Source organism: Xyrauchen texanus, chromosome 39, assembly GCF_025860055.1.
Source record: "Xyrauchen texanus isolate HMW12.3.18 chromosome 39, RBS_HiC_50CHRs, whole genome shotgun sequence".
NCBI lineage: Eukaryota > Metazoa > Chordata > Actinopteri > Cypriniformes > Catostomidae > Xyrauchen > Xyrauchen texanus.
In genome coordinates, this window is record NC_068314.1 from 24,658,317 (window position 1) to 24,720,020 (window position 61,704).

The 61,704-nt window shown below is 38.7% G+C and overlaps 1 protein-coding gene across 3 annotated transcripts; it reads left to right on the plus strand.

The window, feature by feature from the left end:
* Positions 1–10,401: 10,401 nt before the first annotated feature.
* LOC127632871 (calcium-activated potassium channel subunit beta-2-like) lies at positions 10,402–50,548 on the plus strand. Of its 3 annotated transcripts, none has more exons than XM_052111687.1 (6): positions 10,402–10,446; positions 37,316–37,429; positions 39,516–39,686; positions 44,945–45,140; positions 46,780–47,060; positions 47,166–50,548. In XM_052111687.1, exons 1-6 carry the CDS (start codon positions 10,421–10,423, stop codon positions 47,248–47,250), a joined length of 873 nt encoding a protein of 290 aa, XP_051967647.1. In that variant the 5' UTR covers positions 10,402–10,420; the 3' UTR covers positions 47,251–50,548. The 3 variants fall into 3 exon arrangements, with proteins under 3 accessions (XP_051967647.1, XP_051967648.1, XP_051967650.1); XM_052111690.1 differs by lacking the exon at positions 10,402–10,446 and adding an exon at positions 12,979–13,132; XM_052111688.1 differs by lacking the exon at positions 47,166–50,548 and having other exon boundaries at positions 46,780–47,064.
* Positions 50,549–61,704: the final 11,156 nt, after the last annotated feature.

The following is a 61,704-nucleotide window of genomic DNA, read 5'->3' on the forward strand; positions in this document are numbered from 1 at the left end:
GCCCGCCATGTTCAATAGACCACGCAATATGTTTGGTAGCTCTCAGCGCCAATACTGAGGATCGCCGTGATTCCATGACAGCCTCTGCATTCTGTCCAGCTCCCTCATCCAAATCTCTCATATTTAGCGAATTCGACGCTGACATTGACATGGCTTCCTCATCCTCAGCACCGAAGGGAACCACTGTGCGGGCATCCTGTCTGGGACACAAATACCCACGTGCAAACTCCACATGTGAACGGCGAGCCAAATCCTGTGAGAGCGACAGAGAGAACCGATGGTAGGCCTGCTTTTCACCTCTCATCTCTTCTGCTTCCACGCTGGTGTTCCGCATGTCGAATAGATATATGGATCAAACATTTCTCTCAACTCCCCAACATTTACAGTGACCAAATCATATATATTTTTTTAATTATAAGTAGTAGCAGGGACGGATTATGACTTGCAAAGGCTCTGGGGCCAATTATCTCCAAGGTCCCCCCTCTACCCAAAAGTTGTTGGGGGGGGGGGGGTTGTTTCACGCAGCCTTGAAGCCCAGGGCGGTCAAGGGCCCCCTGGAAGTCACGGGCCCCTGGGCACTGGCCCCATTGTCACGGTCAGTAATCCGTTCCTGAGAAGTAGTAATAAAGGAAATATTAAGAGTGGAGACAGGAAACAGGATGGGAAAGAGTATGACAAAAAGCGGATATCAAACCCGGGTCGTCCACACAAAGAAAAGCACATTCACACTGCCATAACACCCTACACTACTGCAGCGACAGCATGGGTGTAGCTTGTCTTCAATTTCTCTGTTTCCAGCAGACAGTTGGAGTGCAAATAGTCACATTGTGTGGCAGGTGCTATTTCCACCTTGCTAAAAGCAGAGCTCAAGCTAAGATTACACAAGCTAAGAGCAAAGCAACCACAAGTTAAAACATACCATAACACTACTGTGAGACGGTGTGATTGAATTCAGAGGTAATCCACCACAACAGATGTTCACCCAACAGAAAGTGTTGTATGTGAACAGAAATGTGATGTGTTGTTAAAGGTACATATTCTAGGGTCTTGCAGTTAGATGTTTGTAGCACCATGGGACAGAGGCCTAGCTGCAACTCATTTAGGCTTCCTCGTAGGTGAGAAATTAATAATTCATTTGATGTTTGCACACCTGCAATCTGGAGTGGAACAAAGAGCATTGCAGTGTGAAAATTACAAATGAATAAATCTCTAATCTTACTGAATGAAATCAAAACACAAATTGGAAAACAGGATAACTCTGATTAATCTTTGATAAAAAAAAAAAAAATGTATTCATTATTTTCTGTATGCTAACACTGATTATTTACAACTGTGCCACCATAAAATGTAACGTAAGCTTGTGTAAAACAAAATAATTTAGCATGTGGGTGTCCTTATATGGAATGTATAAGAGACTATAATTTTGTTTAGAACTTCAAAGTACAAAGTATTTATTATACAGGTTATCATGACTTAAATCTTTCCACTTATACAAAAAATGGGGCTTTATATTTTGTATATACTGTATGTAGGCATCTCTTTCTAAGCTAATATAAAGCCAATGAAACTGTCCCATGTATTTTAATACAACTCTATCTACAATAGACAATTAAATCCATTTCAGTGAAGGAAAAAAAATAAATCTTAGTCTTTTTGTTGTGTTTATAAATGTCTATATTCTATATATATTCAACATGGAAATCTAACCAAATTCTATGGGATTTATAGAAATTAAACTTGTTTTCCATTTAAATAAAGCCTAATTTTCTTGTTTGATAGGGGGAGTGATCTATTTCTCACCCACAATTATCATATTGCTTCTAAAGATATGGATTCAACCACTGGAGTCATATGGATTGTGATGCCTTTATATGGTTTTAGGGCTTTAACATTTTGTATCCATTCACTTACATTGTGAGGATCTACAGAGATTAAATATTCTAAAATCTTTACAAGAAAGAAAGTGATACACATCTGGGATGGAGGGTGAATAAATAATGAGAGAATTTTCTTTTTTGCGTGAATCATCTCTTTAAATTTTAATATAAAAAAAATAATATGTCGAAATTAACTTTAACCAAGATTAATAAATGCTGAAAAGATATTTTGGTAATGGATAGTTCATGTTCAATAATGTGGTCAGCTATAATGTTAACAGAAATAACCTTACAGTAAAGGTTTACCAAATGGATCTTGAGTGATTTTTTATTTTGCATTGCAACTATGGCCATTCATTCATGTAAAGCGACATCTGCACAAAATATATAGTCTTTCACCTTAAACAATGCTTTAAATAAAAAAATGTAAATCAAAACTCAGTACTTCATACATCCCTGCATATAGAAACAATCACCTCAGCACAGCCACATAGCTCCCAAAAAATTTGATCCTCAATTATTTAAATCCGATTGTTTGAGCATGTAATGTCAAATAAATGACAAAAATAAATTCATATGCAAGTTTCTGGTTGTTGTAATGTGGACCTTTGTGTGTATGGTACATCAGGAGAAGTAGGTCACACCACAGCCGGAAAATTATGCAATGCAGTAAGAATGTGCCTTTAGCTGCATTAATAACAGGGATGGATGATAACGGATCCAGCAAGTTAAGAGATGACAAAGAAAGGCTATGGTGCTCCATATATCAACCTATTGACCAATTCTGTCTGTGCTGTTAAAATGACTTTCAGAGCAAATGTGCGATTCTTTTGGTAATGAACAAGTTTGTGAAGACCAAGGCTATGTTCGAAACAACAGACTAACTTACTACTTTTACAATTGCTGCATTATATACAGGGTTGGGAGGGTTACTTTTAAAATGTATTCCACCACAGATTACAGAAAACATGCTGTAAAATGTGATTTATAATGTATTGTGTTAGATTACTCGAGGTCAGTAATATAATCTAAATAGGCTATATGTAATCTAAATAGGCTATATGTAATCTAAATAGGCTATAGTGAAATAGCCTTCACTAGTTTTAAATATTAAAAATCTGTCAGTACATTAAGACAAAATACACATGTTAAATATACATGATATGAAAAAGCCCAAATATCTAATTGTTTCTGTCTGCTTGTATGAATGTAACACATCATAAAGTGTTTCACCGCTGTTCAAATGCTCTTTATATTGCATAATTTATGGATAAATGTTTTCCAACTAAATAGACTAAATATTAAATTGAACAAATGACAATAAAATGCAAAGTAATCTCTTAATCAAAATACTTTTTGAATGTAACTGTATTCTGATTACCAACTATTTAAATTGTAACTGTAGTGAAATACAGTTACTAATATTTTGTATTTTAAATACGTAATCGCGTTACATGTATTCAGTTCTCCCCTACCCTGATTATATAGTATGTATACTGTGCAAAGTATGCACATTTATCCCAAGTTTTCTGTTGTATATTTTCCAAAATGATTTACTGCATAGAATAATGTATACCACAGTACAATGCAAGTCTATAAGTCATTTGTATTTTGATTTCCTTCCTTGACCCTATGGAGCTTTTTTAGCTTCCCAACCACCCGACAGCAGCTTTAACTCAACCCATGAAGTGAGTTTGGGGCGGGAGTCGGGACTATTTGTTTGTTTGATCAATGTAGCATCAACAAGAAGACATGGTAGTATGCTATTCTGAATATTGAATGATGCCTACTGTTTCATGTATGTTATATTTATAAAATATAAGGTGAGTATATTGTGTATATAGTTTTTGTTTAGAACATAGTTTATGACATTAAATAAAAGGCTCTATTTTATAGGTTACTGTCATTCTACAGTCAAGATTCAGGGAAAGCACAACGACAGCTGAAGTGGTTCTTTGCACCATTCCCATGGCAACTGATCACATGGCTTCTGGTAACAGCCAGCGTGGTTCGTGTGTTATTTCATTATGAGATGAGACTCTCTCATTCCCTCCCCTCTCATACATGCTGCTCAATGTACATGTACGAGAGACCCCCACCCATCCCTACCTGCAGTAATTGACAATGACATAGTCTTTTACTGGAATAGGACACTAAAGATGTAGCATTTCTGATTAAAGTTATTTACATTACATGAAAGCTGCATGTATAAATGAATAAGTGGATAATTAGAACAGTGGTGACTGTTTTTTATACTAAGAACAATAGATTAGAGTTTAATTGAGACAGGTACACTAAGAGTAGCAAATAAACAGTTGTGTTTACCAACACCAATTTAAATCTTGTGACTCTCTATCCTTGCTTTTGTGATGACAAATAGACAACAGGTAATTAATTGTGTCACAGTAAACATGTTTTGTGCAGACCACATTGTGTTTTGATCAAACAAATGACTTGCTATCAGGATAAGAATTGCTAAATGATTTTTTAAATGTAATATTATATTAATATTTCTTGTATTGTTAATGCATTTTAATGCTTAATTTAAGGGCTTTATTGTTTCCTTGCGTGGAACTCTGTTGGCTCACTACTATGGGTCATTAAGCAAAAACAGTTGACACCCACTGATTTAGATGTTTCATGTTATATAATGATTTTGTTGTTATTTTCTTACTGCGTATACCTCAGATATATCTCTGTGACACGAATTGCATTATTGTAATTTAGAAATCAAAACGATTAATCATGTGTCTAAATTTTGTGTATATTAACTGTAATTCTGGTGAACTGCAAAACAAATGGCATAGATTATAAGATAGAAAACATCTATCTTTAGGTGATCTGGTTTATTATACATGCTATTCATGCTATACATCATCTTTTCATTTTGTTTCACAGAAGACCCTTTGACACTTTCGTCTTAAATGCCGACTCACGTATATGGTCTGCACTTATATAGCACCTTTTTTAACCTTAGAGGTTACCAAAGCGCTTTACACTGTGTCCCAATCACCCATTCACACACACACATTCACACTTACACTAATACACCAATGGTGACAGAGCTGCCATGCAAGGCGCTAGCCTGCTGTTGGGAGCAACTTGCTGTTCAGTGTCTTGCCCAAGGACACTTCAGTATGTGGAGTTACAGCCGCCCCAAGTGTTCTTCTGGACTCATGCCATGCGGTCCTTTGTATAGTTTGTGCAACTCTCTATCATTTGAACTATACCGCACAATTTAATAGCCCTCTAACAAGTTTGTAAATGTACTTGGTTATGCAAAGTGTTGCTGCCTATAATATATCGCCTTTAAACTCATGTGCTATTGTAAAAGTGTTTAGATGTCATAAGATAGAATTGTGAGAGAAACATGTTGAAAATTAAGTGTTTATGAACTGATAATATGCCGTTTTACTCGGCATATAATTTTTTTATGCCATCATTTGTGTGAACATTAATGAAAGTCATTGTTATTCTAGCGCCACTAGTGTTCACTTTACCAGGAAACTGACGCCTTACGTAAAACAAGCAGGTATAGTAATGTGAGTCTATGCAACCAAGTTGGTTATATAGCCTGATATGTAATACAGCAGATCCATATACACATAACAGCATCTCAATGCCACAATGCTCCTATTTGTGCACAGTATTCATTACTGCAGGATACTACACACACACACACACACAAACACACACAGACACACTTTTTGTATATAATTGTGGGGACTCTCCATAGACTTCCAGGAATCACCTAACCCAATCCCTAAAACTAACCCTCACAGAAACCTTTTTGCATTTTTACATTTTCAAAAAACATCGTTTAGTATGTTTAATAAGCCATTTCCCTTGTTGGGACCGCTGGCTGAGCCCCCACAAGGTAGGTTATCTCAGGTTTTACTATCCTTATGGGGACATTTTGTCCCCATATTGTAGAATAAACACACACACACACACACACACACACATGTTGGTCTACTTATCATTATGGGGACTTTCCATAGACAAAATGATTTTTATAATGTACAAGCTATAGATTATATCCCCTAAACCTAACACAACCCCTAAACCTAACCCTCACAGAAAACGTTCTGCATTTTTACATTTTCAATAAAATATTGTTTAATATGTTTTTTAAGCTATTTAAATGATGGGGACTCTAGAAATTTCCTCATAAACCACATTTATAGCATAATACCCTTGTAATTACCAGTTTGTAACCTAAAAAAAATTGTCCTCGTAAACCACATAAACATGCCCACACACACGCACGCACACACACATACACACACACACACACACATGAATGCACGCACGCACACACACACACACACACACACACACACACACACACACACACACACACACACATATGCTTTCCAACTCTGCTTCAATAGGTTTGCTTTGATGACAGCAAGGGCTTGACTTAGTTGCCATGCCAACAGGACAGAACAAAGAAAGTAGCCGTAATGACAGCAGCAATAGGAAATCACTGCTAGTGTACGTTAATTTACTGGCATGACACAAATTAAATTCAAAGACTTTACTCTCTGAAGTTGCTTTTTCATCCTTAATGATCAAATCATTATGTTCTCTGTTAATAAATAAATAACAGGAATATTAAATTACAGATTGCACTTGTTATCAACAACTCAAGATGCTATGTGTTCCATTAGCAACCAGTTTTTATTCTGAATACGATGTGATTGTCTGTCATGTTGTTTTTAATGTTTCTCTTTTTTTTCTTCAGTAATTAGGTCACCCGTTTTTATCCCACACTGATGTTTTTGTTTTAAGTGGTGCTTACAGGCAAGCATAGACTGATCTTACTGTGAATTCTGCGACAGTAGGTCTAAAGGTTTGCTGCTACAATTGATTTGTGCTTTTCGAACCACTGCCCCCAGTGGCTAAAGCTGGAAGTAATGTTGAACATAAGGTAATGTGAACTTCAGTTTCAAGGTGAAATGTCCACAGAGTGGTGTGCTGTATGATTAGTTGTACATTTTGTTATATAGTTAAACATACACCCTAACCCAAACCTAGACTTCACCATTAGTGGAGTAAAAATTACATTTTACTGTAGAAATGCAACCTACAAATCACATTCATAATTTTTGTGAACTCGATTAATTCCCACGACACAAGAACCTGTGTCTCTTAGACTACAAATGCAGCACACTATCAGTAGTGCCACAGAAATAAGTTAACACGTTTGAATTGATGCAAAAAAAAATTCTGATGGGGGATGGTGCTCATCATTAATTTGGCAGAATGTGGTTAATTTCAAGTTACTGGAATATTTGGTAGCAAAATTTTGATTCCCGATATGATCATGTTGGAAATTACAATGGCAATTGATATTGTCTCATCTTAAAGCTTCAAAAAAGAATGAAAAGTATCATAAAAGAACGAGAACATGCACTGTTTTGAGTGCTGAAAACGCAAGTCCTTGTCTGAACACACAAGCCACTGTGAACAAGCTTCTCTAACAGCGCTTCTGCCAGACGTTGTAATTTTGAAAACTTTATCCCACGCCCTGGCCTCTGATGTTAGCGGGAAGCAGTTTCTGGTTCGAGTCCAGCAGGTGATAGCTTTTCTGTTCACCAATTTTCTTGGATGGGAACACTCAGAATGGTTTCAGATGTGGCACCGATACCCTGTCAGTCTTCACATTGCCAGTTTAGTCCAAAACAGAGCATGGTTAGCATGAAAAATTGGCAATATGAAAGCTGTTTTGTGGACCGGGGAGCGGACCGTTGTACCAAACCCGATCATGGTCTGAGCTCGGTTGCAATGGAACTGTGGCATGGTTCACATGAGTGAGAAAGCAACCTGTTGGTACGCACTTGGTTTTAACTTGCGCATGCATTTTTTTCCAGATTTAGGCAGTTGCACAAACACAAACATGCATGTCACTCCACTCACACTTGTGCTGAACTATATCATCAACTTCCTAAAATAATGTAATTTTTTGACCAAAAATATTTTTTTGCCTAAATCATCTCCTCATGATGCTGGCTGCAGTTTTTTGTGTTTTCTGAAAAACCTGAAAAAATTACTTATTACATTATTTTAGGATATGGCATGTGACACACAGAGGCGCGAATGTCATTAACTCTGTTGTGCATAATGACACCAAATGAAAAATAATAGCAAAAAAAATGTAAATATAGCGAGCTGCATTTTGTTCTCAGTCATGTGCACGTTTGTGATGATGAAAACACTAGGGTTCAACAGAATCTGAAAGAGTCTAAAACCAGACCAATGTTGTAGGGGGCGCCGAGAAATTCGGACCGCAGCAGACATATCTAAAGTATAAAAGCCACTGTAGACCAGAGGAGGGCGAGGCCGGGCCCCAATCAGCCTGATGGGGTGCGTGAGGGATAAAGGCGGCTGGTGACGACAGTTCGAGAGAGAGAGAGAATTACGGGCAGCAGCCCTGTATGTTTTTTGTGTGTGTCTTTTTATAAATAAAAATGTGTCGTTCCAGCCCGGCCCCGCCCTCCTCCGCTCTACAGCCACCTAAAATGGGCATGTGGTGTCAGACCAGCTTTATTATTTCACTCAGGTGAAACAGATAACTGTGATCATATCCATATCTGCTCATATGGACTGAGCTTAGATTGTGCCGTTATACCTTTGCATGTGCAATAGTAAGTGTCAAATCGTCTGGCTATTTTAAGTCTCTCTGTGTGGTTGCAAGTGATTTGGGATTTGTAGATTGCTACATTATGCTCTGAGCTGGAAGACTGCAGGCAGTTTGAGTAAAGACAGGACTAAATGGATTGATCCTATCTACGACACACACACACACACACAGTTTCAGTCTAGAGCGATTGATTAATTTTGTCGATTAAAGACCTCCATGGAGCACCATTATCAGTAGTGGGTACAATTTCGGCACTTTGCAAGAATTTCATAGATTACACGAAATAAACAACACCCCCTTGAGATTTAGCGTTAACCCTCTTGGGTACACCACACAGCTGCTACGGTGTAATTTATTCTAGGTGAATGTGTAATATAAGCAGCAAGTTAGCAGGGCTTCCCCATCCTGATGTATCAGTGCAGACCACTGAGTCTTATTGAGTCAGCCTAATAGAATGAGACATACTCTCTCTGAGAAACATATTGGCTGTCCCACATATAGAACATGTTACCAGCTCCACTGTAATGCTTGAAGGCTTTTCTCAAAACCCAACACTGGCTAAAAAATAGAAGGTTACAGATGATTTAAGGGGAAAATTAAATATGATTAAATTAGCATTCAAAATGTTTCTACTTGAATGTTGATTATTTTGCTATTATCTTTCATGAAGGTAAAACTACTGTGTGTTTCTGTCCATTTTTCAAGAGATTTGCTCCCTTGAAATGCAAGAACACACACACTTTTTTAAAGGCCAATGCCAAGGGAATATGGCTCAAAAGAGAGAAAGGCAGAGAGAGGATGTAAACATGAACTTCATCAAGTTTCTGTGGGAACAGAGCCACCTAGTGCATGTGTGTGTACATCCTGTGGCAGGGAAAGGAAAATGCAAGTTAATAGTAGTTCTTTATGTTTCTGAGAGACTGTGAAAAGAACAGGTTATAGATTAGTACATATTCTATTTGCACTGAGCTATTTTGAACATCTAAAATCGTTAAACTTTAAAGGTGAGGTGGGTCATCAAATTCAATTGTAAAACTAATGAAAGAAATTATGTTTTTATTCTATAAACTGATGATTTAAAACATTTACTGCATTTCCTTTAATTTTCATGTCACTCTTATTTAGAATAATAAATTCATTTTTTGTCACTAAGCCACATTGTTCTGCTATTTTCTGTATACTATCTGTATACTTTCTGTTTATATATATATAATGGAGTCAATTAAAAGGTGATACTGCTTTGCAGTAATAAGTATTATTATTTTACTCACTTTCAAGTCTGATAAAATCACCATAAAAGTTGTCCATATCACCCGTGAACTGAATTTTGTCTTCAAGTGCTGTGTGAGGAACAGACAGAAATCTTAGTGTTAATTCACTGAAAATATACCCCTTCATCCATTGAAATCTGGCGTAAATGAGCAGCGAGCACCCCCTGACTTCATAAGTAGAGGGCTTGGACGAAGAAGAAATTGCACACTAGCTTTCATTGGTTCATTCGTGTGTCACCGTGGGAATCTGAATGAGTGATAGTGAATGAGGTTTGAGAACTATAGCAGTCTTCCTTGCCAACTGGATTACATAAATGAATTTCATCAATAAAAGTGCTGATGGGAAATTCTTTCTTTCTTTCTTACTTACTTTCTTTCTTTAATACATGTGACAGTATTTGGAAATGGAATAACAAACACACCTCTCCAAACTTCAAGGCCAAAATTTAAGGATTTTCTGAAGTCTCTGCAGACATGCATTTTTGTTGTAGTGTAGACTTGAAGTCTGGCTCCGTCTTACTGTGTCAGAACTGACGGAAGTGCTACATACTTCCTTCAATTCATTCCTCCTGGGACCAACACAAAGTGCTCTGTCAGAGAACAACACAGTACTGCAAGTGAGATGGATGAAAGGACCTGTTAGAGAACTGGAGTAAGATGTTTTTTCCTCTATTTGTCTTTTTTTCCTCTTCTCACTTTCTCTCCCTGTCTTTCCAAACTTTGAATCATTAACCTGGACTGATTGGTAATCATTTATTTATTTATATACAGTATGTATTAATTTATTCACTTTCCATCTGGCGATGCAGTAAAGAGTTTATTTCTCAGTCCACAAAGTATTTTGTTGATCACTGTTTACATTAACTTGTGTGATTGAGTTATAAAGCTTAGAATCTTGTAACATTGAATCTTTTTTAGAACTCAAAAACGTGTTGTAGAATGTTTTAGGATTCATAAACATTTTAAAGGAATTGTTCATCCAAATATGAAAATTCTTACATCATCAACTCACCCTGCTGTTGTTTCAAACCAGTATGCCTTTATGTCTTCCGTGGAACCTAAAAGGTGATACAATAGTCAGTATGTTAGTCTCAGTCACCAATTGCATATTTGTTTTCCATACAGTGAAAGGTAACTATTCTACCGAACAGGTTTTCATTCTTCTTTTGTGTTTCAAGGAAGAGAGAATGGCATATGGTTTGGAACAACATCAGGGTGAGTGACTGATGACAATTTCCATTTTTGGGGGAACTGTTCCTTTAAAGTGGCTTCTGACCTCACTGAGGTACTTGTTATGCAACTTGCAGCCTTCAGCACTAGATGGCAGAGTTATACAAATGCAGAGGCTTTGCCTCTCTGCAGGTTGGCATTGGCAAGTTCTCCTTAGAAAATTCATAATTCTGTCTAAAAGAGAACTAGCGCATTATAACAATCAAGACATAATGTCTTAACAAAAAATATATTGCAGAAAACATCAGCATTAACTCTACAATCTTAAAATGAATGGTTCCAATACGAATATATAAAGGTTTAAACCTGCACAGGCGAACATTTGTATTTTTAAGAATGAACAGTAGATCATTGAATAGTATTACTAAAATATATAAAATAAAAATAAATCTGTTCTATCTTTCTATTGGTGGCTTCTGTTGTGTCTGACGTCACATACCCCTTTAAAAGCTCTTGTGTCTTACCCTCCATTTTAACTATTTAAAGTTATTTCTCCTTCAAAGGTATTAAACATTTTAAAACAATAAAACACACAGCTGTTTTTTTCTTTCTTTGTACAAGAAAATAAAAACAAAACAAGATATTGTTATTTTTTCAAACAAAGATAAAAGCTTTCATTATATGTTTAATAATCGTAAACACTAAATTGGGAAGAAGATTTGAAAAACAGACATACCAACTAACAAGGTAGCAAAAATACCATGGTACTAATATTAATTTAATGTTTTGGGGCAAGACTGATCTAACTTTGAACTCGGCAACAGTAGGTTGAAAGTTCTACATCTAAAATCGGTCCCCAGTGGCCGAAGCTGGAAGTGTTTGTATGGGCACGTGTGAGTAAAATGTGCTCAGAATGGTGCCAAAAGCTGGTTCTAAAGCTATAAATTAAATTAAGCTATAAGGCTATATTTTTCTACAGTATATGTTTATTTATATTTAATTCCAAATTGTATAAGCCATATGCCAAACTCAAACCCCAATCCTAAACTTAACCATCAGTGGTGTAAAATGTAATCTTTGAGGACAAATGCAAACTCTGAATCAGCCTTACTATTGATTATGTGATAGCGATACTTCCTGCTTTTCATGTTGGTACCATGGCAATTCCATGGTACTCTTTGAAGTGTAAATAACATGGTATATGCAATGTGGCATTTATGCTGTTACAGTACCCTGGTATATACTGTATAGGCAAATTCTAAGTAAAGATTTGGATACCCCTACTATTTCTTTATGATTATTATTACTATTATTATTTCACATTTTTTGTGTTTTATACTTTATAAAGTCATCAAATCCTTAATAACACAAATGGACCAAATAATGTGTAAATAAATGTTAATGTTAATATTAATTCAAAACTAACTTATTTGTAGTTTCTTCAGAGTAGCCACCCTTTGACTGTAGTTATGCCCATTCTGAAAATTCTCACAACTTCATGAAGTGCCCCCTGAGATGCTTTTTAAACATTACTGGAGGAGTGCTCTTGCATGCTTGGCACTTGACTGCTTTTCCCTCATTATCCTGTCCTAAAGTTTTGTAATCTTAGTTTTGTAAAGAAATAAGCACAATTTATATTTACTCTTCAAAACGAATTGTTAACATTTCATCAGAAGTCTTCAAAAGGTTTATAAGATCATGAGAAACATGAAATAAGTGTCCACATTTTTGACCGGTTGTGAACCATATTATTTCCATCTGATTCCACCACTGTACCATGGTATCACCACAGAACCTTTTTCGATTTGTTTTCATCTACTTTATAGAACTGCTCACTAGAACTATCTGTTGCTTGGTCATCACTACCAGGAGTGTGTGTGTGCATGTGTATGAGTGTGTACACTAATCGACTAATTTAAAGCATGAGAGAGCAAGTGAATCTACTGTGCCTGTAACTCTAGTTGCACCAGCAGATATCTGAAACATTTTGAGCACACAGGCTTACACTCAAGAGTTAGCACGTCTCTCTGACTAATAGTGCTCCTCACAAACAGGCTTATCAAATAGAACACCTGCAGAAGAGTTAAAACTGCCACTGACAGTCACAATCTCCCTCTGGGAATGGGGTTATCGGCCATGCAATCGAAAAGGAACAAAGACACCTAAAGGTAGGCACGATTTATGCAAACAAATCTGCAATTTTTAGCTAGACAACTAGAGTTTGATTAGATTCACACATGGATAGCCAGTGTGTTATCTGGGATTTATTCAGAGACTTTTTCATATGCGTTTATGTATGTGCGTGTGATTTCATCACGTGCAAATGCCCGGATGTCTAATCCGGAAGCAAGCGTGAGTTTCGAGCACGAGGCGTTAAGGAAATGCTTATTAATATTATGCCCTTACCTAAACCCCTTATCTAAACCTAACCGATCAGTAGAGTGTGTAAACATAATAGGAAGCTGTTGTGTGTGACAGATGCAAGTAATTGTCACGTATTACAGTAGATGGAAAGTCGTACGAATTCATACAGTGCAGTTGTACGATATCATATGAATAAGCCAAATTTAGAAAAGTCATATGAAATCCTTACGATTTCGCTGTGAGAGTGTGTAGTTCGTTTAATTTTTAAGTCTCGTCTTGTTTGTTTATTACATTTTTGAGTCTTTGAAATCAGTTGCGATTGCACCGCTATTACAACATACCATTCGAGCAATCTGGGTTGTGTGACTTGTGGCTTGTCTTTTATCTTGATTTTATAAAAATTAGCATCAAAACGAATCAAAGTTTATCATATAAAACAGATTATGCTTTGATGTTGTGTTAGTGTATTTGCGTCTATGGGGGGGGTTTTGAATTCCTGTCTTGGCCTTTTCACCTATATTTGGTGAAAGTCCATTGGCTGACCTTCGGTGTTTGGAATAGAAGCCTGCAGTGACTCCGGTGCCTTTGTTTTCAGTTACCCGACCTGATCCCGAGCCATTAGGCAGTAAAGCCACCTCCCATTAGCACATTGCATCCACGGGATACGCTTGCGGAGGGGCTTTCTGGAAGTGCTCATCATGGTTTCTAACTGGCTGTGGATGAATTTAAAGGAGTAGTTCACCTAAACAGAAAATTATGTCTTAATTTAGTCATCCTCTAATGTCGTTCCAAACCCTTCTGACTTTCTTTCAGAAAGTAGGATTTTTTTAATGAATATCTGGTCTGTATTTTCAATACAGTGGCGGTTGATAGTGACTCTCTTTAAAGTTTAAAAATGGTTTATTGGCGAACTTTACATTTATCTTACACAGGTAAAATAGTAATTGTTCACTGATACTTAGTCATATGCAGGAGGTGGACAAAACAACAAAAAGTTTTTTTTATAGTTTAGAGATTAGAGTTTATGAAAGCCTCAATATGTTGACTTTTACATTTAAAATAATTTAATGCTATGAAATTGCATTTAAAAATACATCTAACACTATTACTGTACTAAAACCTGGATGTTTTAATAAAATCACTGGACTCATTTTTATTCAGCATTTTTTTTTTTTTTTTATATATATGAATATATATCTTAAATGTAACATAAATATCTTATATGTACCTTAGGTCCTGTGACTGGTAACCATTTCAATAACCTTTTTAATTTTATCACCTTTTAGACTTCAGTTCATCTTAAATGGTCCTGCGTGTGACAAATGATTTATTTTATAAGTACAAATAGTCCATCTAGTCCCTTAATGTCTGTCAGCTCAAATAGCTGCATGCATTATTATAAAAGTATTAGAAAAGGGCTGTTTAAATGTTGTAGATGGAGTATAGCATATCACACCGCAACAAATGTCAAGTATTTCATGTCAAATTCCCACTTAAATAAACTCTACACAAAATCAACTGATCAGCTTTCATTGGCAACTGCACTACATGTGAAAACGTAATGCATCTGTATAGTATCTTTATTATTAAAATGTCCCTACCAATGTTAAAACCAAACCCACGCTCTTGAAGGATGCATATCTCTTTAGAACAGGATCTTGTATTTTATGACCACAGCACAGTGTGCTGCATCTTCAAATGGTGCAAACCCACAATATTGTGACCTTATAGTCCTCATGATAAAAGTCATATTGTGTTTGACTGAGCAGACCAGTTGCTTTGTATAGGGATAGCCAAGGGTGTCACTAGACTTAAAATGTAAAAGAATGTGGTACAGAAAATGGTTAAGAAAGTACAATAAATTAACTTTAACTCTATTATTTGTGGGTTTTCCTTAATAGACAAACTACAAAAGAATTTGGCAATAATCTATTACAACCTTAAATTAAGAAATGTTAATGTTGTACATTAAAGTTAATCAATTCTCAGAATAAAATGCATTAGGGGTCTTAATATTATAGCCTATCCACTAACACACAGTGGCACATTTACTTGGTCTATTAAAAAACAAATGGATTATGTGTCTCAGAGAATTGAACTCGAGATTTCTGTCACCACTTAGCGAAAATATTATCATTGTACCTAAATACCATATTATGTCATTCTTTTTAATTTAATTCAAATGCATCTTTTCTCTCTATTTTTGCTTCTTACTGTACTTTATTTACATTTAGCTGATAATGTATTAATCGCTTGATGACAGAATTAATAGCTAAATTAAAAAAAATATGCATACAGGTAGGTCTATACAATATGGAACTAATATGCTGATTAATGAATTAAAAGGACTAATATGCCATTTAAAGGAAAATTCCTGATTAATATGTTAAGCTCTATCAACAAAAATTACCACAAAAATCAACTTAGACGTGTCCCTCCTTTTCTTAGAAAAAAGCTAAAATCTTACAATGGATGTGAATGGGCCCAATATGTAAATGTTAAAATAATCACTGTTTCTGCAGTATAGCCACAAGACAAAAACAATTGGCATGCTAAAAGCATTTAACTGTGATGAAATATATTAAACAAAATTATATTATATCCAATTTTACAACTTCATTGTCATGGCAAACTAATGCTGTGAACACTAAAAAGCTAAAACGGCCATGAAAAATACAATGTAAACAAATTCAGAGCTCAAATAATACAGAAGTTTTAGCAGAAGAATTAATGTAAGTCTTTTATTGAATAATGTTTTTATTAAATTGACCCCATTCACTTCCATTGTAAATGCCTCACTATAACCTTTTTTCCTTTTTTTTTTTTTTAAATAGAAAAGAAAAAGAAAAGAAAAGAAAAGAAAAGGAGGGACAAGTGTTACTTTTTGGTAATCAACATTATGCCACAATTGCTATTTTTCTAACTTAACTTGTATTGAACTCGTAGTGGGCTAAAGCACAGAGCTGGTAAGCAGCAGGTTGCCGGTTCAATCCCCAAAGCCACCACCATTGTGTCCTTGAGCAAGACAATTAACTCCATGTTACTCCGGGGGGGTTGTCCCTGTAATAAAGGCACTGTAAGTCACTTTGGATAAAAGCGTCTGCCAAATGCATAAATATAAATATATAAATTTAAACTGATTTGTGTTAGAGCTGGAACTGTTCTTGAGTTTAGAGACCTGTAATTTCCTGTACCCCAGTGCATTTGTGAGCTTGTTCAAACAGAGACCCATTGATCAAAAGAACGCTATAATTATTTTGTCCTTGGGTCAAAATAACTCTTAGATTTCTTAGAAGTCATGTAGATGCATAGAAGCATAAAAAGCTAAGTGTGCACTCAGTCAGAAATGTCCACCTGATCTGCCCAGTATTTGTCAGTGAAGGTCCACAAGTGCCGGCATTGATGCATCAATGTTTGGAGATATATTGGGAAAAGCATGTATAAAGTGAGAGTAATGGAAGTTTCCAGATTCTGACAGCACCAGAAAGCTCTATGTGACACCTGGCGTAACATGACTTCTAAGAAATCTATGAGTTCTTTTGAGGCAGCAAGTGCAGAGACTTATTTATTCATCTTAGGTTACATGATCTATGGGAATATAGGAGTGTGGCGTTCGGGTGTTCAGGCTCAAAGAGAAACTGCGGAAATCACATGAGCATTCACGCCAAGCTGTCTGGCACTTCTTGCCTGCCGTTATTTATCCAACAACAAGAAGAACATCCATATGGCTATGGGGTTACCATCACCCCTTAGGATGAAGGAACATTGTTTGCTTAGGTGACCTTAACTTGGGTTAGAATGGCTGTGAATGAAGGGTGACAGCAAAAATAAACAGGATCATTACATAACATGATACAGTCTGGTTGGCTTCAGTGGATGTTATGATGCGTATTTTATAAGTGTGTTCACATGTTGTTGCTGCCTAGCTGTGACCATGATTTAGATCTGATAAATGACCTCTTGTGTGTTTGACTTTGAAGTCATGGCAATGTTTACAGAAGTGTTTATATATATATATATATATATATATATATATATATATATATATATATATATATATATATAAGGGATGCCTGGTCTGCCAAGATCAGAAATTAACAGGGGCTTGGTGGCAGAAATGCCACAGAAATTGACAAAAAAGCTAATAAAATTCAAAGTGTGAAATTTTTTTAATAAAGATATTAATGCCCTTATAATGAATTCTTCTGTTTTGTTTGTATCATCTAATATATTTTATACTAGGCTTAGTTAAATATATCATCATACAAACCCCATTCACTTCCATTGTAAGTGATTCATTGTAACCCAGATTTTAGCAGAAAAGGAAGGACAAATTGAAATAAATTATTGTGGTGATCAACATTATGCTTCAAATGCTGTCGATTGAGCTTATTTTGTATAAAACATGGAATATTCCTTTAATTTACACAATGTAGAGAATAATCTATATACAAACTTGCAGAGTATTCACATAATACAAAATATACACATAATACAAAGATAACAAAAAGTATGCGGGGCAGTTAAAGGGGTCATGACATGCCTTTTAGTATTTTATATGTTCGTTGAGCTTCACTTAGTACATTTTTTTGCAAAAAAAAAAAAAATCATTACATAAAATAAAACAAAAAATATTAATATATTTGTAAAACAGTCATTTTCCACTCTCATGCTGACCCTCTGTCAGAAACACTTGGTGTTGGTGCTGCTTCTCCGGTAGCGCTTTGTTTTACAATACTGTTCTACATTTACTTACTAAACTCAGCAAAAAAGAAACGTCCCCTTACTTTCACCAGCTTTTCTTTTCAGCAAACTTAACATGTGCAAAATTTGTATGAACAAAAAGATTCAACAACTAAGACATAAACTGAACAAGTTTCACAGAAACGTGACTAACAGAAATGGAATAATTTGTGGGGAAGGGGGGTCAAAAAAGTAACAGCCGGTATCTGCTGTGGCCACCAGCTGCTTTAAGTACTGCAGTACATTTACTCATCATCGACTGCACCAGATTTGCCAGCTGTGAGATGTTACCCCACTCTTCCACCAAGTCACTTGCAAGTTCCCGGACATTTCTGGGGGGAATGGCCCTAGCCCTCACCCTTCGATCCAACAGGTCCTAGATGTGCTCAATGGGATTGAGATCCAGGCTCTTCGCTCGCCATGGCGGAACACTGATAATCATGCACAGTATGACTAGTATGGCTAGTGGCATTGTCATGCTGGATGGTCATGTCAGGATGAGCCTGCAGTAAGGGTACCACATGAGGGAGAAGGATGTCTTCTCTGTAACGCACAGCGTTGAGATTGCCTGCAATGACAACAAGCTCAGACCGAATCGGCCCCTATCGATCCTAATCCAGAGTACAGGCCTTGGTGTAATGCTCATTCCTTGAGTCCAACTATCACCCCTAGTGAGACAAAATTGAGACTTGTCAGTGAAGAGCACTTTTAGCCAGTCCTGTCTGGTCCCCAGCGAAGGTGAGTTTGTGCCTATAGGCGACGTTGTTGCTGGTGATGTCTGGTAAGGACCTGCCTTACAACAGGCCTACAAACCCTCAGTCCAACCTCTTTCAGCCTATTGCGGACAGTCTGAGCACTGATGGAGGGATTGTGCATTCCTGGTGTAACTCAGTTGTTTTTGCCATCCTGTACCTGTCCCGCAGGTGTGATATTCGGATGTACCGATCCTATGCAGGTGTTATTACATGTGGTTTAGTGCTCTACGTTTAGGAGCGGGTTTGGTTATTAGCAATAACTAATACTTTATTAATAATAAATTATATAAGATAATTATCAATTATTAAAATCAATAGAACATTGATTAGAATCAATGTTAGCTTTTTAATCCTTTAAATCAACAATCACCAAAGATAACCATCAATTATTAAAATCAATGTAAAATTGATTAGAATTAACACTAGCTTATTGATCCAATTGAATTCAACAATCATCAGAGATAATTATCAATCATCAAAATCAATAGAATATTAATAAGGATTAATATCGCTGGGGCAACACCCTGGAATCAGGGACTAATAACCAGACAGTAACTCAATATTAGATTGTTCTCTTGGGAAAATAGACATCAGGGCAACATCGACATTCAAAAGGAAACAATGAAGGCTTGAATCCGAGCACTGTCATCCCCTGCCAGCCTTTGACACAGGTGTATGCAAACAAACCAAAACACTTCTTTTTGAAATATAACAAAGTTTATTGATGCAGTAATATCAATTAATAATCAATACAATGCAGTCAATAAACTTCCGACTTACATCTACAAACTAAACAGTGACATGATTAGATATGGTAACCAAAATAAGCCTATAAGATATGAGAGGAAGGTGTATGTGTGTGTGTGTGTGTGTGTGTGTGTGTGTGTGTGTGTGTGTGTGTGTGCGTGCACGCGTGTGTGTGTGTGCGCGCACGCGTGTGTGTGTGTGTGGAAGGAGTGACGCACACAAAATGGTAGACGTGACTCGTGGAGAGTACCTCATGTGAGATTTTTAGACGGTTAATGGCATCTGCCTGTTTACCATGTGTCTCTGCTTGTACGATAACTTGGGGACAAAGCTGAGCTTTATCACCAAGTTATCTACTAGCCAAATGTTTGTGAGGGGTCGCATATGTGTGCAGTTAGTACGACAGAGAGAGAGAATAATGTGGTGGCACCAAAGACAGTTTCGCAATCGTGGGAGAGAAGGCAGCACTTTTATCACTCAGACACACGGTGAATGGCTCGTAAACTGTCCCTTGGTCTTTGTTTTTTTTATTGGATAAACTCAATGTGCCGGTCTCATCCGCGATTGCGTAACTACACAACAGTCCAGCGTGGTTGATTTCAATACAGCAAACTCTAATTCGTGATAACAGTACGTTACATTAATGCCTTGAGTATTATTATGCCTTCATGCAGCATGCCTAAGGCATGTTCACGCAGATGAGCAGGGACCCTGGGCATCTTTCTTTTGGTGTTTATACCAAAGTGTTTGGTGTCAGTAGAAAGATCTCTTTAGTGTCCTAAGTTTTTATAACTGTGACCTTTTTTTGCCTACCATCTGTAAGCTATTATTGTTTTAATGACCATCCCACAGGTCCATGTTCATTAATTGTTTATGGTTCATTGAACAAGCATGGAAAACATTGTTTAAACCCTTTATAAAGAACTGTAAAGTTTCAGTGTCCTGAAAAAGGGGAGTTTATATAATTGTAACACTATGTTACTATGTAACCCTAACCCTATGTAACCCTAACTATGTAACCCTAACCCTAAACCTAACCTAACCCCAACCCTAACGTAACCCATATTTAAGTACATGTATTTACCTAATATTACTCAGTTCTTTCTTGGGTAAGTACATTGTCAGTATACTGAAAGTACACATACTTTAAAATAAAGTGCAACTTAGGTACTTAGGAGGAAGAGCCGGAGGAGGAGCAGGTTGAGCCACAGGAAGAGCAGGGACTTGAGTTTCAGGAGGAGGAACAGGAAGCGGAGACACTGGAGGATCAGGGATTTGAGACTCAGGAGGTGGAGCCGGAGGCAGAGTGGGTGGAGCCACATTAAGATTAGGGAATTGAGTCTCTGGAGGCAGAGCCACAGGGGCTGGAGCAGCAGGCAGCTCAGCAGATGCTCGTTGAATTGTGGAAGACTCAGAGGGCGGAGTCGCCATGGTTAGGAGCACTGGCAGTGAATGGGAAACAGCCTCTGTGGCCGTGGGCATTGGTAGTGACATGGAAATGACCTCTGTGGTCATGAACACAGGCAGTGATGGGGGAATGGCCTCTTTGGCCATGGGCAGTGACGGTGGAATGGCCTCCTTGGCCGTGGGCACGGGCAGTGATGGGGGAATGGACTCCTTGGCCCTGGGCATGGGCAGTGATGAGGGAACGGCCTCCGTGGCCATGAGTGCTGGCAGCGACTAGGGAATAGGAGCCCTTCTTCTACTCCGCCTCCACCTCCTTCTATTTCTCTTTCGGACGGCCATAAGCACTGCTGTGGGAGGCTCGGAAGGCAGAACCATGGTAGGCTCAGAAGGCAGAGCCGTGGGAGGCTCGATGAAGGAGATCTCCAGGAACATTGAGGTTGGGGAGAACATGTTGAAGGGTCGCCATTGAAGGGTGCTCGGAGACCACTGGAACCAAAATACCCCCCCGAAAATTCCTATAGGGCTGGAGCTGGCATGAAAGCTGGCTCTGGGATGGATGAGGCTTCAACTAGCTTGTTGACCGTGGCAGGCATGGACGTTAGCTCATTGACCGTGGAAGGCACGGGCGTTCGCTCATTGACCATGGCAGGCGTAATGGCATACTCTACTGCAAGAGTGTAGTCCTCTTCCATCGCTCCCACAGTGAAGGCTGATCCACTAAATAACAATGTCAGGTCCATAAATTGGGCCAGTGTCCAGGGCATTTTGCCATAAGGCATAAGGGACTTCACTGGCCTGTTCAAACCAAACCGGAACATGTCCTTCAGGGCCACATCATTGAAGTTCACCTCATTGGCCAATTCACAAAATCCTGTAACTTACTCTACCAGCGAGCAGTCCTTTTAACACAGCTGGAAGAGTCTTATTGCTGGGTTCATCCTTTGTTGTGGTCTAATCTTCTGTCAGCAAAGAGAGAGATGTTAGAGAACCCATTTGCAGTTTTTAATGATGAAGAAGACAATCTACAAACAGAAATACCACAAGGCTTAATAAATAAAAGAACAACTTAGCTCAATGTTACTATGGAAGAGACCAGACAATGAATGAAGAAACACGAGGGAATATATACAGATATGGGAATAACAACACAAGGAACAGCTGGAAACACTGATGGGAAACAGGTGAATGTAATGATGATGGTGCCTGCTGGGAAATGCAGTGTGGGGGAAAACTACCACATAAAAGTCCATGAAAGTGTCAAACTAAGAGTCCGTGAACATGAAGGGATGGTGCCAAGAAGGGATGTGACAATGCACACTGATTGGCTCTCTGCTCTTGACTGACCTTCTCTCTCCTTGCCAGTTATCTGCTTGCCACTACTGGGTGGACTACGGAAGAAATAAGGTAAAGTAGGTGTTGATGTGTTGTTATGGAGGCGATCAGATGCAAATGTCTTATCACAGTGTGACGTCACTAAGTGGAGGAAGTAGGCAATGTGACGTTTTGGCAGCTTGGTTTCAACAAACGCTCTATTTGCAATGTGGAAGAAGTTTTGAGTTCTGATACTTACAATATGTTTTTATAGTACAATGGCCGCCATAACATTGGACTTTGAAAATCAGTGTGATGATTCTATTTTAGAATTCAACTTGATTGTTCAGACAAAGAGCAACTAATGGAGGGAATATATGTATTGACTGTGGGTGAACTTTGATTGCATTATTGTAATCAGCATATGTCCTGACATGTAGTCAGCTTTAGTGCAGTGAAATATGCAGTGGAGAGAGCCTTTTAGTTTACAGTGTGATTAGATAGATAGATAGATAGATAGATAGATAGATAGATAGATAGATAGATAGATAGATAGATAGATAGATAGATAGATAGATAGATAGAACTTAAATTATCGCCTTAATTTGTATACATTATGTAAAAATATATCATACAGTACATCACAATAGATTATCATAATGCTGTAGAGTTCACAGAATAGTTTATATTCTGGTTATGTTTAAATTTAGCAGCATAACTTCTTTCCTGTGCTTGTCTCATATTGTGGGCCCTGCTCTGTGATTTATCCCTGTTGTTTATGTGTCATTACCCTGCGGATGCAGCTGTGTCAATGAGCCTGAGTGAGTGTGATTAACAGTCTGTTGACTGGATCTCTGACCAGTGGTAGTGGTGGAGGAAAACAGCAAGCTTTACATTCACCAGTTGATGACTGCTGTCGAGAGCACTCTGATTTCTCACTCGAAATGGTATTGACAGATGGACGGGCTGCACTAGCTCTCCCTGAGAGTGGCATGTCAATCTCTCATGGCCAGTCTGGTTTGTTAAACATTTTGCTGGCACACACCTGACCATGTTAGAACCCTCATGTTATGGCTGATGCTGAAGCTGACTTCGACGCTTGTTGTACCTTCCAGGGAGACCTTTGTGATTTGAGGTATTTCAAAATGCAGCGCCACAGACAAACAGCATGGGATAAAGGCTAAGAACTGTTTATAGTCTGGATGTGGTAAGAGGTAATAGCTGTTCTAGCCCTAGTGTGCCAGCCATTCTCTCAGTGCTGAGCAAATATTTGCAACCTGACCTAAATCTTGGCTACCCAAGCTGCTGTCTTTGGTGGTAGGAAGAGCGTGATATTATACACTTTTGGTAATGTTGTTGGTGAACTTTATTTGATTAGCAAGATAAAGATATCTCCATCATGATGTAGCACAGTGTAACATAAGGAGGTACGTGCCAGGAGAACATTTTAGTGACATTTATTGAGATGATGTGAGAATGGGGTTTATTTTACAACTTATAAAAATTATGGTATTTCTCGACTGGACAGTATAATCTCAAAGGTACGAGCTTTTGTGCTTCCAACAAATGACAAAGATATAAATCTGTGGAGATGTTGAGTTTACCAGTCATCTGACTCTGTGATCATTTTTGCTGTAAGAAGGAACCTGCACCATGTTTGAGACTAGAAATTCTGCATGTTTAAAAAAAAAATGTATTGCTTTGAAACATCCATTGGAGGAGGAAAGAGAGGGAATATCACCTCTAACCAAATTTGTATTATTTATTAGGCATCTTTAAGTTTTAAACATTACATTACTCATGTCTTCATAAATAATCTGTTTAATAAGAACATAATGCCTTTCTACTGCAATTAAATTTATGCTCATCTAAGAAGTCTAATTTAAGTTATACTGTATTACGTGTCTAGTAATTTAAACCTATCATGCGCCGACTGTGGAGACTCCCTACTGATTTCAATGCTTTTTTTTTTTAAACACTTTTTAATCCTCTGAAATAGTTTACAATGGATTGCCAATTATCAAAATATAATAGTATATTTTATTAAATGTCCCATTGTCTTTAATAAACTGTGAAATATGCCAGAAAGATACATTTAATTAGCAAATTTGAAAGCTGTCGTTATTTTACGAATGTTTTTACAAATTACTTAGATAACGGCACTTTCTAAAGTACTTTCTAGAGACTAAGTACTACTTAAGTGCAACTAACGTTCCCAGCCTATGACAGTAAAAAGTGCTACAAAAATAGCACTCTCTCATGACGAAATATCACTGTTGGAACTTTTTGCCTGCACCGCCCTTAGTCTGTTCCATGCTCATTTAAACACACAAAATCAAAAGCCTCAAGAAGCATTGACAGCTTTGACATCAGTGATGTCAAGTGCCAATGGCTCTCACGTGTCTTGTTATCGGCATTGCAACATCAAAATAAAATTTACTGAATGGTTCTTGAACCGACAGGTCTTGGTCTTGGTTATAAGTCTTGGTCTGGATCTGGGTTTCAAAGTATCTAGTCTTGGTCTGGATCTGGGTCTTGAGGGGTCTAGTCTTGGTCTGTGTCTTGAAATGCTCTACGATAGCTTGATCTGTTTCTTTACTCACAATGGTGCGTTTGTGTGCTTTTCCTGGATGTCTCAACCGAGTGGAAAATGTGAGATAATGTTGGTATCATGGCAATGCAAAAACATCACACGAGAGACTGCTTGGACTCCACCTTCTCGTGAAGCTAACCCTCACGTTGTTAAAAGTACTTAAATATTTATCTTTTATTCACACCAAAAGTGATCGTATTGCTTTAGAAGACATTAATTTAACCACTGGAGTCATATAGATGACGTTTATGCTGACTGTCTGTCATTTTTGGAGCTTCAAATAGAAGTGTCCATTCACTTGCATTTTAAGGACCTACTTAGCTAAGATATTTTCTATGTTTCTTCAAATGTATTCTGGTGAAGAAAGAAAGTCATACACACCTGGGATATCATGAGGGTGAGTAAATCATGAGATAATTCAAATTTTTAGGTGAACTATCCCTTTAATAGGTAGATATGGTCTAATAATGCTAAAGCAATTCATATATGTTCTAATGATTTTACACTGGGTTTATTTACATGTTGTTCAAACTTTAGATGGGAGTCCAAAATAACACCTACAAATTTTAAATCGTAAACTTTCTCTATTTTCTTTTGATCAGTGATAATTATAAAATTTCTTCTGCCTTTCTTCTAAAGCCCCGCTGTCTACTTGCCTGCACTAAATATTGGATAACTGAATGCACAAGCTGTGTGCACATTTATGTTACATTAATAACAACAATAACACATAAAAAAAATAACAATTATCCTTTTTTTTTTTTGCATTTATTAATTAATAAGATAAAAAAGAGATCCACATCAGATTTTTCAGGCTCTTCTCTGACCTCCCGCTCCCGTCCATATCATATTGAAGGACTGTCTGCTCCCGCCTTTAACTCTGAAATAATCCCACGCTGCAAGAAATCCAATCAGGTCCCGCGGGTCTTGCAGGGAGTTCCGCAGGACTGCAAACCTCTACATCGGGATTGAAAAAGTTCTTCGTTATGCACACATATTATTTTGGGGATTCTGGCTGCACATTAAACTGCATTTAGAATTTATCTCAATTTGGACTCTTGTAACCTCTGTGTCTGGACTGCCCTGTTACAGTAAGGAAAGGCTAAGAACATTATATATATATATATATATATATATATATTGATTTTAAAAACTTTAAAAAGACATCAGGTTTCTTTCTTGTCTTCAGCTTTATATATTGCTTTGAACAACCATCTAAATCAAGCAGTTATGAAATTTGCCAACGAAAAACAACCAGTTGGCTTGTAAATGTTTCATTTTAGGAGCCAGTGGCCCCATAGTAATTCTTTTAGTCTGGAGCCCTGTTTTATGACAAAAATATCAAGTATTTTTTTCAGTATATGACCGCTTTAAGATGTAGGCTATTAGCTCAGAAAAAGATCAATAATTTGGAATTCAGTTGTTCACTAATAAACACATGACTCTGTGGTTGTTCATTCTGATTTGTCTTCAGAGAACTTTTTGCATTGTGAACTGTTTATGTCTGAATTCATGATGGTAAAATTACTTGAATATCTGTTGAGGACTTCCTTTAAAAAGGGGTACATTTAAATAATAACACTTATTAGTGTGTTCATCTGATTTCAGCTCTTCTTGAATCAGGATCTGAAAATAGCATCCAGCTGGTGTCACACTTGAAATACCACGTTCCAAATGTGAGTAAGGCAGTTATATGGATGTGATTACTGGGGTAATAAATGTTATCATCTTGACACCATCTTTTCAACGCGCAGCTCTGCAAATGAGCCGTTTGCCCTGCCGTGACTCACAACATCAATGAACCGAAGTAAAAACAATTTCTGGTTTGTTCTTTCAACCTCAGATACGCTTCCAATATTTACAACCATCTGATAGATCAGCAGCACTTGCTTGTCAAATACCCCCATCAGCGCAAGATTCCTGCCCCCCTTCCTTATTCCCACTAATACTTTTGATGCTAATTGTGGCAGGCACTGGTTGTAAATTTCACATTGTAAAATGTAAAGCATGTATTGCTGTTGTGATGTCAGACTCCAGTTGTTGTGGAGCCTTGAAAGGGACACTGACCTTCCAACACCAAAGCCTTCATGACACACACCCCAGTAATGCACAAGTGCACTTAGACATGCACCATCTGCTTCAAGGGAGATACTTCTTAGAATCAGAAAATACCCAGGGGGAATTCACATAGAATGAACTGTCAACTCACAACATGACATGAGCATTGTTTTAGTGCTGGATTCACTAAAGTAATTATGCAATTCAGGTTACAGAGTAAACATGGCCAGTATTTTTGTGCTGAATACAATTTGCACCTTGGAATCCCTGATATTGTCAGTGGTGGTCCTGACATCTTAAAAAGTTAATTAAGACTGCTTTATTATCTTTCCGATCACTATTCTAACACTTGTCAATTTAACAAACAAATCACACTATGCTATCTACATACTGACCAATACAAGCATTTATTAATGAGTAACCACAAGCAGGCTTGAAGACGCACTAAACTGATACTGAAAGTTAATTGACAGTTACTGTAGATTGCCCTTAACGAAAAATGGAAAATATATTTACAAAGCATTTTGTCATTGTAGTTGCTAGAGTCCTTACATTACATTTACATGACTGTGACCAGAAAATGTCTTCAGCGTACTGTGTTTCGAGCGTTTTGAAACATTGACTCGTTTTGCAAAGCTGTTGGTTCAATTGATTCAATGCTTTGTTTCTCCCATCAATACTTTTTTCTTATTTTTATGCATTTTGGCAGACGCTTTTATCCAAAGCGACTTGCAGTGCACTTATTACAGGGAAAATCCCTGTAAAAAAAGTTAAGTGCCTCGCTCAAGGACACAATGGTGGTGGCTGTGGGGATTGATCCAGCGACCTTCTGATTAACAGTAATGTGCCTTAGCCCTCTACGCAACCACCACTCCAATACTAATTGGCTTGAAAGGTTATCTTTGATAATGATTGGTTGATTGTGCAGAAGGATGATTTTTCAATTATATTATGAAAGCATATTATGTTGTGTAATTTCCATATCTATTCTGATTGGTCAGTGTACTAATGAGATGAGCCTTTATGCTGTCAGCCTCTTCCTTTTCATTTTTTTTTTACTCTGCAAAGGTCTGTCCATGAACTATCACCCTGTGGCCTTAAGCAAGGCACTAAATCCCAATATGATCTAGCAGGTCTGCCCCTGTATTATGTATATGTAAGTCACTTTGGATAAAAGCATAAGCTAAACGATTAATTGGTAATCAGCTTATCGTATTGGGATTTGAAAACTAATATGTAATGTTGTGCATCAGGGTCAGAAGTTAATGAGGGTTTGGGGAAAAATTTCACAGATAATGAAAATATGGGTGCAAAGCACTCCCATAGTGCACTCTTCTGATTTTGTATGTGTTGTATGTGTTTATTTCAATTGTATTAACTTATAAGCCTCTTTAGTTATTAGTTTAAGACAGGTTTAGTGCCTCTGATGACGCCATAGTGACATGGAGCAGTCAAATATCATTTACTTGTTAACAGATCAGTCTGTTAGATTGAAAATATTTTTTTTCATAAGTGATTTCATTTGACAAAAGAAGGAATTTAAAAAAAATGGACAGCATGATGTGTCATTTTATATACTTATTATGTTATCACTACAGGTAGAACATGCCCCTTGGGCAAAATACAACCCCTTAATCTAAAAAAGAAATAAAAAATTCTCAAAAGTTATTAAGCCACAATGAGTCCAGAACATACATTTCAAACTTACACAACTCTGTAAAATACAGTATTTCCTCAGTATTGTATTTCCTGTTCTGCCAGGACATCCAGTACTAAATTCAGAGAAAGCCTGCCTACTAACAAACCTAATTTACCCCTGAAGAATTTGATTGAGCCTTTATATCACTGGCAGGATTTTAATTAAATGGTGAAGAATATACTTGAACCCATTTATGTGTATAGAAAATATAATATAATACATAAATAGACTTGCATGCTCACAAAATGAGACTTTTAGTTTAAGTTTAAATTAAACACAATGACTGACGTTATTCAAGGAGTCATGACATCCTTTTTTTTATTATTTTAATCTGTTTGTTGAGGTTCACTTATAATATTAGTAAAGTCTGCACATAAAACTTGCATATATATTTGTAATACATGATAATTGTCCACCCTCATTCTGACCTTCTGTCAGAAACTTCTCCTTTAAAAATTGACAGTAAACGCCCACTGTCATGTTTGGCTCTCTGCTCTTGACTGACCTGCTCATGCCTTGTCGTCTCACATATCACCACTACTGGGCGGGGCTATGGAAGTAAAAAGATAAAGTAGGCATTGATGTGTGGTTGTGGAGGGGGTCAAATTCAAATGTCTACCACATAGTATGACATCCCTTTGTGGGAGGAAATAGAGAATGAGTCATTTTGGCTGCTTGGTTTCAACAAATGCTCTTTTTGCAGTGAGGTGGAAGTTGAGTTCTGATATTTACAGTATGTTTTTAATAGTATAATTAACACTTACATGTGAAAATGTAATTCGTCATGTCACAAACCCTTTCAGTCTCAGGTTTTTCATTAAAACATATTCTGATTCTGATCACATATTTGTGTCATAAACGTAAAGAGTTTTAGGAACAGAGTAATATATTCATTGTTTCATCAATCACATTTGTCACTATGTAGGACTTACTCTGTGGTTCATCTGCATACATCTGTGCAAAGAAAAAAGTATTTTGTATTCCGAACACTGTCATGTACATGTGTTTAGATAATGTTAGCATCCCATGCCAGCAGCGTTGAAAGATTCCAAAATAAAAATCTCATTAGTTTAATAGACCTGAAAATGCTCCATTAAAAGGTAATTATGTTTGCTTGGTGAGAGCAGTAAATTAGCACAAAAAGCAACGGTTGTCAAGATCTGAAACAATAATTGAACAGAGAGTTTACTAGAAAAGACTGTCTGTTCTGATCCATTATAAATGATTAACCAGACAGTACATCTTTTTTACCTAATTAAGTTTTTAATCATCAATACAGATGTGATCTTGATTAATTTGCCAACTTTTCATTGCTTCAGATCCGTTCCAGAATACAATATTCAAAAGTCTGATTCAGACTAGATGAACCTGTCACACCTTGTTTGTCTGTGTGTACAAATACACACGTTATATTGATGTTTCTTTATGTCTCATCACACAGGCAATAATACCATGTATTTAAGTTATCATTCCTGTCTTGCTGATCTAAAGATTTAAAGACTCTTTTAAGAAGTGTCTTTAAAAAATGTAAAGCATAGCCTTCCAAAAACTAATCCAAATCATTTAATATATACTGTATGTTACTTGCAAGAAAAATTATTTAATCAGAATACACAGCTACGTTTGAATGGCCATTCAGTGGAGAAAGATTGATGAAGTTACATCATCTACCTGTAGGGGTTAACTTGGTGGCCCTTGCCAGTTATTTTTAGTTATTTATAATTCAGGAGAAGACCACATCCTTATTTTGAAATGCATTTTATTGGATGAAAATTTGGAAACACACATCTGAGCAAGGTGAGTCATCAATATTTTTCCTAGATAAGAAAGCCTATATGAGCAAAGCAGAAAAATAAGTATACCTGCTAAAAGTTTATTTTGTCAGCGTTTAGAAGTGCACTAGCATACAGATGGACTCAAGGCCAACAGATACTAGCTAAAAGACTAAAATGTCCAATTTTGATTTAATGGGGATTTTAGTACATTTACATTTACATTTATGCATTTGGCATACGCTTTTATCCAAAGCGACTTACAGAGGACAATCCCCCCGGAGCAACCTGGAGTTAAGTGTCTTGCTCAAGGACACAATGGTGGTGGCTGTGGGGCTCGAACCAGCAACCTTCTGATTAACAGATTACCAGTTATGTGCTTAGACCACTACACCACCACACATGTGAACATTTCATTTTGCCTATCTTTAACCTTATCAGTGATGTTGCCCTTTGGTGTTTACCTCTGTTTTTGTCATTAGAACCATAATTTCATAAAACATTAGGTATGTAATTGTGTGTTAAATAACGAGGGTGAGCAAGGATCACATTGCTGATTAATGCAACAATGTTAATGAGACTCAGTGGACACAAAAGCATAGTTACATGCAGTTAACTCAGACAATAACATTGATTGTTATCATGCTAATGAAAGAAATATGAAAATAGAAGTGTCCTACCCCGGTATCTCCAAAAAGACTTTCACAACATGTGTATGTCTTGTTGCTTTGCTCTACTATCTTGCTGACAGGTAAACCAGTCTAAGCTGGGTCTTAGCTGGTCTCCCAGCCTGGTCAGCCTGGTCTGTTCGCTGGTTTCAAAGGGGTTTGGGGTATTTGTCAGCAGGGACAAAAACGGTTCAAGGAATGAAAACGAAAACCTAAAACAAACAAAAACAAATTTCAAAATGCAACCGAAAACGGGAAAAACGTTATTTTCAATTGTTCCGGAGTGAAAACTTTTGAAAAACTTGAAAATGCTGTTAACCGGTTATAACCTCCTTTGGAGTCAATAGCGACTGAAGTCGTTGCAGGCCAGTCACATCCTGGGTGAATTCAACCGCGCAGTGGATACGTTGTTGTGGCAAGTGACGTTCAGGGGAGAGTGGAGACTCCACCCTCAGGTGGTTCAGCTGATTTGGAGTCAATTTGGCAAAGCACAGTTAGACCTGCTTGCTTCCCGGATATCCTCCCATTGCCCGCTGTGGTACTCCCTGGCCGAGGGCCCCATTTGGCACAGAGGCGCTGGCACACAGCTGGTCCCAGAGTCTGCACAAGTATTTGTTTCCCCCAGTTAGCCTGCTTGCACAGACTTTGAGGAAGGTCAGGGAGGACGAAGAGCAGTTCATTCTGGTAGCGCTGTACTGGCTCAGCCAGACTTGGTCCTCGGAGCTCACGCTCCTCATGACAGCCTCTCCCTGGTGAATTCCCTTAAGGAAGGACCTCCTTTCTCAGGAATGGGGCACGATTTGGCACCTGCGCCCAGACCTCTGGAACCTCCATGTCTGGCCCCCTGGACGAGATGCAGAATAGTTGATAGTGGTAGACACTATCACTCAGGCCAGGGCTCCCTCCATGAGCAGCTGTATGCCTTGAAGTGGTGTCTGTTCGCGAATTGGTGTACTTCCTGAGGGGAAGACCACCAGAGGTGTGCAGGCTTTCCTACCTGCAGGAGAGGTTGGAGGGGTGGCTGTCCCCTCCACCTTGAAGGTGTATGTGGCTGCTATAGCGGCACACCACGATGCGGTGGAAGCAAGACCTGATCATCAGGTTCCTTAGAGGTGCCAGGAGGTTGAATCCTCCTAGGCCACACCTTGCTCCCTCGTGGGATCTTTCTTGTGGTCCTGCTGGGTCTACAGAGAGCCCTGTTTGAGCCCCTGAGTCAGTTGAGCTAAAGGCTCTCTCGTTGAAGATGGCCCTCCTGAATGCAATCACTTCCATCAAAAGGGTTGGGGACCTGCAGGCATTCTCTGTCAGCGATACATGCTTAGAGTTTGGTCCGGCATACTCTCATGTGATCCTGAGACCATGGCCAGGCTAGAGGGACCTCTGGAGGAGTCAGACCCAGCCTTGTCGTTGCTGTGTCCAGTATGTACTATGCATGTTTACTTGGACTGAACAGAGAACTTTAGATGCTCTGAACAGCTCTTTGTCTGTTTTGGGGGATATCAGAGGAAGGGGAAGGCTGTCTCCAAACAGAGGATTGCCCATTGGATCATAGATGCAATCACATTGGCATACCAGGCCCAGGATGCGCCCTCCCCCCTGGGAGTACGAGCATACTCCACTAGGAGTGTGGCATCCTCCTGAGCCTTGGCGAACGGTGCCTCTCAAAAAGACCTCTTTAGAGCAGCGGGCTGGGTGACACCCAATACCTTTGCAAGATTTTATAATCATCAGGTTGAGCCAGTTTCTTCCTGTGTGTTAGCAGTTACGAACAGTTAAGTATGCAGGAAGCTGGCCAGGTATACCGCTTGCACACAGTGGCTTTCCCCTCCCTGAGAGCCATTTTATAGCCTTAAAGCTAATATACTGTGTGTATATATACACTCACCTAAAGGATTATTAGGAACACCTGTTCAATTTCTCATTATTGCAATTATCTAATCAACCAATCACATGGCAGTTGCTTCAATGCATTTAGGGGTGTGGTCCTGGTCAAGACAATCTCCTGAACTCCAAACTGAATGTCAGAATGGGAAAGAAAGGTGATTTAAGCAATTTTGAGCGTGGCATGGTTGTTGGTGCCAGACGGGCCGGTCTGAGTATTTCACAATCTGCTCAGTTACTGGGATTTTCACGCACAACCATTTCTAGGGTTTACAAAGAATGGTGTGAAAAGGGAAACACATCCAGTATGCGGCAGTCCTGTGGGCTGAAAATGCCTTGTTGATGCTAGAGGTCAGAGGAGAATGGGCCGACTGATTCAAGCTGATAGAAGAGCAACTTTGCCTGAAATAACCACTCGCTACAACCGAGGTATGCAGCAAAGCATTTGTGAAGCCACAACACGCACAACCTTGAGGCGGATGGGCTACAACAGCAGAAGACCCCACCGGGTACCACTCATCTCCACTACAAATAGGAAAAAGAGGCTACAATTTGCAAGAGCTCACCAAAATTGGACAGTTGAAGACTGGAAAAATGTTGCCTGGTCTGATGAGTCTCGATTTCTGTTGAGGCATTCAGATGGCAGAGTCAGAATTTGGCGTAAACAGAATGAGAACATGGATCCATCATGCCTTGTTACCACTGTGCAGGCTGGTGGTGGTGGTGTAATGGTGTGGGGGATGTTTTCTTGGCACACTTTAGGCCCCTTAGTGCCAATTGGGCATCGTTTAAATGCCACGGCCTACCTGAGCATTGTTTCTGACCATGTCCATCCCTTTATGGCCACCATGTACCCATCCTCTGATGGCTACTTCCAGCAGGATAATGCACCATGTCACAAAGCTCGAATCATTTCAAATTGGTTTCTTGAACATGACAATGAGTTCACTGTACTAAAATGGCCCCCACAGTCACCAGATCTCAACCCAATAGAGCATCTTTGGGATGTGGTGGAACGGGAGCTTCATGCCCTGGATGTGCATCCCACAAATCTCCATCAACTGCAAGATGCTATCCTATCAATATGGGCCAACATTTCTAAAGAATGCTTTCAGCACCTTGTTGAATCAATGCCACGTAGAATTAATGCAGTTCTGAAGGCTAAAGGGGTCAAACACAGTATTAGTATGGTGTTCCTAATAATCCTTTAGGTGAGTGTATATATATATATATATATATATATATATATATATATATATATATATATATATATATATATATATGTATAAGTATATGTGTGTGTGTGTATTAGAAAATCTGTATACCTTTCTTATGGTGCCATTTTATGTTACACTGCCAATTTTTAGCTGATATTTTATTTGGTGAAATGGGGCCAGTGTGTTTCCTTGGGTCAGTGGATACTCACATCTCCCTGTGAGCTATATGTGTATATATATATATATATATATATATATATATATATATATATTAGTAAATTGTGTTAATGAACATGCACAGTATTTTTATCGTGGGCTCTTAAAAATACTGTGAATACTTCTAGATACCTTATTATCCGAATTGTTCTGATTTTTAGAATTAACTTGTTAAAATGTGTAACACTGCATGTATGCTGTGTAAAAATGCTGTCAGATTTTCTCATTGATCTATCAAAAATGTCAGACGGGCTGAATGAAAATGCAAATTCGCTCTCTGACTGTAGGTGGCACTTATGCAGCAGAAATATTGCTGTTACCCTGGTAACGCCTGTACACAAAGCAGCCCTGCGCTTATAAATAATACTTTATTAGACATTATATGGAGGTAAGATGAAAAGAAAATGCCATCTAAACTTTTCTGAAGACAGTCAGTTCCCTTCAGAGATACATTTATATAAAATTGTCATAAAAGTATTGCATTCAAGGGCTTTAGTTAAAGTTTTCAAAAGTCATAATCACTATGAAGGCACTTGGATTTCGTCATGAGTCATTCTGTATATTTTATAATACTTAAATAGTGTTGTGACTACAAATCTGCCTGTAGTGTTTTTATATTGGCAACAAATGGTTATGGTATATTGTTGACTGTTGAGAAGGTTTAGAAAAGGCACACACACATTTAGTGGCAATGTTGGGTAATTTCAATCTTGTCGCACTACAAAACATGAGATTAATCGTGAATCATTTTAATTTACTGACAACCCTCAAATATTTGAACAGTAATTTTACATATTAATCTTTCTGGATAATGAAATGATAACTAAATGATTTACTTTCCTTGTGGTTTTTGAAATGTCTGATGAAATTCGTGGTTGTGGTGGTTGTATTGGGTATATTTGTGTTGCATATTGTGCATCTGGTAAATCTTTTTTTATTCACATGGTCCAATTCGAAATCTTTATATCCAAAGGAGATTATTTTGGGAACTCGAAAATCATCTGTCATTTTGGCGTGTTGTGAGTGCAGCATTAACTTCACAGATGCAAATAAGTGGTGCTGGCGGACTTACGTTTTTGCATATTAATTAATTGATGTCGCAATATTTTTTTAAACGCATTTTATTAGTTTATAATAGTTTATTATAATAAAAATAATAAAAAACATTCAAGTCATTGTCGAGTCGTTCAAGTCAAGTCATTTTCTTCATTTAGTAAGTCACATGTCCTTAAGCAAGTCACAAGTCCTTAAATTTGCGACTCGAGTCAGACTTGAGTCAAGTCATGTAAATCGAGTTCCCAACCTCTGAGCTTTATACGTGCACCCTAATGCATTCTGGTTGATTCAGTAATATTAATAAAGAATAATATTTTTAGACTTGACTAAAACCAGTAAATTTAGATGTTACGCACAAAGCAAATTTTATAGGTTGCACTGAAAAAAGTGGTAGCCTGCAATGGTTACACGATTTAGTTATACTTGATTTAACCCATTTCAATTACTTTTTTTTTTTGGTGTAACTTAATTTGTAAAGTAAATTTAGAGATTGAACAATATTTTTACTTGAGTAAAACCAGTTAATTTTGATGTTACCACATGAAGCAAAATCTTTAGATTGCCTCACACATTTTTTTACATTGTAAGTAAGCAAAGCTTCATCTATATAGCACTTTTTAAAACTGTTTGATAGAAGAAGAAAAGAAAAAATTACATAAAAAATTTTGCACAGCTGCATCGTCCCAGGTTTGACATCACTAATACTAAAACGGCATTCATTCTCACGAGTGTTTTTATTTGACGATTCATTTTGAATATGTGGGAATTTGAATGAGATTTGAGAACTACAGTGGAGGGGAAGATTTTCTGTGAATAACTACCTACATTTCTGTCTGTACCTCACGCAATGCTATTGTACGGCTTTAGAAGACTTTGAAAATAGCTCATGGGTCATATAAACTCCTATCATTGTTCTTTATGGTGTTTTTGGCCCTTTTTTGAGCTTGATAGCTGTGACCTCTATTAACTTTCATTGTATGGAAACGAGCTGTGTGAAGATTCATCAAACATATTGTGCTGGAAATATCCAGCACAATATGACCAGCACAATATCACGAAATCCAACGGCGAACAATAGCATAAACTTCTCAAAAGACTAATTTCTCCAAGTCACAAATACATTTCCACTTTAACGTTTGGCAGACTATATGAAAAGAACTGGGTTGTGTGATCTCGCCCCGTTCTCAGACACTCCAATACACATGAGCCAAGATTGGATAGCAGAAGTGTGCAATCATTCAGATGCAAGTGGCCCAAAACACCTGTGTCACCTCGATGCAACAGGGCTCTCCATCAACACCAGTCAGCAACAGGGTACTGTGGAGGAGGTGACTTTGAAAAGCGCTCCCGCTCTCTCTCCCTTTCCTCTCTCACTCTCTCAGGACTGGAGGAAAAGATCAATGCTGTAAATGGTCTTCCTCTCCCTACTCACTACTCTCATTATTATTTTCCATTCTGTCAGCCCATGAATAGTCAATAAGAAACCAGCAGACAGGGAATGAGGGACCAGATGCTTAGTACAACGCTTGTATTTATGGAGAGCTGTCACCAACCATGTGGGACAGAGCTTCTGTCAAGGATTCTAATTTGACTTTTTTACTTCTTTTTTCTCTATTTGAGGACCAATGGACTCTCTATTTGGATTTGTCATGTTTGCCAACAGTGATGGAGGCATTTGTAACAATGGACCTGTGAAGGGCTAAAACTCTGTGGAGAACCTAGAATGTTCTTGAAGACCTAAAGACTGATAGTTTTGTGTGTTATAAAAAAAAGACACATTTATCTATTGATATTGGGGACAGTGTTCAGGCAAACTGGTGTGGAGGGAAGCATATGGTTGATTACGAGTGTTTTTTTCTGTCAGGTTTTCCCAGCAGTCTTTTGCGAGTGCTTCAGAGACAGCTGCACACAGTGGATTAACAGGGAGAATGTTTCTGTGGGCTGGAAGCAAAGCTCAAAGACCAGGAAGTGAGAGAAGGTAAAGTACATTGACTCGACAAAATATAACTAAACCACCTGACAGCATCATGTTAACTTATTACTATCTCGGTATGATGATTGTTTGATTTAATATTGATTACAAGTGCAGAGTGACATAATAGGGCATAACGGAATAACTGTTCTAGTTACAACTATAAAATAAACATCTGAGAAATATGTATTCCCAAAGTTCTAGAATGGTTTAATTTATATTTATAGCAGGGAAATTCACTGTTATTGTTATATCGTATTTCATATAAAGAAAAAAATCACTATTATTGAAACATTATAGTTCATTTAAAGTTATTCTGGGTAGTTCACTCACTATTTTTGTTCAATCATAGTTTATTTAATGCAAGAAAATTCACACTATTATGGTTCATTATAGTTAATTTACAGTAATGCCGGGAAAATCACTTATGATTATTGTTACATATAGTTAATTTCCTGTAATGCATTCTCTCACTATTAGTTATTGTTACATTGTAGTTCAATATTACAAGAAAATTCATTCACTATTATTGTAACTTTTATAGTTAATTTTGGGTATTGTTTCATCTAGTTAATTTCCTATAATGCAGGGAAATTCACTCACTATTATTGTTAAATCTAGTTCATTTAATGCAAGAAATTTCACTCACTATTATAGTTACATTATAATTAATTTACAGTAATGCAGGGAAATCAACTCACTATTATTGTTACATCATAGTTTATTTAATGCAAGGGGATTCAGTCACTATTATTATTTCATCATAGTTAATTTAAAGGTGCACTCAGTAATTCTTTCCCCATTAAAAATGCTTTACTCCTAAATAAATTAATTGTAGTTTTGAAACATGTATAAAATCATGACCGCTCACATAAGAAAGAAATTTACTCACAATTATTGTGATTAAATAGTTATAATTTATGCAAGGAATTCCACTCACTATCATTGTTCCCATCATAGTTTATTTTAATGGAGGGAACTACATTGGTACATTGTAGTTCATTTAACACAACTATTATTGTTATATCATAGTTCAGATTTGCAGGGAAATTCACTCACTACTATTTGCAGTTCTGTCAGTATTTGTTAAGTATAACTGTTCACTTAAATAACATTTTTCATTTTCATTCACTCTCAGAGAATGTGTATTTTAATGAGCAATTGAATCGTGACTTCCGATGTAAACACAGAATGTTATGTGAGTTTTTGACCACTTTACTCAAAGTAATTATGTAAAGGTCATTGATAAAGATAGACAGGTTAGACAGCTTGCTATCTCCCCCATGCATAATCTTCAAAAGCAATATGACCTGCGGTGAAAACATTATTAAATAATCATGAGTTAAATATTTGGAGGGGAACTGAATATGCATATGTACTAGGACAGTAGCCCATGTCAAGTGACGAAATACATGTAACTGGATTACGTATTTAAAATACAAAATATTAGTAACTGTATTCCTCTACAGTTATAATTTAAATAATTAGTAATAAGAATACAGTTACATTCAAAAAGTATTTTGATTACCAAAGAGATTTCTTTGCATTTTATTGTCATTTGTTTCATTTAATATTTAGTCCTTTCAGATGGAAAACATTTATACATATAAATGATGTGATCCAATGAGCGTTTGAACAGCAGTGAAACACTTTCTTATGATGTGTTACATTCAGAGCAGACAGAGAAGTAAGTTTGAAGTAAGTTCGGAGCAGTAGTAATAGAAATAAACCTTGTGTAAATTGTCAACTTTATGCTAATCTAAAATGCTATTTCTAGCCATTTTATATGCACATGTTAACAAGCACCAGCATGTATTCTGTAGTCTTTAGTGGAATACATTTCAAAAGTAACCCTCCCAACCCTGCCCATGTCTGGGTGTCTTTTGTACAATGGGCTAATAGTGTTAGAAGCTAATTCTTCCTGGGCCTCAAACTTTGTAATTCAATGTGTGAATTTTCTTGATTCAAAATGGAATAATACATTCAATCGTGGAAATGTGATTTGTTGGGGTCATATTTGTTTATTTTTAATATACAAACCTTGCCTTATTTAATCCATGCTGATCTCATTGTGTGTCTTGTTACATTCCAGGACCATTTATCAGAAGATTCGTGAGTATGATATTTTGGAGAAGAGAAGGACAGTGACAGCTCTGAAGGCTGGAGAAGACAGAGCTATTCTTTTAGGTCTCAGTATGATCCTTTGCTCTGCCATGATGTACTTTGTGTTAGGAATCACAATGGTGCGCTCTTACTCAGACAGGTAAAGTTGCTCAGTTACCCTTTTTTTCGAAACAGCAATGCACAAAAATATATTAAAATCACAAACTTATACATCCCTAGATTAAAGAATATCAGAGCAAATACAGTTGCTAACATATTATTGAAAACCTTAAATTTCAGGTGTTACTCATACTGCCTTCTATTCCATTCTATTCTATTGTATTTCAGTTGGTTCTGTGCTATTCTATTCTGTTATTGAAAAGATGTGGTTATTAATGTTTAATTTAATGTTTTCTTTTCTGTTCTGTTCTATTATATTATGCACATTTATATTCTATTCTGTTCAATCCTGTTCTATTCTTTGAAAGCTTTAGATTACAGATGTTTCTCACATTCTATTCTATTTTTGAAAGCATTAGATTATACAGTAGGTGTTTCTCACATTCTATTCTATTCTATTATTTTATATCCATTGTATCTTATTCTATTCTTGAAAGTTTTAGATTATACAGTAGGTGTTTCGCACGTTCTATTCTTGGTCTGTTCTAATACTCGATTCTGCTTGGCTGGAAGGTGTGCAGTTCAAACCGTTGAATGTACAGGTAGTTCCGGTCAGCTTTAATCACCATTTAGTATTAATCTACTGTTTGTCTCCATAGCAACATAACATTGCAGAGCAAGCAGAGTGAAAACATTTCCTTACCACTTTCATCAGCATAGCTAATATAATGGAATTCAGCTTGTTTTGCTCGACCTATTAAATGCAAGACGATTTAAACTGTAATGTGTTGTGTATATTATGTTGCTGTGCTTAAGTGCCGCCTATAGCCACCAGTTATTAACAATTTTAAATGTACGACATGGAGGCAAAGAACCACCCAACGTGAACCACCCAAATCCACAAAGTGCATTTAAAATCATTTATCGTACACCTAGCCATGGATTATCCCACATATACCATGGTCACTTGCCAAAATTGATTATTTACATCAATAATATATTTTTTATTCCACTCTATTCTATTCTATTGCATTGCATTGCATTGCATTGCATTCTATTCTGTCCATTGTATCATATTCTATTCATGAAAGCTTTAGATTATAGGTGTTTATCAGATTCTATTCTATTTTTGAAAGCTTTATATAATCATATTCTGTTCTGTTATACTCCATTATATTTTTCAAACTGTTCCAATACAAAAGTTTCCCATATTGTACTCTATTTTTGAAACATTTTGAAAACAGCTTTTTCTTAAGATGTCTTCTATTCTATTCTAAACTATTCTTGAAAGCTTTTAGATATAGATTGTAACGGGGTTCGTGATGGGAGGCAAGGAGGAGGCGGAAACCGGTAGAAAAGTCAACATAACTTTAATGACATAAATCAACTTCAAATCAAATCCCTTTATTATCACTCAACCATATACACAAATGGAACAGAGGGTGAAGGTCTTGTTACGGTTCCAAGCAACATTACAATAAAAAAAATATGATTTACACATTACACAGTTTACACATATTGTTACACAACACAACATACAATATACACCTAATAATATACAATATAAAGTATACACAAAATAAGAAGACTGTATACAATAATATTACACTGTACCCAACCCCATGTAATCAGTGGAAATAAATATGAAGTGTGGTGTTGACATTCAGCTGTCAGTTGATAGTCAGTTGCCAGTGTGTTATTAAGTGAAGTATAAAATATGGGTATGATAAATGTATCGTGAGCGATCAAGAGTCTGATTGCTTGGGGGAAGAAGCTGTCATGATGTCAGCTGGTGTGGGTTCTGATGCTGCGATACCACCTGCCTGATGGTAGCAGTGAGAGCAGCCCATGGCTCGGGTGACTGGAGTCTCTGTTGATCCTCCAAGCTTTTTTCACACACTGCCTGGTATAAATGTCCTGGAGGGAGGGAAGCTCACCTCTGATGATGTGTCTGGCAGTTCACACCACACTTTGCAGTTGAGGGTGGTGCTGTTGCCATACCAGGCCATGATGCAGCCAGTCAGGATGCTCTCTACAGTGCTGGTGTAGAACCGTGTGAGGATGTGATGGTTCATTCCAAACTTCCTTAGCTGTCTCAGGAAGAAGAGGCACTGGTGAGCCTTCTTCACAATGGCCTCAGTGTGGACGGACCATGCAAGTTCCTCAGTGATGTGGACACCAAGGAACTTGAGGCTGCTGACTCTCTCCATCAGTGCTCCATTGATTGTGATGGGGCTGTGTTCTCTGTGTGTTCTACTGAAGTCCACCACAAGCTCCTTGGTCTTACATTTATACCAGGGCAGTGGTGGCTCAGCGGTTAAGGCTCTGGGTTACTGACCAGAAGGTCAGGGGTTCAAGACCCAACACCACCATGACACCACTGTTGGGCCCTTGAGCAAGGCCCTTGAACCTATCTGCTCCAGGGGCGCTGTATCATGGCCGACCCTGCACTCTGACCCCAGCTTAGCTGGGATATGTGAAAAAGAAATAGTTTCACCATGTATATGCAGAAATGTATGTATAATGTGTGACAATTGATCAATTTATTATTAATTTATTAATTACTGACATTGATGGAGAGGTTGTTTCATCATTGTCAGTGATCAGACCTAATACCGTCATATCATCAGCAAACTTATTGATGGCATTGGAGCTGTGTGTTGCCACACAGTCATATGTGTACAGGGAATAGAGGAGTGGGCTGAGAACAGCCCTGCGAGGCTCCGGTGTTGAGGGTCAGTGATGAGATGTTGCTGCCCATTCTAATCACCTGACATCTGCTTGACATGGAAGTCCAGGATCCAGCTGCACAGCGAGCTGTTTAAGCCCAAAGTTAAGCCTGGAGTTTCACATCATGCAAAGGCATAATCAGTGGAGCAGTTGTTGCAGTAAGCAAACTGCAGTGAGTCCAGTGAGGCAGGCAGCACTGAGCAGATGTAATCTCTGATTAGCCTCTCAAAGCATTTGCTGTTGATGGGGGTCAGAGCAACAGGACACCAGTCATTTAAGTAAGTTAAAATGACTGTTTCAACTAAAACAAACATAAACACACAGACACACACACATGGTGGCAGCGTGTCTCTCTCTCGAACTGGCGCCCTGGCTCGTCTTTATCTCCCTCCTGGCTGATTTGGACAGTTCAGCGTAGGGCGTGCATCCTCAATGCCCGGCCACGCCCTCCTCGTCACACACCTCCACCACCCATTTCAGGCCGTGGAAACCTCCGGCATGATGTAATATCTTCCCCACCCTTCCTGGAGGGGAGGTGTTGCCCTTCTGGCCATCCTTCTGCCGGCAGGTCTTCCCCGACTCTCTGGAGCGCTGGTAGAGACGAGGGAGAGGGAAGAAGGAAAGAGCGAGGAGAAGAGACAGAGAGAGAAAGAAAGAGAGAGGAGAGAGAGAGGAGAGAGAGAAAAGCTTGCTCGCTGGTCCCCGGACACGCCATTGCCTGGTCCTCAACCACTCCTCTGCTGGTGGGTGGCAGCAAGTCCTCCAACCCCTGGTGAATGATAATAGCTCCTCTGCTTCCTGGGGGATGGCAGCTGTTCCTCCGACTCCCAACGGCTGCCATCCCCCAGGAAGCAGAGGAGCTATTATCATTCACCAGGGGTTGGAGGACTTGCTGCCACCCACCAGCAGAGGAGTGGACTCCCAACGGCTGGCAGCGACTCCTCTGTCCCCTGGTGGACGGCCACGGCTTCTCCGCTTCCCAGCAGATGGCAACATAGAGGACTCCCTCCTCCTTCCCGTGTTTCAGCACCAATGTAACAGGGTTCATGATGGGGGCAGGGAGGAGGCGGGAGCCAGCAGAACAGTCAACATAACTTTAATGACATAAATCAACTTAGAAAACATAAACAACAGACACACACACACACACACACACACAGTGTGTCTATCTCAGCGTGTCTCTCTCTCTCTCTAACTGGTGCTCCCGGCTTGTCTTTATCCCCCCTCCTGGCTGATTAGGACAATTCAGTGCCGGTGTGCATCCTCATGGCCCGACCACACTCTCCTCCTCATCACACAGATTTTTCATAAAATGTCTTCAATTCTGTTCCATTTTATTGTGTTATATTCTTCAAATCTTGTGATTACAGGTGTTTTAAGATAGTGTCTGTTATGGAGAACTGATCTTTTTAGTGTAATACATGTCCTTCATTTCACCTGGTTATGAAATGTCCATCATCAGTGATCAGGCAGCGTAATTATATTGTCCACATTGTACTGCATGTTCACCGATTTCATCCCTAATTGACCATTACAGACAGATTGGCCAAAATTACTAGGAGCTAGAATTCTGGTCCTGTAGGGCCCTTTCAAATGCCACTGACCCACTGCAGATTGTACACAGATAAGAGCTGGCATACACTGCAGTCAAAGTCAAATAAAGAGGCAGCTGAGCCTTTGGAATAATGGGTGAGCACAAGCACTGTTATTCATAGAGTGAAAGACAAGAAGCCTGGCACAAAACAACAACAACTAACATGCAATCCCTTGACACTGACCGTGATATACAAATATTGTGTTTAGAGCTAAAAATAAAAGCAGCTTTTATTACTGAAAGGTTTACAGTGTGATCACTTAAATGAGATGTGTAAATGCATAAAGTACAATAGCCAACTTATAATCTTATTTGTTTTATTGTTATGACAAAACATGATTTGACAGCTGTATCCAATTTAGTGGCCTTCGTGTTTGTTTGTTTGTTGGTATGCTTGATTGCTTGCTTCCTTGTTTTTTTCGTGTTTTACCAAATCCAAACTTAGAACTGTATGCACAAAGAAATACATTATTTATAAAAAATTATTCTGAAGACCCAAATAATGAAAGCATTATTTTGAAAGTTTAAATTGCTTGGAAATTGTTTTAAAATTAAAAATCTTAAAAGTTATTTTACTAGTGCCTTCAATTAGTTGTTGAATTTGTATATTATTTGATAGTAATCACCTGAGAAGTTTGAGAAATGAAATAATCTATTAGCAGTCAAGGGGAAAATAAGTCTTTGGGGCAGAAAAGGGCTAAGCCAATAATGACGTAAATGCCAAAGTAGGATTTCCACACATAACTGACTTTGATGTCACTGCATTCCAAACATACAAATGTCCTTAAGCAGGATGGAAAATGAAGCCAAGGGCATCACTGCTGGAGGACATGCCTTTTAACCCTGAACATGGCCACAAACTGCAATGAAAAGTGAATACTTCCTCCCACTATAATGGGAGGAAGTGGTCTGATGTTAGGTAACCAAAGAATATTTCTCCTGAACCTTTTTTTCTGTTATCTCTTTTGTCATAGTGTTTGGACAGAGGAGTCTAACTGCACAGTGCTGAATTCTAGTATAGTTGCTAAAATTAATTGTAGCTATAGCTGTGGGTCAGAATGCAGGAAGAGTTCCATGTATCCCTGTCTTCAAGTGTATGTCAGCCTGAACTCCTCTGGCAGAGTTCTGCGGCTCTCCCACAATGAGGAAGCCCATGAGGCCAACCCTGAGGTACATCTGATCTTACACATTTCCTATGCTATATCACATTACTTGGCAATGGTGATGCATGGACAGCTTTTTTTTTACATTACTAACTATTAAGTCTAAAATACTTTATTTGACTGCATGGTACTGCAATTAGATTGTTTGTTTGTTTGTTTGTTTGTTTGTTTGTTTGTTTGTTTGTTTGTTTGTTTGTTACAAAAAAAAAAACGAATGCACACATTTATTTTGCAAAGTCCAATACAGATAAAACATGGAAAACAGAAATTAAAGCACTTCAGCCAAAATGTTGCAGTAAAAACCTAAGCTTTTGCAATCATGATTCATGTTATTTGTGCTATAGAGCACTAACCATCTGGTTTCTGAAACAAGAATCCCATTCATTTTCTCCTTTTCTCTCAAATAGTTTTTTATAAAGATAACTTATAAACATTTAAAGACAGACCTAGCTCTGAGGTTGTTAATCAATAGTGCATGCTTATGTTGAAGCCATCAGTCTGCGTTATTTAAATTTCATTTAAATAAACAAAAAGGTGTTTCTTGTGAAGAACTACACTATGCATGATCCTGCTGAAAAAGATCTAAGGTCAATACAGCATGCAGCATAATTAAGTAAGCCAGCCTTAGCTTTACTCCCCCAAATGGGTGTAAACATTTTGGCTCTACTCTGTTTTGGAAAATATTGATAGGGGTGTGTTTCCCATACAACAATGTAACTCACTCCTTAACCACTATAGTACAATGCATCGTTGGAGAAACTAACTAGCTAGTCACAACTGTTTCACTAATTTACACATACACCAGAAAGCTGTTTAATGCGAGAAAGCTGCTGAAGATGGCGATGGATAGCCTACATACTGTATGCTGCAATAGATGGGTTTTCCTTTACAGAAGATTTTGGGGTTCCCCCGACACACTTGAGTACTTATGCACTTGCGCATTCTTTAAAAATATATAAACGCCTCTTATGCATTAACATAAACATATAAAAAGCTGTATTCTCTGATAGAAACTGTGTTTTAAAGCGCTTTCTCATAACAGATTTAATCCCTTAAGCAGCTGCTTTCGCATTTACATGACGTTTCAGAATGCCATTTTCTGCAAAACCCCGGAATAAGCCGTTTTCTGAAATGCATGTAAAATGTGGTCAGAATGAAAGATACATGTGAAATAAAAGAAATATAAGCCACAGCGAAGTCAAATGATGTTCACACAGCAAACTAACAAGGAAGTTTACTTCTAACCAAAGGTGGAGAGCTGTATTTCCAACCACACAACCAACCAATGTTCGTTGGAACTCCAGTTTCGGGAAACGACAAATCATTTAACTGTTTTGGTAAAGATGGAACTTACCACTTTAGTTGGCTAATGATGCTTTTGGGAAACACACCCGTTTGTTTGAACATCCTGACCAGCCCACCATAGCAACATTGGCTCAACCAGTGGCGTGAGTTTGGGGTGGGACTATGGTTACCGGTTTGAGAACAAGTTTTGCAATTCTGTTCAATGACACTAGTTGCACAAATATTACAAAATTCACTTAAGTATCCATTTGATCACATATCTTATTGATATACCAATTGGTGGTTAATCTTATGAATTGAATACTTTCTAGTAAATGCATTTCCTTCTATTTTTCCTACAGTGTTTTTACATACCAAAATGTCGCAAGGATTCTACATTGATGCACACCATTGTGATGAACATCTCAGAGAGACTTAAGACACATCAGCAAGTGTCATGTTACTACGACCCCTCAGATCAGCAGGATAGTGTTCTCCTGACACGTCTTTATGGCCGTGGGGCCATCGTCAACTCCCTCCTCTGGCCCACATGCACGCTAGTAGGGGGTACACTTATCATCGCTATGGTGAAACTAACTCAGTACCTGTCCTTCCTGTGTGAGCGGATCAGCCGCATCAAAAGGTGAGACTGATGGTGTGCCAATGGATAACCAAGATTAGCTCTTAGCTCAGATGCACTGGAGAGAACGAGAGAGAGAGAGATCTCTAATCAATGTGTTCCTTGCAGGATGGGGTTGTACCCACTAACGGGAGCCTCGCACGCCAGGGTCTGCACTCAGAAGTATAATGGTGGTATCCAGGATGGGGTTTGATTGTGACAACAACATGCAGATCCGTCAGCAAACTTGATTTCTACCTTTTCACAGCATAAACACATAAGACTCAAAGTGTGATAAAACTCATGTGGTCTTCTTCCGAGTCCCCATCAGCACTGTTAATCTGTCAAGGTTGTGTTGGCAAGGCTGTAGTAATGTCGTAAATGAGAACTTCCTGTAATACTCAGCCCCCACTGAAGTCAGGCTCCACAGTCCCAGTGGTCACAGTTGGATTTTCCTAACATGAGACTGGCTAAAGTCCAATCCCCTGAAATTCAAGGGTCAAAATATCTGGTCATGTTGTGGAGTGTTGATTACACTAGAGGACCATTGGTTCACTGTGACTCCATTCCAAGAAACATCACTACTAAGTGTCTTGACCAGCTGTTACTAATGTGGGCTAATGACAGAACTAAAGTAGTTTGCGCACACTAGTTTCATCAACTATGTGAATGTGGTCTTTCACGCCTTTTTGACAAACACCTGTGGATCTCTTATATACCAAAGGTTAAGTTACTATACAGTGTCTCCTACTGCTGAGTTTCATATGAAATCCTGTCTAGTTCTAGAAGTGGTTCTGCCAATATAATTGAATATTGTCAATGCTTGATTATTCACACACTATAAATCTAACACACCCCGTATCAATTTTATTAGTTGTAGCTGTGTTGCTTACAACATACCAATGTCTGCCTGGCATGATTTTACCCTTCTATGGTTTTAATTGTAACAGTAGCACACCTATATTTACCCAATCTTGATATCCATCTGTTACCAGTTTTGTGGACTTCCTAGAGAACAATTAGCAGCAGAAGCTGTAGACTGCATCATTTCTTTTTGAATAAGTGAGCCGGCTCCACATACATTATTTCCCCATTAATTAATTTTCTGTAGGTGTAGTGGTAGTGGAAGCTTCGGCCATCAGGTTTTTCAGGGAATGTGAAGTTTTCCTTTATAGGCAGTGGCCCTCTGCTTAACAGATCAGTCCTTTCTGAGTCAGACAGGATAGATGACAACTCAGCTGGGTCAACTGGAGGAGCTGCTGATCCATGGTGTAGGCTTGAAGTTGCTAAGGGGTTAGATGTGACATCGATCCCAATGACCATAGAAGTAGAAGGACCTATAGGGATATTACATTAATAATTATAATTAGAAATATTTATCTCAGGATATTCTACAGTAAACTGAGTGAATACAAATGCTGCTGTGCTATTAACTTGCCACATCCGCTGAGGTTGAAACAGACATGGAAGGAACAGCAGGATCAGTGGATGCACGTGCTGGGAAGTGCTCCTCGTCTGCAGAGGATGGACCTGATGAAAGATGAAAATAATAATAATAAAAGCTAGATATCATATTAGAAGGTTACAACTGTCAAAAACAAAAAAAAAAGGCATGGTTTATCCATATAAATATAATGATCTGGGATTGTTGAAAAATCATCATCAGCTGTAGCACTAGCACTTGGGGCAGGTGGTGATGGTTGTGCCCCACCTCCAAAATATTTCAACAGTGCTCCTAGGGAAGTTTCATAAGAGTACATATTTGACAGAACAGAATGTTATTTTCTCAACACAAATTATTATACACAGCAGCAAGTCATCTGTACACCTAAAACAACAACTCTTAATCTATAACTAGCTAACTGAGGCATAATGATATTGGAATATAATAGCAAAGACCCCAAAATGGTAGACTAATATAAATAATGTTAAGTTGTTATCAGTACCAAGTTTATGGAACAGAAGCTTATTTTTATTACAAAAATATATACCCAGGAATGTTATTTTTACACAGAAGACAAAAACTTTAATCTAAAACTAGTTAAGTAATATGTTGTACTATAATATATTAAGATGTCAAGGCTATTTACGGATGTTTAATCAAACTTTCCTAAAAAAGAAGATATGCTACATAGGCTATATTAACTAACTAGCCAGCTAATGTTAGCTCGTAACATGGCCTAGCTACTTAACATACCTTTATCTTGCTGTTTTTCTCTTCCTCTGTTTTCTTCTTTTTCCTTTTCTCTGCACTGGAGGATATGTCCTTTTTTATGACATTGCTGTTTTGCTGTCTGAAGGTGCTCCCGTTAACTTAATATTGCGTTTTTGTATAGTTACCATTGTCCATTGACAGTATATCACAAAAACAAAAACAAAATCAAGCTGTCATTTCATGTGCTCTTGGGGGCCCTCTGGTGGCCACAGGGGCCCTAAGCAGCCACTTAGTTCGCTTATGCCTTGGGCCGGCTCTGCATGGGGTGGAGAATGACGTCACCACTCCCAAAAACATTTTTGCTATATCTAAGGAAGGGAAATAGTTACAATGTTTGTTTCAACGGCACAAACTGAGCACAAACGGCCAGCACCGGTTTGGATTTTAGCGAGATGGGGTGGAGAGTGACGTCACACAGCCCAAAAAAGGGCTCAAACACAAAACCAGCACAAACGTAAATTTTTGAGGCACAAATCAGCACAAATATAGCACAAACTAATCGAATAGATTATTTAATTAAATGGGGTGCCAACTTCATGGAGGTGTTATAGTGAATGCATACAGACTGTGATCTCCCACATCATTTTTCATCTGAAATTATTCTTTGAATACATTCAAAACACAATAACAATCAAATGCACCCATGTCTGTGATAAACATTTCTGATTGTCCTGTCATATTAAGGGTTTTCTATTATTTATATGTCCTCTTATGCAAAGCTTTTCAGTTTGTGTGGACCTTTGTTGATTGTTCAACAGGATCTATTTACATTTTATGTCAATTTGTATGCCACCTAAGTTGCCACGGGTTCCTTCTGGAATTTTTGACTAATTGAAAAAGCATTTTTTTTTTTTTTTTTTTTATGCGTACAATATACATTCATAACTCATTTAACAGCAAGGTGCCCTCTTTCAGGACTTCATGTTAATCTTTTTTGCATTTTGCCAACTTTAAACTGGAGAGCAATGACATATTAAAGGGATACCATTGAACTTTAAAGGAATAGTTGACCCCAAAATGAAAATCCTGTCATCATTTACTCACTCATGTTTATGCAAACCCATATGCAGGGTTGGGGAGTAACGAAATACATGGCATCCGGAAAGTATTCACAGCACTTCAATTTTTCCACATTTTGTTATGTTACAGCCTTATTCCATAATGGATTAAATTCATTATTTTCCTCAAAATTCAACAAACAATACCACATAATGACAAAGTGAAAGAAGTTTGTTTGAAATCTTTGCAAATGTATTAAAAATAAAAAAATAAAAAAATCACATGTACATAAGTATTCACAGCCTTTGCCATGACACTAAAAATTGAGCTCAGGTGCATCCTGTTTCCACTGACCATCCTTGAGATGTTTCTACAAATTGATTGGAGTCCGCCTGTGGTAAATTCAGTTGATTGGACATGATTTTGGAAAGGCACACATCTGTCTATATGTAGTGAGACAGACTAATGTCTTGTAGCAGTTCCCCCCCTAATGTTGTAATTTGTGTGTAACCGTGATTTTCCCTGTTATGCATAATATTAACTTTAATGCGATTTGTTTTATGCAGTGTGCATAAGAACAGCGCATCTGTCTGTTTTATTATATCCCGCCCCTCAGTATTCAGTGGTTTTGTTTATAGCCTATCAGCGTGCATTCGTGGGGTATATTAGGGCGGCTATGTGCCGCCTAGATGCGCGTCATGGTCTTATGGCCTCCCCCTTTTCCGGTATTGGGCGCTTCCACTCAATAGGTATGTGTTGTTGTCATTGTTTGTATTTATGTTCAACGTTAGGCTAACTGCCTGGCTCTGGTATCTTGTGTTAATGTTAGTTTCATTGTATGTGATTCAGCGTTTGTTTGTGCGAGGCTTGTATCGAGCTCCGCTGGCCAATTGCTGCTTTCCTTCAGTCAGCCGTTCCATACAGGTGTGTGTGCGGCCGTAATCATGGCTGTAGCTTCAACACGTTTGGTATGTGAACGCCTTAAATACGATGGTGATTAAAACTTGTGTGGGTTTCATGTTTAGTTTTTTGTAACTGTTTGCTCACCTCCAGAAGGTGTCTGTCTGTATGGAAGCTGCAGGGCTGAACTACGCTGTTTTGTTATACATTTTTGTTTTGGTATATTTACATTATAAACTCTGTCTCTAGCTCCAGAATTGCTGTTTCCTCTCTCTCACAGAAAGAAGTGGGATCCCTCCTCTGTGTATATCCTGAGCCACAGAGATCATCATGAGAGTTTGGAAATGGTGTTATTTTGTATTAATTGAAACTATTTTATTTTGTTATTGTTTGAGTGAAGTTGGTCCTGGTGATTTGTCATTAGCTCTGCCCTTCACTGACATATGTGTTGTATGTTAAAAATCAGATTGTGTCTTTGTTTTTAATTGTATGAGTATTTAGTTAATTTTCCCTTCAGTGTTTTCAGGAGCTGAAGACTCAGTGCAGGGGGCAAGCTGTTCCTCGCTAAATGGTGGTAGTGCCCCTTTCACTTGTGGAGTGCTGTGTTTCTACAACTGACTTACCTGTGTTTGTGTGTGTGTGAGAGTGTACACTTGTGGGTGACGTGTCTTTATCGGGGAATTGCTGCCCCCGGCTAGCCTTCCTGCTCCTGGTAAGCCTCAGCCCTTTGTGGTCAGCTTATAATTTTAATACACTTTTAAAGGATGAAATGAGCATGCAGTGCCAATTATGCTTAATCTGTTAAGGTAAATAAAATATTTTGTACCTTGGTATTCACGTCTCTCGCCCTCTTGTTTTGAAACAACGAACCTGTGTGCCCTTTCCGATTTGGGTTAGTATTTCCCTGTTAATTACAGGGTGGCGTAGTCTGCTCATTTATAGTTTTTTTCATGGCGGCATCAGCAGCGTAACAGTGCATGTCAGAGCACAAATCAAGCCATGAAGTCCAAGGAATTGTCTGTAGACCTCCGAGACAGGATTGTATCGAGGCACATATCTGGGGAAGGGTACAGAAAAATGTCTGCAGCATTGAAGGTCCCAATGAGCACAGTGGCCTCCATCATCTGTAAAAGGAAGAAGTTTGGAACCACTAGGACTCTTCCTAGAGCTGGACGCCCGGCCAAACTGAGTGATCTGTGGAGAGAGGAGAATCTTCCAGAAGAACAACCATCTCTGCAGCACTCCACCAATCAGGCCTGTATGGTAGAGTGGCCAGACGGAAGCCGCTCCTCAATAAAAGGCACATGACAGCCTGCCTGGAGTTTGCCAAAAGGCACCTGAAGGACTCTGACCATGAGAAACAAAATTCTCTGGTCTGATGAAACAATGATTGAACTCTTTGGCCTGAATGGCAAGCGTCATGTCTGGAGGAAACCAGGCACCTCTCATCACCTGGCCAATACCATCGCTACAGTGAAGCATGGTGGTGGCAGCATCATGCTGTGTGGATGTTTTTCAGCGACAGGAACTGGGAGACTAGTCAGGATCGAGGGAAAGATGAATGCAGCAATGTACAGAGACATCCTTGATAAAAACCTGCTCCAGAGAGCTCTGGACCTCAGACTGGGGGAGTAGATTCATCTTCCAACAGGACAACGACCCTAAGCACACAGCCAAGATAACAAGGGAGTGGCTACGGGACAACTTTGTGAATGTCCTTGAGTGGCCCAGCCAGAGCCCAGACTTGAACCTGATTGAACATCTCTGGAGAGGTCTGAAAATTGCTGTGCGCCGACGCTCCCCATCTAACCTGATGGAGCTTGAGATGTCCTGCAAAGAAGAATGGGAGAAACTGCCCAAAAATAGGATTGCCAAGCTTGTAGCATCATACACAAAAGACTTGAGGCTGTAATTGGCGCCAAAGGTGCTTCAACAAAGTATTGAGCAAAGGCTTTTTTAAATGAATTTAATCAATTTTGGAATAAGGCTGTAACATAACAAAATGTGGAAAAAGTGACGTGCTGTGAATACTTTCCAGATGCACTGTACAAGTAATGGGATTACGTATTCAAAATACAAAATATAAGTAACTGCTTTCCACTACATTTACAATTTAAATCATTGGTATTTAGAATACAGTTACATTCAAAAAGTATATTTATTACTGAAGAGATTACTTTGCATTTTATTGTCATTTGTTTCATTTAATATTTAGTCCTTTCAGATGAAAAATATTTATACATATAAATTATGCAATCCAAAGTGCATTTGAACAGTGGTGAAACGCTTTCTTATGATGTGTTACATTCATACAAGCAGACAGGGAAGTAAGTTTGGAGCAAAAGAAATAGAAATAAACCTTGTGTACATTGTCACGTTTACACTAATCTAAAATACTATTTCTAGCCATTTTACATGCACATGTTACCCAGGCACGATCAAATTTTTTTTATCAAGAAAATTCATGTTGGATTATAATTTCTTTTTTCTAGTAATACCTATGATATTAGGGAAAACATTGTATTCTTGATAATAATTGTTGTATTGTTTTCCTGTAAAAATTTCAAAAAAACCATGTCTAAAACAAGATCTTGTTTTAGAAACAACACTGCATAAGTTAAGATAAGATTTTTAACATGTGTATTTTGTCTTACTGTACTGGAGTTTTTATAGTCAAAACAAGTGAAAGAAAATCTACCAGTGCTGAAGAAGTAATCCAAAGTATTTAGAATATGTTACTGATCTTGAGTAATCTAACGAAATACGTTAAAATTACATTTTATAGAATGTATTCTGTAATCTGTAGTGGAATACATTTCAAAAGTAACCTTCCCAACCCTGCCCATATGACATTCTTTCATTATTGTGACTCTAAAGGAGATGTTTGGCAAAATGTTAGTCTCAGTCACCATTCACTTTAATTGTTAAGGTGATGCTCCATCATGTTTAAAATCTACAAAACACACCTCCCTACCCTAAACCTTAAACCTAACTCAGTCATAAATAGCAAATGTATGATGAAAAACAGGTAAGGTTTTGAAGATGAATGCTCTCTCAACATTTAAACAAACAAAACCGGTGTCCTGAACCTTAAAGGAATAGTTCACCCAAAACTTTTAATTCTCTCATTATTTACTCACCCTCATACCATACCAGATGTGTATGAATTTCTTTAATCTGCAAAACAAAAATTATGATTTTCAGAAGAATATTAAAGCTCTCTATGTCCATACAATACAAGTGAATGGGTGCCAAATTTTTGAAAATCCAAAAAGCACATAAAGGCATCATAAACGTAAACCATATGACTTCAGTGTTCTGATCCATATTTTCAGAAGTGATATGATAGGTGTGGTTGAGGAACAGGTCAATATTTAAGTCGTTTTTTGCTTGAAATTCTCCTCCCTGTCCTCCATAGGGTGTGATGGGAGTGGTGGTGGCGTAGTGGCTAAAGCACAGGGCTGTTAATGAGAAGGTCGCAGGTTCTAACCCCACGGCCACCACCATTGTGTCCTTGAGCAAGGCACTTAACTCCAGGTTGCTCCGGGGGGATTGTCCCTGTCCAAGCACTGTAAGTCGCTTTGGATAAAAGCGTCTGCCAAATGCTTAAATGTAAATGATATGCATGAAGAATGTGAATCACCAAAAACACAAGAAGACGACTGTGAAAGTGATCTGTTTCTCACCCACCCATACATATCATATCTGTAAGTATCATACTTCTAAAGATATTGATTTAACCTAAAGATAAATATCTAAAGATATCTAAAGATATTGATTTAACCTAAACCTAACCAATAGTGTCAAAAGCAAATGTGAGATGAAAACCGCATTTGCTGAATCAACATCATTTTGTTGTGCTCCCAGAATACTTTCGGCTCACATGTCGACTTGCATTCTCTTCACAAGCAATGTAAAACTAATTTTGACACAATGTCGGTATAATAACGTGATTCTATGAGACCAGGTTGGGCTGTTTGTGTTTGAGATTTGCTTTTCATATTAAGCTTACAACTGATGTCTAACATACAGCATTAATTCATGTTGATCAGTACACAAATACGTGGTTTATTTTCCCTTTTTTGCTCCCGTTGTCTTTATCAAGACGATCTCAAATTGCACAATATATTTTTATTCCAAAGTCAAATACGTTTCAAAGCATGTTAACAGCAGAAACATTCTTCTAGAGTTTATAACTAAAACTTATTCAAGACCCCTGTGCAAAAGAGGCACAAGGAGCTGCATTCTCAGCATTAGCTGATTGACTGCCCTTGGGAGATGGATTTGGCCAGAATGGTACCTCAATATTGTCTCAAGAGGAGAACCTTTTTAAAGTGCAATCTGGTGACTGGCTGTGATGAATCAGACTGAAAATGAATCAGTCCTAAGCCCTTCACTAACCCCCTCTCTAACATGACACACACACACACACACACACACAAACACCTCCCGTACATCTTTCAAGCCTGGCTGACAGCAGCCTCATAAATAGACCCTTTTAATGGCTTTTACCCACCAAAGGAGGGCTTTTCCTCTTTAAAACAGATTTAATTGTTAGAAAGAGATCAAAGCCTTGACTGAATGCTGTCATGACATTCTATTTTATGTGTCAGATATGCTATTTTCTACAAGAATGTATTTTCCGCTTGAGACAATTAATCCTGTGTGTTTAGACTGTGGCTCTTGCACTCACCCTGAAGAGAGCATCAGAAGATGACCATGTAATATTTTTACTTTGTCTGATATGGTTTGCAGTGACACGTTATTGGTCCTCTGCAGTGGCTGATGAGATCTGCCTGGTGGAGAGTTTTATTGGGTTTCCGAAATGAGGTATTGCTCATAACTCCAGAGTAACTAACTGCCAGTCAAAATGATGGGATATGGAGATGAAGTTCACCGGGACTTTGGCTGTTTTGAAGATGATGCATTATTTTAAATCTTCTGTCAAGTATCTCCACATAATGCACAGTCAATAGAACAATAGCTGTCAGATGCTCTAGTATAATGTTATATCATGTTTTTGTTAGATCATGTGACATTGTCATGTGACATCAGTTAGCCACACCTTATAAAAACCTCCACCCAGGAAAGTTTCCACACCCTGATGAAGGCTTTGTAAGTCACAATGTGTGGGTTTGTGGTATATTTTAATCCAAAAGCCATGAATAAATAAAGGCTTTTAAAAAATGTAAACTCTGCTCTGAGTGCCTTGAACTATTCTGAACAGAATATCCCTTATCCAAAGAGCACCAGTGGGAATTATTAAACACCCAAGTGGCACTCTTTGCATGCTGTGTTTGGCTGCCACATTAGCTTTCATTTTAAATAGTGATAATAAAATGAAAAATTCTACAATTTTATTTACTTTCTAAATGCAACCTATTTGCATATTATGTACATGCAATTGTCTATTTATATACAATCTACAACTATACTCAGATGAGTAATTACAATGTAAATACACAGCTACTAATAGGGGCAGTGGTAGCTTGGTGGTCAAGGCTGTGGGTTGCTGACCTGAAGGTCAGGGGTTCAAGCCCCAACACTGCTAAGATGCCTCACCCTTTACCCCACCTGCTCCAGGGGTGCCGTATCATGGCTGACCCTGCGCTCTGACCCCAGCTTAGTTGGGATATGCGAAGACTTTTAAGGGCAGTGGTGGCTCAGCGGTTGAGTATCTGGATTACTGACCAGAAGATCAGGGGTTCAAGCCCCAACACCAACCAGGTCCTGAGCAAGGTCCTTGAAACTATCTGCTCCAGGGGCGCTGTATCATGGCTGACCCTGCACTCTGACCCCAGCATAGCTGGGATATGTGAAAAATAAATAATTTCACCATGTATATGCAGAAATGTATAATGTGTGACAATTGATCAATTTATTTTATTATAATAATGGTCATAATTATTTCCATTTCTATTACCTCTGGTCAGCTAATTAATTAGTGTTTTTGTCAAGTCAAGCATCACTATTACTAAGGCTCATACTTGGGGTTTGGTATCTTAAATACCTCAAATCAAGCGGCATGTTGAGCACAGGTGTACTATGACTTTTTTAAGAGATCAGACTTATAATGTTTGCCTTGTGGACAAAGTCTAATTCTAATAAAAGCCTAATAAGAACAAATGGAGACTTGGATTGTTTCAGTTGGGCCACTAAAACCCTATTCAGAAGGGACTAGTCAGCTGGACATAACATATGTCTGTAAACAGGGGAGTCATGCATCTATTTGTTTTTTAGGGTGCACCAAGCTCAGTTGGATTTGGACTGACAAAATGTAGACATGTTAATAAAGATTTCTACCACAGATATTTTTTTTTTCAACCAAAAATCAAAGGTACAAATACGTTTTCAAATAATACATTCAAAATCCTGTTGGCTCAAAAATCCAAAGTTTGAATGGGTATGATGCATTTGTCTGTAAAGTAATTGTTACTGTCATTTCACATGGGATAGGCACTGCTGTAGCAATGGTAGAGATGGGCTTGTCTTTGTCAGACCTAGTGTGGGGCTCCCTTTCTAGTGAGATCAGTCAGTGGGTTGGTGATGTCCGTATAATTAGGCACAAACCTTCTATAGTAGCCAGCCCCATGAACTGTCTCACCTCCTTTTTGGCCTTGGGTCTCAGGCAGGCCACAAATGCTGTGGTCTTATCAATTTAGGGACGCACCTGCTTTTGACACAAGTGAAACCCCAGATACCGTATCTCCACCCGTCCAATTGTGCACTTCTTGGGGTTCACCGTGAGTCCCGCCTGTGGCAGCGATCTCAGAACTGCCCTCAGATGCTGCATGTGCCGCTGCCAATCATTACTGTATATAATGATGTCATCCAGATAGGCGGCATTGTACGCAGACTGTGGTCTGAGGACTCGGTCCATAAGGTGCTGAAATGTAGCCGGGCCCAAACAAACCGAACAGAAGTGTCACAAATTGGTGTAAGCCATGGGACATTGGTGTTAAGGGGATCTGTCAATGTCCTTTTGTCAAATCCAGTGTTGAAAAAAACAGCCGCGCCCAACTGATCGAGCAGTTCATCAATACGAGGCATTGGATATGTGCCAAATTTAGACACCACGTTGACCTTTCTATAATCCACACAGAACTGGACTGAGCCATCATTCTTCGGAACCAGCACCACCAGGCTGGCCCAGTCACTGTGGGATTGTTATATTACCCCTATATTGAGCATGGTCTTTCATTCTTCCCAAACCACTTTGTTTTTTGTGCTCGGGTAATCGGTAGGGACTACTGCGTTCCGCTACCCCTGAGGTTATTTCGATATGGTGTTCTATGAGGTTTGTACTACCGGAAAGGGGTGAGAACATGTCGGAGAATTATCTAAAAAACCGGGACATGTCCGTGATTTGCAATATTTAGAGGTGGTCAAGTGTCTGGGGCACCTCGATTGTCTTTTATATTCACCTCAGAACTACCGTCACCAAAGACACAGAGACCACCTCCTTCCATGGTTTTAAGGGGTTGAGGTGGTAAATTTGCCGGGCTCTGCCCCATCCATTCGTTTAACCTCATAATTGACTTCCCCGACTCGCAATGTGACCTCAAAGCACCCTTGCCACATTGCGAGTAAATTAGAGCTTGGTGTGGGTAGAAATACAAGGACTTTATCTCCCTATGTAAATTCCCATAGCCGAGCTCCCCTGTTATACAGCCAGCTTTGACGTTCTTGAGCCTGTAACAAATTCTCCTGTGATTGCTGCCTCAACGTGTGGAGTTTTTCTCTCAGGTCAAGAGTGTATTAAATTTCATTTTTGCATAAATATTCATTCTCACGACATCTAAGACACGGCCAGGTTTACAATAATTAAAATGAGGAGAACACCGTGGAGGCTTGTGGAACCTCTCTTACAGCGAATAACAGGGGTTCAAGCAACTTATCCCAATTCTGAGCATCTACGTGCACAAACTTAATAATCATGTTTTTCAGGGTTTTATTAAACCAATCGACCAAGCCGTCCATTTGTGGGTGGTACACACTTGTCCGAATTGATTGAATTCCCAATAATTCGTACAACTCGCATAGAGTACATGACATGTAAGTAGTGCCTTGATCAGTGAGGATTTCTTAAGGTGCTCTTTGGGTGGCCAGCGGATTCCCCAGCTGACATTCACGGCATGCCGCACCACCTGCGAACATCCCTGTGAATGCCCGGCCAATAAAAAGGGCCATTCGATGGTTTGGTGTTTTTTTCTCGCATTAAGTGACCAGCTATCTGATTATAATGAGCCATCTGGAATAACATTGATTTTTGGTATCAATAGCTGGTCAGTTGTATCTTCTTGTATTCTTTTGACTGAGCATCCTGCGTCACTAAATAAAACTGATAATTTATAATAGAAAAGTACAGATATGTGACTGCAATGTCTGGCTGAAGACCATCAATCATTCTCACTTGGTGGAAGGCGTGCCTAAGAGTCTCGTCTCACGTCAGCTCCTGGGTAAGCAGAAACTTCCCCCTCCCTTACATCATCCTGATGCAGAGCTGATGTAGACAGCCCTGGCTCTTATTCCCCAGACAGTGCATCACAAATCCCACACCAAGACAATCTGTTTCAGAACCCATCCTAACAAATTTCCTTTAATAAAGTGGAAAACGCTGGCCAATTCGTGCCCAAAATTAGCAGATGGGTGAGGCTGGATCTAACTGCTGCCTCGACACTATGCTTTTGCCTCTGGAATTGAATTGTCAAAGTCACTACAGGATAATTGTGGAAATCCCCATGTACACACTTTATCTTCACCTTGTGACTAACACCTTGAACCAGGCATTAATGGATGGAAGTTTGGCTGCAACCCAAATCCACCAAGGCCTGGTATGTACCCCCTTAATACTCACAGGTATGCGGTACATCCCAGCTTGATCGGGGGCGGCCTGTGGTGCGTCAGGGACCCAAATCAATGTCCCCACCTCCTTCACTGGGCATTGGTCCTAGAAATGCCCGGGCTCCCCACTGCTACAGCAAACCGGCAAATTTTCAATTATATGGGAGTGAGAGTGGAGAGGGACAGAGAAAAGGGAGGAATGGGCAAATCTCGAAACCGGGGAAGTGGTTTGGGGGGACAACTCACGGATAGGCTGCCATGTGATCCTCTGCCAGCTGGACAGTGTCATCCAGCGACACCAGGAAATGGCATTGGACCTGCTCTGCAGTTTACCTTGGCACCAACACTATCAGATTAATCGCCGCCTTGGCGTCGCACTCGTCCCTGGCCCGGACCCTGTTCCGGCACTCATCACGGAGCAGCTGGGAATAAACAAACGGACGGCCGACCTCGCCCAGCATGACAGAGCGAAACCTCTGGTGGTGTTGTTCTGGAATGCGGCTAACCCACTGTAAGATTTCTTTCTTCAGGGCCTCATACTCCACTCGGATGTCTGCGGGGAGTTGCTGAGCTGGGCTTCCCTGGACAGCTGAATCGCCCACTCGGCTTTCGGCCATCTGGAGACAGTCGCGGTCTGTTCAAAGAGCTCTACAAACGCCTTTGGGTCATCCTGAGGCCCCATCTTGGTCAGCATGAACTGGGACATGGTCATCTCTGCCTCCAGGGTTGCAGCTGAGGACTTGTAGGGTACCAGGCTACGTAATGCTTGCCAATCCTCCATTTGAGCTTGCAGGAGCTCCTGGAAGCGCTGCTCCTGGGCCAGAAGTGACTGATGTTGCATCTGTTGCATGTCTGCAAGGGCTCACCATTGGTGAGTATTCCATGGCAGCAGCTCTTCCTCCAAAGTTCCAGGGTTTCGGCACCAGTGTAACAGGGTTCTATACATGTTAACAAAGAGGAAGCGGAGGACAGAAACTTCAACTCATGTTTTATTTTCACACTCAAACGATAAATAGCTTTTCAGTTTAACAATCACACAGGCTTAGCGAATGTGTGTGCAGGGCCGTCTCTCTCACTTCTACTGGCATCTGGCTCGCTTTTAACTCTGTTTCCACTCTCACTGCAATGACAAACAGCTGTTAGAGACAATCATTGACAGGTGATGATCCTTACCTTACTCATCTCCCGATCTCGCTCTCCATTCACAAACCGACGCTCGACCACACCCCCACTACTGCAGTTGCTAAGAAGTTTCTAAATATGGTCTTATAACTAGAAAAAAACACCCAGAGCACCTTAGAATCTACCCACAATACAATTTTTTAGTTTTTCAATTTTACAATAGCCTACTCTAGTATTGTAGTGAAGATGCAAGGGAAAGCACCACTCACATTCTCTTGAGAAAATGTTAAAATATAGTTTTACTTATCACACTAAATATTGGATTTCTGTAATGATTAGTACATCACTATAATGGTTTAAAAGGTCTCACATCAACACAGGTACAGAACGACGGGTCAGGTAATGTAATGTGTGATGCAGAGAGGCTATTCACACATAACAAAGAGCAAATTAGCCTGTTCTTAATGTTCCAGTAGCCCTCATTCACCTCATTACACAACAAACAGGTCTCTCTCTCTCCCTTCTCTGGGAAGGAACCCCACACTTCCTGCTGTTCCCCTGGCAACAGAACATAGTCATGACCTTACA

What these genes read in the sequence shown, in the direction of transcription:
- LOC127632871 (XM_052111687.1), top strand. Translation starts at nt 10,421, where the DNA reads ATGAAAGGACCTGTTAGAGAACTGGA. An exon ending in GTGCGCTCTTACTCAGACAG is followed by an intron (nt 39,687 to 44,944) that starts GTAAAGTTGCTC and finishes CTTTTGTCATAG; the next exon opens with TGTTTGGACAGAGGAGTCTA. An exon ending in CGGATCAGCCGCATCAAAAG is followed by an intron (nt 47,061 to 47,165) that starts GTGAGACTGATG and finishes TGTTCCTTGCAG; the next exon opens with GATGGGGTTGTACCCACTAA.